General features: G+C 50.9%; 2 protein-coding genes and 1 long non-coding RNA gene across 4 annotated transcripts; 2 read left to right on the top strand and 1 right to left on the bottom strand.

Moving 5' to 3' along the window:
• The first annotated feature begins 12,767 nt into the window (after window positions 1–12,767).
• Window positions 12,768–14,776, top strand: LOC144150966 (uncharacterized). The gene is made up of 3 exons (XR_013318588.1): window positions 12,768–13,003; window positions 13,059–13,199; window positions 13,662–14,776. It is a non-coding gene; the product is annotated as an uncharacterized LOC144150966 (long non-coding RNA).
• Window positions 14,777–19,874: 5,098 nt separating this feature from the next.
• On the top strand, window positions 19,875–21,568 carry LOC144150964 (uncharacterized). The gene has a single exon (XM_077682267.1). The coding sequence runs from the start codon at window positions 20,272–20,274 to the stop codon at window positions 21,538–21,540; it is 1,269 nt and encodes a 422-aa protein (XP_077538393.1). The 5' UTR covers window positions 19,875–20,271; the 3' UTR covers window positions 21,541–21,568.
• Window positions 21,569–33,250: 11,682 nt separating this feature from the next.
• Window positions 33,251–57,487, bottom strand: LOC144150965 (cytochrome P450 2J1-like). Of its 2 annotated transcripts, none has more exons than XM_077682268.1 (7): window positions 57,267–57,487; window positions 55,954–56,327; window positions 53,498–54,056; window positions 51,609–51,808; window positions 49,203–49,469; window positions 38,532–38,717; window positions 33,251–33,490 (listed from the first exon to the last, which is right to left on the bottom strand). In XM_077682268.1, the coding sequence occupies exons 2-7, from the start codon at window positions 56,288–56,290 to the stop codon at window positions 33,288–33,290; spliced, it is 1,752 nt and encodes a 583-aa protein (XP_077538394.1). In that variant the 5' UTR covers window positions 56,291–56,327; window positions 57,267–57,487; the 3' UTR covers window positions 33,251–33,287. The 2 variants fall into 2 exon arrangements, with proteins under 2 accessions (XP_077538394.1, XP_077538395.1); XM_077682269.1 differs by lacking the exon at window positions 57,267–57,487 and adding an exon at window positions 56,824–57,036.
• Window positions 57,488–70,941: the final 13,454 nt, after the last annotated feature.

Raw genomic sequence — 70,941 nt, 5'->3', positions numbered from 1 at the left:
AACTCGTACTATTTTCAAAGCGCCCTTTGCGAGTTTTCTTCCTTTTTGCGCTGTAATCCTCCACAGAGGTGCGGCGTCAGTTGCACAGCCTTCTTTAAAGCGTCGAAACGCTTGAGTGCTTTTTTTACTGCCAGCAGCAGCAGCGTTACTTAGAAGAGCAACATTCGGCAGCACTGCGTCCCCCCCACCCTCGACGTTCCGGCAAAGCTCCGGTGCGAGGTGGCGAAGCCCGCGTCCGCAGGCAGCCGAGCCGTGACGTCAGCGGGGAGACGGAACGGCGGCCGGCTCGAACTCATCCAGCCGTAGCCAAGCGCCTCTTAACTACTCTGCTGCCCGCCGAGGCTTAGCTTCAGCCAGCGGTGTGACGTCACGGGAGAGAGGCATGCGCCCCTGCTGTACAGGGTCATGCCCCCTCGCCGTGACATAAGCATGCGCGGCTTTGCGCAAGCTGACAGCGACGGCGCACTGCGTGCAGGCCTTTTCGAATAACAGCGGAGCGCATTTGGAATGCGAGGTACGGGACTCCGCCCAAAGAAAATGAGTTACTCCCTTCAAAGCGGCTTTTCGGGTAAGCCATAGGGTGCATTTACTACTCCAAAGCACCGTCGTAACCTGGCATGGGAAGTATCGAGACTCCACGTGGCGGACAAATTCGCTTAAATGGCCTAGTTACTTTCGGAGGTGACTGTACGCTGATTGTGCCGCAGGGCACCGCAGCTCTGACACGTCCTATGTGAACGCGCTTCCACAATACCCAAAAGACAATGTTCTTGTAAGAGGTTTACAAGAGGTCACGGTGGCTGTCACCTCAGATCCAGAGTCGCACAGATGCCGCGCACGCTCCGTCCCAAGCAATTGCCAACCGCGAACAATCGAAATAATACTCTACGATGTCGACGTGAATGCACTTTTTTGTCATTGGGAAGGAGGCGCGGCCCGGTGAGTCAACGGAAAGGCAGTACAGCTGAGGACAAATGAAGCGCCGTTTTGTAGCACGCCAACTTTGCTATACTAGGAAGAATAGCGTTTTCTCTTAAGGGTTAATAAACGCCGGCAAGCAGGTTTTCAACCAACAGGAAGCAGAAGAGGCACCGCAGTGCGCATTTCCAGCCAGCGGACTGTTAGACCACACATATTTATTTATTTATATTTATTTGTTTATTTAGTACCCTAGTGGCTTTGCAGCAAACAAGCGCCGCTGAGTGCATTATGTTGGCTTACTCAGTCATTTTCGTTATTTTTTCTCGCATAAAACCAAGCTTATTTTATTCAAAGCGTTGTTCATGCCACACTAAATTACTGCCTGTTTGTTTGGAGCATGGCGACAATCACGTGTTTACAGAAAATTCCTCCCTGTCAAAAAAAGAGTCCTTCGCATTATTTTTGATCTTTCGAAAGACCATTCCGCAGGTCTTCTTTTTTATAAGTAACCGGCATATTCAATACGCACAACGTACGGCTGGCGATGTGCTGCAAAAATGAACTATTGCGCGATACATATACCCTGAAAAAGCGTGGTGGTACGGGCTTGTTGGTACATACTTGACAGACAATAACAGCGCTTAAACGGGACGCAAGAAAGATTGACAAGACAAGGCGCTGTCTTGTCTTGTCTTGTCAATCTTTCTTGCGTCCCGTTTAAGCGCTGTTATTGTCTGTCACATATACCCTATCACGCAAGGCAGAATTCGTCGATTATGGTGGAAGCTTACCCTCTGCGGCGCAAAGAAAAAAAAAAAAGATCTTGCACCCCTCTGTCTAACGACGACGATGGTTGAACGCGACGCTTTCTCGTGACGGATTCTTTGGTTGTCGTCTGAGTTTTCCAAACCGCTTCGACCATGCCGAAATGGAGCAATCGGATAGACGCCGGCTTCATAATGCGAGGGCTCTAAACAACCTGGGATTCTTTACCCCGCGCCAAAGGTTGCCCGCGCGGCAGTTTTTGTCCTCTTCCATCAGAAACCCAGCTGCTACGGCGGGAATTCGAACTCCCCGACGTCACCTTAAAGGGCCGGAATTCGCCCTTGCGGACAGTTAGTGTTGGAACAGCAACAACGCACGGGGAAAAAAGAGGAGACGTCAAGAGAGAAGCGCGCAACAGCTCAATGGATGTAAAAAAAAAAAAAAAAAAAAGACTGGAAAAGCGGAGGTACAAGTATGCCTCCCTGCGGCACACCAGCGGTGCTGTGGTAAGCCTCCATCCAGCACTGCACGTCACCGTAAGCACACCGACAAGTCCTGAAAAGCTCGCGACGGCAAGAACACCGCCGCCGACAGATCGTCGCACCCATACATGAGCGAGCCGCCCACGTAGCGTAGTCGAAGGCTGCATGCTTCGTGGGGGCGAGGAGCAGGAGGCAAGCGTTCGTTCTCTCGTCGGACGGCGGCGGCCGATGACGGATGACGACGCGGGGCGCCGCTTTACTGCGCCGCCAGTGTGTTCAGCGAAGGCCCGCCACCAGACAATGCCTCGCACACAGACGAGAAATAGCGATTCCTTTAATTTTTTTTTTTTTTCGCGCTCATCCTCTTGGAAGGAGAGGAGGAACGTGGACAAGACTGTAGCCCCGACACGTCGAGCAATTAGTTACGCGCCGTCTGCGTACTCGCGGGCTCGGCAATCTCGTTGTCGCTGTGTGCCACACGCGAAGCTGCCAGCGGCGGACAAGAGGAATGATTCAATTGCGCACAGCTGAAAGCCACTCGCGTACACGCGTCCTCCGTGCCGGCGAAAAATAAAAAATGAGAAGAGCGAGAGACCAAAGCAATTTTGCACGAGCCGAAGGAATGAGTCGGCCTTGCCATGACGGATACGCAGCACAGTACTCGCGCTGCGAAGACAGAAAGGATTTCGCGGAGAGAGCTGAGGTATGCACGACGGGCTGGGCTATTTCGAGGTGTGTGACACTACCGGCGACCATGGCCGAAGTAAGGTCTTCATAGAGGTATCTTTTCTTTCTTTTTTTGAATGTTAGACTGCACCGTGACAGGAGAGGAACTGCAAGAACCGAATAGAATAAGCGGATAGAATCATATTTAGCAGGAAGTGAAGGGGGAGGGGGGGTGTTTCTTTTTCAGTCATATGCAAAAAAAAATTAATTACATTGGTGGATCCTTTAAGAATTCGTGAGATTCTGGTTCCTCTCCAGCGCGTACCCAAGGCTCGGCCAGATGATGCCCACGTCTTGATCCGGTCTGGGAAGTCCGCAATGCGGTGTTCCTAGCACGTGCCTTGTACACCGTGCCGACGGTGCCTAAGCTAGCGCTCTAAACGTCGTTGGCTGCCCGTAGCCCCTTTTGTAGCCCACCCGTATAGTCACTCGCAATCCCTCCTCTTCTGTCGGCCGCACTGGCTGCGGACTCGATTGTGCAACGCGTCCAAGCTGTGGGAGCTGGACCCGTCGAGACTAGCGTCGGCAGGGGCAGGTAGTGAGCCGCTTTTCAACGGCGAGCCATGCACGCCTCAACTTCACCCGCCGCGGTGGCTCACTGGCTAAGGCGTTGTGCTACCAAGCACGAGGTCGCCGGTTCGATTCCCAGCAGCGGCGTCCACTTTTCTGGTGGAGGCGAAAAGCGAAAACGCCCGTGTGTACGAGGTTTCGGCGCACGTTAAAGATCCTTAGGTGGTCGAAACTGATCCGGAGCCCTGCAGCACGGCGCGCCTCATCGCCTGCGCTGCGTCGGCGTGTTAAACCCTACAATCAATCAACGCCTCAGCTTCACGTCACCCTAGTGACGTCGGTAGTTCTGCGGGCGAGCGAATGAGCCGGAGGCAGGCTACAGCTGCCAGCAGCCTGCTACTGCACCTACCGGCGGTCCGCTTGCAGCGAATTCGGCGTATGCAAGAGATATCAAGTAGTGACGTAAACCGCAGCCACCCATTTTTTTTTTTTTTTCGGTGACAACGTATAAGGAGCGCACGTGATAGGCGTAAAGCTAGACACCGGATCCCTGCAGATCTCTACTCTACAGTAGAGCCCGGGGAGACGAAGCGCACAGCAACGGTTATTTCTTCCGTCGGCTAGCGGGTGAAAGGAGACCCGAGGTGGAAGCTCGGCTGCGTAAACAGCTAATGGAGAACCGTGCTAACCTCGTCCGCTACGTGTTGCTGCTGTCATCCTCCCACCTGAACAGGTCAAAAGCGGTGTAGAACAGGTGTCTGTGGAGGGGGGGGGGGGGGGGGGAGGGAGGGGCGGGGAGAAACCGGATAGAAAAAAAAAAAAACCTCCCATAAACAAGCAGACCGACCAAATTTTACGCCGGGTGCATACGTGGCTTGGGTGCGTACGCTGACGGCGCACATGCTCCTCCAACACCTACGAGCGAGCCGTAAAGTCTCTGGTCGGTTCCCTGGCGCACTTGTGTACGCGAGTAAACGTTGCCGCATCCGCCTGCAAACGTTCGCCACTCGTAAACCACATCGTGTGCAGCTGTCGGCCGCCTTGTGAGTCATGCAGAGCAAACATATACATCTCTCTCTCTCTCTCTCTCTCTCTCTCTCTCTCTCTCTCTCTCTCTCTCTCTCTCATGAACCTGGTTATGCAGCAGACACTGTCAGGGTCTCCACGCCATTACGCTCTGGTGCAGTGAGTGTGTCGTGAAAACCCTTCTCACCCGCGATAGCGGACGGGCATAGAGACTTCACCCAATGCGTTCTAAGCGATGGTCATGTGTCCACCTGCTTCGGACGCTGTAAGCAGCGCCACCACATTTTTGTGACGTCGCGCCACAGAAGTGCCCACACCCTACTCTTCCCACGATCCGACTGTACGACCGGCCATTGGCTCCGAAAGCCCGTCGCGGCGACCTGCTGCGGCCGGACAGAAATAACAACGGAAGAGCGGGCACGCAGGAACGCGCAGCCACCGCAGTCCGCGGCAGACGACACAAAATGAGTCGAGCGTGGGAGAACGACAGCAGGCGATCGGCTCGACCGACAGACGACCGCCGCCGCTACTACCGCTGTCCGCCATTTTCCTTTTCCCGGTCGTCTGCGTAACTCGATTTGCGCTCGTTGAACTACGAGCCCTCGCGGAACGCACATCCTTTCGACATACGGCAGTCCCGACACGCATGCCGTGGTTAGGGACGCCGTGCGGCTCTGCAACGGATGTACGAGAGACAAAGCACTCTCGTCACTGGAATCGCAGCCCTTTCGACTGTGCCAAAAGGAATAGGCGTGTACGCACGGGGTCATAGTGGAATGGGCCAATAATCTTGCACTCTGCGTTGCTTGGCAAAAAAGTGGGAGCTATACGCAGGTACCCCGGAAGCCCTCAAAAGCACAGCAACACTGCTGGCCAGTTGGGTCAACAGAAAAGAATTGAACGCGATTTTATTTTGTGGACTTTTCTAGGGTGTCTCGTATCCAACACTGCTTATCAGCTGACCGTCGCGGTGTGCCTTTGGGGCATGCCTTTGGATGGGAAATTAAAAAAAAAGGACAACTGAAATCCAACCACCGATTCCAGCCTATGCTTAGCAGGGAAATAGTATTCCGATCACGTTGCGCTTCAGAATATCCTAAATGATGAAGCAACACAGAAACCGGGCAAAGATGGTCGAAAAGAGCCTATCCGGACATTCGTCGCCGCCTGTCGCTTCAAAAACTGCGCACGCTCAAACCCTCAAACCGGGCCTGCAGTAATTCAGGCGACAATTTGGGGAACCAGGACCACTAAATAAGCTTGGCGGGTGTATCGCGGCAGCCATTTTGTTGTTTTGGCAGTGTTTGCGGCTCAAAGGAACCAAACCGCCGCCAGCATTGACGGGCGGCGTTCGTTATCTGTGGGGCCGCGTTTACTTTTAGCTCCGTTAGCGCGAGCGTTTATTTAGTGACACTAGGGGAAACATACTTGGCGGCCCAGCGCGTGCATAAACAAACACGGATGCGCACTTCTGCACGCGGACGAATGTGTAAGCAGTCTACGTGTTCACAACACCTGCCCGCGCGTTGCCGAAGAACTGCCCACCTCCCCCATTCCACCCTTCCTCCTTTCATCTGCTAGAAAGAAGAAAATAGTACACAGCGGTTCTCCAAACATGAACCCCTTTCCTTCGTTAGACTGTCGGCGATTGCGCCTGACGAAAACGCATGTTTTAGGGTCAATAATATTTTCGTATACAGAAAGGGACGAGAAGTGTTCACAGTCGCAAAAACAACGAACAGCCGCCTTAGATGCGTGTCGGAAAGCGACGAGAGGGTTTTTATTCCCTAATCTCTCAACCTCTTGCATCGTTTTCAATATCCGTTATTTTTTCCGCGTTCTTAGCGGCTCTTGCGTTGTCGCGCTCAGAAGCGCGCGCGAAAGGCGACAATACCACACGCACGAAGTCGTTCCAGTGAGCGTCGCCCATAGAATGAGCAGCGACTCGACAACAATCGCCACCCACTCGAGTCCACGCCGTACACAAACAGACGGCCGTGCGTGAATGAAAAGGCGCTGAAAAGAAAGCAGACAACAGAGGGGGTTATACGCGCACGCGCGAGCGCCTCCACACCGCTAATGATGATCACGGCCGCGCTTCGTTCTTGGGCGTTTCCCAGCACGCCGAATGGGCACAAATGAAATGGAGGAGAAACGGACGCTTTCTTGGCGGTGTCGAAAACAACAATAGGTAGTAAGTAAAGCGCGGGGAAAGAAAGGGGGTTACGCGCCCAAGCTGCGCCAAGAGGTTCCGAAGCGCGCCGCGTAAATGTGGAGCGCTACGGTTTAATTTAGACCACCTTTAACTGGCGCTGAAATAAAGACTCACGAGCGTTTTCGTTTTTTCGTTTTTCGCCATAATCAAGAAGGGGGGGCGGAAGGGCTACCAACGACGCTTTCTCGCACGTGTGACATGGCAGGGCTGCGCGGCTTGGTCCTCCATGACTTCATTGATAAACCGTTCCTTCTCTTTCCCCAATCTCTAATACCGGCAGGACTATCCAGGACGAAAGTGCTCGGCAATCAATAACAGCGCAGCAAGTCGAGGCCACGACGCAGAATTTTGTACAAAACATAACAAAGAAAAAAAAATCCCGGGCCATCTCCACTAATGCGAAACCTGGGGAGGGGCGAGACATGCAGTGTATAAGTGTATTCTTGGCGCCTTGGAGTTTTTGTCAATGGAGATGAAACCGTTTGGGAGGCAGAGGTAAACAGCTTCGCTGTAAGTCTTGTCTTAGAAGCATGAAGCTCTCTAGCGCGAGGCGTAAAAGAATTTCCCGGTATTTTAGTACCGTGAATATATGAGACGACGATTACGACAACTACGACGACAGGAGACGCCAACAGCCCCAGCCCCTAAGGGGCTTCGCGCCTAAAACTACCGACAACGACACAAGCGAACGTTCCCGCGTATTAAGGTATCACGTGACACTCTCCCTCAGTGCGCGCCAATCACGCGCAGTCAAAAAAAGACTAGCGGCGCTCCGAACTCTCCTTTGGGAAAATCAAGTTTCTACGTCAGTCCTGACAATTCAGCCCGCCCCAAAACCGCGAAAAATTGGCGATAGGGACGCCAGCTGACCCAATATTACGATCCGGCTGTCGTCGACACGGTGCTGTCCCAGTCAGACTTGCTGTTTTTCTCAACAGGCAAACGTTCGGAATACATGCGCACCAAGCCCAACGCTTGTTGCTGGTAGGGGATTTGATTCCGACACCTTCAGCATTTCAAGTCACCCCGTCGATGCCGGCAACAGAGGCAAAACACTGGACGATCCAAGAAACAACGTCAGCAAGAAACTCTCGTGAGCCATGACCCAGGCAGCACAGAATGTCTAGAAAACGTCGTATTTATGGAGGAAACGTCAAAAAGGGATTTCAGACAGGAAAAGATGGCTTCTAAAAGTCAATCATTGAAAGGATAATATCCCTCCGACAATGACGTCTTCAAAACGTATTTCTGATAACTGCTGTTAGCAGTTCTTCCTCTAGCCTTCTTGTAGCCGGCAGTAAAGTCCCGCGCTTGGGCGTGCGCTGGTTTGAGAGTAATCAGGTTTGGCGCCAACGGTATGGCCTGATGTGACCCCATGGACTGGGAAAACAGTGGCTTTCCTCTCTGCCTCTACCTCCTCCGCAGCGTTCGCGTGAGCTTCGCGGCGCGCTGGGTTGAGAGTAATCATTTTGGCGCCAACGGTCAGTTTGCGGCTGGGCTCCGATCTTCGAGCTTCTTTGCGTAGCCCTCATTTTTGTAAGTATTTGCTATTTGTGCCGTTTTCATAGGTCACATTTTGTTCCGCCAGTTGATACCGCCGCGCTGTGACTCGTAAATGCTTCTGATGTGTTTGTGACAGTGATTCTGAAAAAGGCTTTATTTCCAGCCACAAGCGCCCGTTAAGTTGTCTTGATGTGTGCAGTTTCGCGATGTTGTCAAACACGAGTGTTGTATACGTAATACCGTGGTTAGTTTTAAGCGAGACGCATTTGGTTAAGCATCTGCTCCTGGAATATATTGTTCGCATTGTAACATTTATTAAATGTTTTGGTTTACTTGCGCGACTACTTGTGCTCCATCTTGGCATCCTTGGTCGGAAACGCTAAGCTGCGCTTTCACCGTAATTTTTGGGAAAGCCGGCGTCGAAATTGTGCGTTATCTTTTGTGCACTAACCCAGGAGGGCCGTAGGTGAACATGTGGGTTTGTTTCACTCCTTATGAGAGAATTCTGTCGTTCCATGCCATGACGCAGTGCCTGCCTGACCGGGCGTCGTGGGTGAACGTTTAGCCAGCCGCAGCGCCTGAGATATCCGTGTTTTGATGCCGATAAAGCTCTTCAAAGTGCCTCTAACACGGGTGCCTCTGCTCGAAGCGGCACTGGGATTTTACTGGCGCCTGTTTTTTTTTTTTTTTTGCAGCAATTAGTATCCATGCATTGCCGCTATTAAAATCTACGCAGTTTCAAATCGCGACCTGTTTCGGACCCGACTGTTGCAATCGCGACATGCCGCCACAGCCAGATGATAGACGTGGTAAGCGTCGCAAGATGTTAAATCCTGGTTAGAGATAAGGCTCTTTCGGCAATGTTAAATTAAAGTAGTGCAAAAATATCGCGCGATGTTAGTTTTGCATATTCTAAGCAAATTTTAAAATATATCAGCTTGAAACATCAATTCTTGGGAGTGGATATTCGGCCGGCAGCCGGCCTACCCGCGCGAGCGGAAGTTTGCCGGCAGTCTCCCCTTATTGGCTTGCTGCGGTCGCATGATTAGTGCCGGCATGCTGTATGAGCCGGCATGGGCCTTTTGCCGGCATAAAGCTGGACAGTTTTCTTTCGCAAGCTGCCGTGGAGCGAAGAGTGCCGGTCTTTCGCGCTGTAAGCTGTTATTAGCCGGCAGCTTTCTTTAGCTAGGGCATATTCCAGCTTCACTGTCCGGTTGCGATCTCACCGGCAGTTTTCTGTCGGAGCTGCCTAATTATTTGCCGGCTGCTTGGCTTAGTCGCGGCACATCGATGTTCCATCAGGTGAAGGGTGCAGGCCTTTCGCGCTAGGATAACTATTTGTCGGCAGCTTGGTTTAACTAAAGGTCATATTCTAGGCCCAATTTTAACGCGCTGTGGCGGCGCAAATAACCGAAATATGCCATCCGGCCGTGCTCTCACAGCAAATAATTATTCTGACAAAAAATGCCGGCACATCTTTGCTCGCGAAGGACAACTTCCGTGACAGTATGACCGCGTGGGTTATTTTTGCGTCGTCACAGCGCATTTAAAATGGACCTAGAATAGGACCTTTACTTAAACCAAGCTGCCGGCAAATAATTATCCCAGCGCAAAAGGCTTGCACCCTTCACCTGACGGAAGATCGCTGTGCCGTGGCTAAGCGAAGCAGCTGGCAAATAATTAGGCAGCTCGCGACAGAAAACTGCCAGTGAGATCGCAACCGGACAGCGGCCGAATATCGACTCCCTTAATTTTCCCAGGCATGCCAGCGTTGACCTTTTCCTGATTGTCGTAACTGTCCCTTTGCGGCTAAAGCTTTCATCATTATCACTCACGGGATCACTTTTGTCTTTAATTTCACAACTGGAGGCTAGTTCCCGCACAAGTTTGAGTAAACGCCAGTTTACCTAAATGTGAAAAACTTTAAGGCTGTCTGGTTACAAGCGCACCTAATGCATTGTGCCTGTTTGCAGCCTTTAAGATTGTACAGGTGCCGTCAGAAGTAATTGGAGCATGGGAGCTGTGGTCGAACTGTATCGGAGCGCCGTGTAGCTGCACCGGCGGTAGACGTAAGGACGAGAACACGCATGCGCGCCTGCCGACGGCGATAGCCCATTTATACCTCGCAAACCACTTCTTTTAACCGCGCTTCGAACATTGTTCGCAGTATACTGGTCTCGGCGATGGTGCTGATAGCGCACTCCCCTAAAAATACTTTAAAGAAAAACTGTCACTGCAGATTCCTGTGATATCGCGCCGTTTTTCCGGCAGCTCGCGTGCGCTAGAAGTGCGCCAGAGACACTTTGAGATGCGACTCTGCTATCCGCGCCATCGCCGAAACCAGTATGCTGCGAACAATGTTTGAAGCTCGGTCATAGAGGCTCGGTTAAAAGAAGGGGTTTGCGAGGTATAGATGGGCTATGGCCGTCGGCAGGTGCGCATGCGTGTTCTCGTCCTTTCGTTTACCGCCGGTGCAGCTACACGGCGCTCCGATACAGTTTGGCCACAGCTCCCGTGCTCCAATTACTTCTGACGGCCCCTGTACGATTCGTGGAGAGTAATGAAGTGGAGGCTGTGCCGTCATCGTGGGGACAGAAGGAAGGGGGTGGGAGGGTTAGAGATGTACAGGGCTGACAAGATGAACATCAGGAAGGAAAATTTCTACGATAATTCCCAGGGGAGTGCTTTGCTTTTTGAGGCTAGAGCATGGTTGCCTGCGAACTAAGAGCTTTGTGGGGAAGTATTCACAAAATGATGGGGTATGCGTGGTCTGCGGAAAAGAAACAGAAACTATGCGGCACATAGTGTTAGAATGTGAAGGTATCCATCCAAAGCTACATGACGGGAATATTGGGCTTTCAGAAGCCCTAAGATTTAAGGGTATCAGAGAGGAAGTTAACTTCAAGGCTGTCGAGGGGACGAAAAGAAGATTAGAATGCTGGTGGACGAAAAGCAGAGAGGGGAGTATTGCCTAGGACAGTTACCACCTGTAACAGGGAAAAGAAAGTATTTCGGGCCTAATAAGCTTTAGTGCCTGCCCTAAGCAGCGCTAGTATTAAACCAAGAGTGTAAAATATGGTTATATTAGTCTTTTTTTTTTTTGGTAAGATGACATGTCATCACCCCGCTTCAAAGGGGAAACCAATAGGAATCATCATCATCATCATTATTGTGAGCCCATCTGATGACGATGATGAGGGTAATTGGGTGTCTGGTTGAGAACAAATTTTACATTCTAAGGGGTATTTAGTTGGATAAAGGGGGTGCAGCCAGGTCGGGTGAGGGAAAGTGTTTGTGTGAATTCTACTGAGAGTAGTTTATTCGTGTTTGAGCAGGTTAGAATGAAGAGGGGAGGGATTGCCTAAGGGCGCGGTAATGCTGTCTGATTGATGTCTTGGAAGGTGACCAGGGGTGGAGTGTCCAATCGCCCTCGGTAGCCTTGATAAAACGGCCGTGGACCTGCTGGTGGGCATAGTTGCTGCCCACCAGTGAGGAATGAGCTGGAGTCCAAAGAAAACCAGTGCTCGAGGGGAGTGATGATAGCTCAGTAGCTGAAGGGTTTTTGGGACCACTTTACCCAACAAGAAGCTACAACAGGCAGCCTGGGAATCCGTGCGTATGATCGGTGACGCAGTTTGGGTGATTGCCAGATCAATAGTGAGTTCTCGGCAACCCAAGAGGAGGGGGTGTTAAGGGAGGCGCAAGTAATGAGCTTATGTTGTGTAGTCGCCACTGCCAGATGCCGAGACTGGGTGGGGTACGGACTTGCATCCGTGTACGCGATGTGATGGTGTTTGCCATATGCCCGTTGGTGGGCTTGGCTACGAGCGAGACATTGATCTCAGTGAAGTGTGGGATACATGTTCTTGAGTAAAGGATAAACTTTAATGCGTTGCCGCCAGTGGTGAGGATTACTGCTCGTCAAAGGCCATTAGTAGAGTTTTGTTTCACTGCTGAGGCATATCCTCCATGGCTAAAAGTTGAACTCCCTGCGCCTAAAGTGAGGCATTCGCCAAAGCCACTTGTCCAAATAGGTGAACGAACCCTTTTCCCCAACCCGGACAAGAACCTCTCTGGTGCAGAAGCTCAAACACTGAGGCAAATCCAGACGAACACTTATCCTAAGAAATCCCGGCTATCGAAAATGTTCCCTCAAACACACACAGACGCATGCAATAAATTCGGAAACCCTTCCAACTTATTTCGCGCAACACGAGCCTGCCCTATCATCTGGCCTCCAGGAAACAACCCCACAAATACGGTCGCGCTATGGGAGGCAGCTCTGGCCAGCTCCGACTTCGGGATTCAGAAGGACTTAATTCTTCGAGCCCGGAGAGGAGCAGAAGAGTCTGGGGCCCTGGAAGGAGGGCACCACCCCTAAGAAAATCGCGCCACCTCCTTTTTTTTCCTAATAAACGTTTCATCTCTCTCTCTGCGTCTACAGTGGCACTGAATATGCCCCACTGTGTCTTTGTTTAGGTCGCGCTGGGGTAGCTGTTTAGGGTAGCCGTGAGCGGAGTTGGGCTTTAATTTATACTGATACGTTTTGACTGTTTCGCTGGAGCGAGACCTAGGCCATAAAACAAAATAGCTGACCTTCTCGGTACATCTGCAACTGGTCTGCATTGCATATTCTTTTATTGTTTTAGCAATGCAGGTGACAGGAACCTCGTCATGAAGGAGCTTGCTTACGTACAGCAGCAAAATGAGCAAACTTTAGATCTTCTGAACCGATGGTGCGAGAGGCCTCAACTGAACATGGACGAGTGGAGCTTTCCCCTCAAGTGTGCTGAAGATTTAGGAAGACTGGAGGACAGCCTTCAGGAAAACAAGGACTTTGAATGCAGCCTGCATGGTAGGCCATTCTAAATGTGTTTGAAGTTCCCGCCTCACTTGCTGTTTATTTTCAGATCAAGCGACTTGCAGTCTTAGGTGGCATATCCGACGGCCATGGTGTGGGGACTCAGTTGCGGTTGCTATTTGTAGACGAATTGACGGCGAACTTCAGCTACTCGGGCCAGAAAAACAAAGCTTGTGCCGCCTCGTCAGAGGTTAGTTAATAGTATAGTCAACTATATAGTCAACTATATAGTTGACTATATAAGTATAAGTATAGTCAACTATAAGTATAGTCAACTATATAGTATAGTCAACTCCTTTTTGGGCTGTCAAGCCTGCCGTGTTAAATGAGATAGCACCATGCTTGCTGCTTCAGCTTGCCCTGGTTCAACTTTTTATTATCTTATTGCAACCGCTAAGTTTTGTTAAATTTATGTGGTAATGTACAATAGGCCGTTAAAAATGGATGTTCTCTGAATTATGCGTGCGTGTGCAATTCCTTTTAAGAGGCTGTGAGAGCAAATATGCAAACAAGAGGAGCCACGGACGCAGAAATGAAGACAGTAATCATGATCCAGCTCACGAATGCAAAGACGCGAACGAAAGACCCACATTGACTGGGTATTTTAAATGGATTACACATCTACGGGTTTTTATGGGCTTTTTTTCTGCAGTTCATCCAGACAACCTGAAGAGCTGGAGGTACGACCAGTACAGCACAGCTAAGGAAAGTGCAAGAAATCGGAAAGGCGTCGTCGACAGAAAGGTCACGGAGGATTTGCCCCTCATCAGTGCAGAGAAGAGGACCCCATTATCTGTTGTGGTTGTTGAGGGTATTTTTTTTTCAAGCATGTATGAACCATGCCTATTGATGAAAAGTTTTGGCATTTAAGATAGGTTCACTACTACTGGTGTTATTAGCTAGTCATTCTACACATGGCTTTTTATTTGTTTAGAAAATTTGTGCATTGTTTTCTTTTTTTTTTCAACGATGTATGAACCATGTGTATTGAAGAAAAGCTTTTGCATTCAAGATATGTTCACTCCCGCTGGTGATGCTTTGTTAGTCATGCTGCACGTGGCTTTTTATTTGGAAGAAAGTATTTAACACTGCTGGCTCCAGGTGGCCACTAGTATTGTGCCTAGTCATTTCTACAATGTAATCTTTCAGATAAACGCAGTTCAATTGTTTCACTTTCCTAACTGGCTATCATTTTTTGTAGAACAAGTTGTCCTTGCATCTTATTGTTTAAGTTTAAAAACAAATGTACAAAGTTGTGGACTTGATGGTACAATTTTCTTCTATTTATATTTTTTCGTGAAAGCTTTATTTGTGCTGCATACTTGCTTTCAAATAATCATACACAAATGTACAAGTTGTGGACGTGATGGTGGGTGTTTCTTGCATATGCCTTTTTTGTAGTGTTTTATTTGTGCTGCATAATTCGTACCTTACAATATTCATATGCAAGTTCAGAGTTATGGACCTGATTTTACAAGTTTCTTGCATTGATTTCTTTTGTGTTTGTTTTCAGAGTTCTGTTTGCCCTCCATTCTTTCCTTAAAAATAAGAAAGTGCAGAGTTCTGGACTTGTTGCTACAAGTTTCTTGCACTGCTCTTTTTTTGTTCAATGTTTTCTTTGCACAGAATTCTTTCTTTCGTATGACCACTGGAATGTTTTATATAACAATACTTCTGGCAGGTGGAAAGGATGCTTTCACCGCATTGTGTTTTGAATTGTAACGGTATTTTTCTCCTCAGTACATTACCCCCATTGCTTGGTCGCAATAAAATGTTTGCTCGAGCCAAATGGGTTTTAATTGCGAATGCATGCAGCAAAGCCGCTGCATTCGCCCCCAGCATCACCTCCGGGGGAGGGGGGTATGGGAGGGGGGATCATAAAGCCGTATTTCATACGTCTAAAAAGCGGCTCTAAATATCCCAAGAAAGGGATTCTTAGCGTCTTTCTAAAGCCCTTTTCTAGACCAGAATTATCAGAACGTCTTCTAACCATCTAAAATGCGGATTGAAAAGTCACATTGACACACTTATACAGCTCTTGTAAAATCCCACTTCTAAACCGATTTTCGAGGATGTTTTAAAGAGAGTAAATAAATCGTCTAGAAATAGTAATACCCGCTGGACATTAGACGTGATTTAAGACCTTTCGAAAACGTCGTGAATGCGTGATCGGATTGTCTGGGATGTTTGCAAGACGTTTCTTTCGTCCTGAAAAATCGCGGTAGTAGAAGTCTTTAAGCTCTTTTGTGCTACCTGGGGATACACGCCCAAAAAGCGGTTTACTCATAATCGTTTTATTTTTTGTTCCTTTGAGGGGCACGGCGGGACCATGTACCGGGCAATCAACCAACGTGCACAAGAAGCTATCAAGCCACATAAAACAGAAGACGTCAACCTGTGTGGAACAAGAACCTTCCAATCAAAACGACAAGGTAGCCAGCTGGATGTTCGCTTCACCGGCTGAAGGATGGCCGCTAGGGGGCCATGGAGTGCGGACGCACCTCACGTCGGCTCCGTGTTTAATCAACCGCTAGCGGTAATTATCGGACTGCATCAGGCGAAAGACCGCACTGGATTTTTCCCAACGTCGCCCGATACCTCTAGAGGTATTTTTGTACCTTGTGTTGCGCTTACTTCGCCCGAAGTAAGAGCTGCGGTGCGCCGTCAACTAGGCCTACCTCAGAGACCGACCGCCGCCGACGGAGCCCGGCGCGGCGGCCTGCCCAGCCGCCACGTCCCCCCCCCCCCCCCCCCCCGCCGCGGCACCCCACCGGTCTCTACAGCATCTCTCCGTGATCGAGTATGCACGCCGTGGAAGTGGAAGGTGAGTCAATCTCACCGGAAGAGTTTTCTCAAGATGCTGGGTGGATGGAAAGCCACCGCCGGAAGGGCGCCCGAACCCTCGCCAAGCTAGGCCTCACCACTGAAGAGGGCACACCGCCGCACAGCGACGGAGGTTGCGCCGCCGCCTCAACGGGATACCGCGGCCGCTCTCACGTGTCACGTTACGGATCGCAAAAGAAGCCTCGAGTTCCTGCCCTTCCGAGAGAGGATGTGAAAATAATTCTGCGGCCGCGAGACGGCCTGGACTTAAAGCGCTGCAGCCAGGCGCTCATAAAAGACTGCGTGCTCCGCGCCGCACAGCTCAAGTCGGAAGAAGTCGAAGACGACACGCTTCGAGTCAATACCTTACGTAACCTGTTGGTGGTCAGCACGCCAAGCCTGCAGAGAGCTGCCTGCTACAGCAAGGTGGAAGCACTAACGCTCGGCAACAAATCCCACGGGATAAGCGCATACGCCACGCCACCCGAAGACAGCGCAAAGGGAGTCATCCACAACATCCCGGACACAGACAGCGCGGACGATATCACCAGAAGCCTCGTTAACCGAAGAAACCCCACGATCCTCCAAGCGAGAAGACTGGGCTCATCCAACACTGCCATCATAGTGTTCGAAGGAGTCCGAGTCCCGCATTATGTCTATTACCGCGGCGCGGAATACCGTTGTTTCCTCCACCGGAAGAAACACGAGGTGTGTGATCGCTGCGGACGCTTCGGACATAGAACCGACGTGTGCCCAACATCGCCCACTACACCCCCGAAGATATGCTCCACGTGCGGAACCAGGGATCCGCAGGACAATCACCCATGTGAACCTCAGTGCGCAGTGTGCGGCAAGGGCCACAAAACTGGCGACAAACGCTGCAAGCAACGTTACCGCGTTCCATACCTGCTAAAGAAGCGGCACTGGGACAGAGAGCGCAGGAGGGAGCTCAACGCCACGAACGAAAGCAAAGATGGACAAGAGAAAGGAATCCTCAAGAACATTAGGGACAGATCCGAATCCTTCCCTCGACTGGCGCTCCACGCGGATGACGATCCCAGTGGCCACGCATCTCGGAGCCGGACGCCCAGCCGCTCAGCCTCGAGTCAGGCGAACAGCGCCGGGGGCCGTGCTTCCTCCCGCTCTCCCAGCCACCACCGCGGACAACGTCGGCGCTCGCGGTCAGCATCACGGCAGGCGCGCCATTGCAGCACAGTTACAAATGAGGGGCAAAGGAGAGGCACCAGCAGCAGCCGGGACCACAAGAGCAAGAAACAGCAACAGCACGAGGCCAAAGCGGAGACTTCTACGGGTTCCAAGGGTCGGCACCAATCGCGGTCGGCTTCACGCGGGAGCCAACATCGTTCGAGCTCGCCTCCCCGGCTCACTGAGCATCGAACCTCCGGAGGCAGCAAACAAAACAAGGTGAGCTGGGCTGACGCGGTCTCGCACACTGCTCCACTCGCGGCTGGCAGGAAAGACTCCCCACCCCTTTCGAACCAGGAAGTCCATCAGGCAGAAATTACTAAAATAAAACAGATGCTAGAAATAGTAATTGCGGAAAACAAGGCTCTGAAGGCAGAAATTACTAAGCTCAAAAGTCCACAAGTGGGCACGGCGACCTCACAGCAGCGCAGCTCCGAACAGGGCTCAGTTTATGCGGAGACCGTCCCTCCCAAAAACACCACTAACGACGATATGGAAGTTGAATCCCAGTCTGTTAAACGTAAGGCAGAGGATGCGACCGTGACCCCTATGCGACCACCCAAAAAGGCAGGGGGCCCCTCACTCGTAACGATGGAACAACTAGAAGAGAAGTTAAGCCATTTGAACGAAACTCTCGCCGATACACTCACTGGGAAGTTTGAAGCCCTGCTCACGAAATTCACAGAAAATGTAGGCAAGCAGGTCACTGCCCTTACTGCAAGAACAAGTGAGCTGGAGGCCGCACTGCCACGCTACCCAGGCGGTGGAGGGTGCGCTGGTCCCATAAAATCCACTAAACCCTATGCCAGACCGGCCTCCCAGGACAGAACTAGAACTAGCTTCGACAACGCCCCAGTCAAAAGCCATGGACCGGAATAACGCAAAATACGTAATCTGGCAGTGGAATTGCCGCGGGTATCGCCGCAAACGGGGCCACCTTGAGCAGTTCATAAGTAATAAGATCACGGAGGAGGCACCCGACGTTATATGTTTGCAGGAAACCGGATGTCTGGCGAAACTTGCAGGATACAAACCTTACTATGAGGCCTGCGAGCCGGCTTCGGGCGACAGAAGTGCTTCAGTAGCAACTCTCGTTAAACGTAACATACCTGTCATTCGTCACGACACCGGCGTTACGACTGTAGATCACGTCCTCGTGGAACTCATAGCGAGTAAAAAAAGAACTCGGGGGAGCCTATTCGTTCTAAACCTGTACAGCTCTCCGAGAAAACAACACAGATTCGCGAACCTTTTCCGCAAAGCATTAGACATTGCCAAGCATCAAACACTAGTGATAGCGGGCGACTTCAACGCCCACCACCCTGCCTGGGGGTACAGGCGGGAAACGACCAAGGGGCGGAGTCTCTGGCTGGATGCCCAGCGGGAGGGCCTGTCCCTGGTCAACGACCCGACGTACCCCACTAGGACGGGCAACAGCGTAAGCGTGGATACCTCACCAGACCTAACTTTCACAAAAAACACCCGACATGACAGCAAATGGGTAAACACACAAGAAAATCTGGGAAGTGGTCGCCACAAACCTCGAAGCAAGCCCTCAAAAACCCAAGGGAGGTGCGAAGATCAAGATCACAGACTGGGACCAGTTCAGGAAGCTTAGAGCAGCTGAAAGGGATTCGCACGAAGATAGAGCGGAGACGCACGAAATTGAGGACATTAAATCTTGGGTCGAACAGCTTCACACCTGTGTGGAGAAAGCCACAAAAACTATCCCAGAGGAAGCCGGAATGCAACAGGCAGACTCGAAACTCCTACACATGTGGGAAGCGAAGCGCGGCTTGGAGAAACGGCTCGGCAAACAAAAACTCAACCGTCCACTCCGTAGGCGGCTCGCGGTTCTCAATAAGCAAATCGAAGATTACACCACTCAGCTGTCGCGCCAAAACTGGCACAACACCTGCGATGGCATGGAACGACAGATAGGCCTGGCGAAAACGTGGAATATCCTTCGATATCTCATTGACCCAACCAGCAGTAAGACTGAACAAAGGCAAAACCTAAGCAAAATTTTACACACTTACAAGGGAACGGACGATGCCCTAATCAAAGAAATCCGGGACCGATATATCGGGACAAATCCTAAAGAAAATCTTAGACCGTACGCGGGAGCTGCAAACCCAACTCTAGACCGCCCGTTCACGACGGCGGAGGTGCGGGGGGCCATACACGATCTCCGTACCAGGTCTGCCCCGGGACCGGACGGTGTTACTAATAAAATGTTGAGAAACTTAGACGAGGACTCTATCGAGGCTCTCACCAAATACATAAATCTATGCTGGAGCGTAAGCGCGATCCCCAGACAATGGAAGACTGCTAAGATCGTTATGATCCCGAAACCAGGGAAAAAACTACAGCTAGAGAGCCTAAGACCAATCTCGCTTACCTCTTGTCTGGGGAAGTTAATGGAGCATGTAGTCCTGAACAGACTCAACGGGTACATGGATGAGAAGGGGCTTTTCCCTCACACCATGACAGGATTTCGACCCAAGCTATCAACTCAAGACGTTATGTTGAGGCTTAAACATGAGATTATCGAAGGGGATGGCTGCTCTCCTCTAGACACCAGGGCAATACTGGGGTTGGATTTGACTAAGGCTTTTGACAACGTTAGGCATGACGCGGTGCTAGAAAACTTGGCAAAGCTAGGCGTGGGCCCCCGAACCTACGACTACGTGAAAGACTTTCTAACGGACCGGACAGCCACCCTAACGATCGGGGGCATCGAATCTGGCGAGCTGGAGTTGGGAAGCAGGGGCACACCGCAAGGTTCGGTCCTCTCGCCATTCCTCTTCAACGTCGCAATGATCGACCTCCCAGATACGCTAGAAAAGATAGAGGGACTACAGCACAACATCTATGCAGACGATGTAACCCTTTGGGCGGCGGGAAACAGCGACGGACAGATACAAGACGTCCTGCAGCGGGCCATAGATGCAGTCGAAGCGTACGTTAAGCCGAGAGGCTTGGATTGTTCCCCACAAAAGTCAGAGCTCCTGCTCTACCAACCGGCCCTGAGGGGACGCAAATCGACAACCACGTCACCAATCCAACTCTATGCCAACGGGGGGCAGCTCATCCCAACGGTAAACAGCATCAGGGTGCTTGGCCTCCGAATTCAGGCTAACGGACATAATATCGAAACCATAAGGGCACTCGAATCTAGCCTCTCTCAAACAAGCCGACTCGTCTCGCGAATTGCCAGCCGGCACCACGGGATGAAGGAAAGTAACCTCATCCGATTAGTTCAGGCATTCGTTGTAAGCCGCGTGGTCTACGTCGCCCCGTACCTGAAGCTCAGAATGGACGAAAAGAACAAAATAGATGCCATGATCAGGAAGGCCTTCAAACAGGCACTAGGCATACCCGTCACTACCTCGAATGAACGGTTCGAGGCACTGGGCCTGCACAATACCCTGGACGAGCTGATCGAAGCTCAGAGGATCGCACAACTGGAAAGGCTCTCCAAGAGCCCGACTGGGCGACACATTTTAAGCTCCCTTAGCATCAACTATGAATCTCGAGCTGGAGCTAAATTGGACATCCCAACTGAGATCAGGGCGAGCATATACGTCCCGCCACTGCCCAAAAACATGCATCCCGTACACAACGCAGAACGCAGACGCGCGAGAGCACAGGCACTGCAAAAAAGATTTGAGAGGTCTGAGGACGTGGTTTACGTGGACGCCGCTGACTATGACGATCGTGACGCCATGGCCGTAGCCATGGTAAATCGACAGGGCGATTCAGTCGCTTCCGGCACGATCGTCACGACGTCGCCTGAAGTCGGGGAGGAGGCGGCCATTGCCCTGGCAGTGACTGCATCCAGCAAATACAAATTTATAGTGAGCGACTCGAAGTCGGCCATCCTCAATTTCTCGAGAGGGCGCGTGTCATCGGAAGCGCTTAAAATCCTGTTGGCCGGTTTCTGTGGCGATCGGGTCAGAGAGGTCCAAATAGTCTGGGCGCCGGCCCACTGCGGTCTCCCGGGGAACGAGAACGCGCACGCCGCGGCTCGAGGTCTAACCAACCGAGCCGACGCCGACGATTCCACCGTCGACGCGCACTCGTTTCGCCGGTCGGGGCGGGACAGGCTGGTATCTTATCGGGAAATACTAGATCATTACAGCCTTGAAAGAGCGAGATACCCTGCGCCACACAGAACTTTAACTAAGTGGCAATCGGTGGCTTGGCGTTTGCTCCAGACCAACACGTTCCCCAACCCTGTAGCCTACAGCCGCTGTTACCCGGGGCTGTACACAGCTGAATGCAAAATTTGTAAAGGCAGAGCGGACCTCCAGCACATGGTTTGGTCGTGTCCCATCAAGAGTCAACAGGTACAGCAGAAAGGACGCCCTTTCTTAGAAATTAGAACCGTGGAGCAGTGGGAGACCGCGCTGCTCAGCTCCGATCCCGAAGTTCAAGTCGAACTCGTCCGGATGGCTGAAGACGCCGCCGGGGTCCAAGGACTCCTGGCTGCCGCCTAAAAAGGGGAAGAGGACCGAGGAGGATCTCTAACCTCTTCCTTTTCCCACCGGGCACACAATAAAGTTATTCTCTCTCTCTTCACCGGCTGATCTATCTTCTTATCAACAGACCTTTCTTCTGCCTCCCTCCTATCTTATACCCCAAACTATAAATGCCCACTGTAGACGTTGAAGCGCCACGGACCTTCACATTTCACCATAAGCTCTCGGTAAGCAGGCTGACGAAACTGCAAAATAGTGCCCCCCCCCCTCTCCCCCCCAAAAGAGCAAGAAAATTAAGTTAGGAGAGAGAAATAATCCAACTATGCGGGGAGGGGTCGCTCCCAGGCAAACAAGTATAACAAAACACACGCTAGTGCCATGGCAGCGTCAGCGTTACAATCCTCCGTTATGTCTCACGCAGTGGACCAACGGTGCGACAGGTTGCCCATGCTCCTATACCGGAAGTGTCTTCCAGCGCCCGGCGAGGAAACACGATGACTCGGGATTTAACGAAACAAAAAAAAATACAGAAAAAGAGAAACGGAATGGCTCGCATGCACCGAGGCAGACCGTCCGAGTGCCACGCATTTCTCAACTCCACGTACATCGCGATATATATATATACGCGCAGCAGCCAACTACTAATCTCTCCCAAAACCGGACCGACAGCTCGCGCGTAGATATTAGCGAAGAAGAAGCGGCGGCAGCGCAGAGCAGGAAATGCAGCCTCCTCCTCCTCCTCTGACCAGAATCGAAAGAAAGAATTAAGCGGGGCGAAGAATTTAAAGAAATAAAAAGAGAGAAGAAGAGCTCGGATTGGATACAGCCTCGAGTCCCATTTAGGAAAGAAATATGAAGGCCCGTTTCTAAAGGCAGACACGCGTGGTGGGGAGGGCACGGAGAATCGGGTAACGGGAGAACGAGAGGAAAGAATTAACGAGGAAGGAAGGAGACGAGGCGAGCGGGGAATGAAATGAAATAAAAGACGCACAGTATAGAGGCGCGTGAGGAGGATATATATGTTGGCGCGTCGGCTAGCTGCGACCCCGCCGACACGACCACAGACGACGAGCTCGGTCACGAGGAAATACCGCGGACTGTACAACTCCGCCATTGCGCCGCAAAACGCCTAATCTCGTTTTCGGAGCGCGCCAAATAAAGAAAAAAAGAACACGCGTCTCCCGATGGTGTGTGTGTGCGAGTGCGCCCCGAGAGATCTCAGACTTGGTTTCCTCCTACGTATCTCACCAGCTCGAGATGAAAAGAAAAAAAAAATCAAAAATTTACTGCGCGTACAACTCCGCTAATCTGAGACGGTGTTTTTTTTTTTTTTAAAGGGGTCCTGAAATACCTTCCGCCGATGCATGGATCTACATGTAACCAAATAAAACAATGTATTAGCAATCTCCTCCCATAAGAATTTTGTTAAAGCGATGAGTATTAGCTGAGAAATCGTAAATCAAAAACCGCGCATTATCGTCCCGCCGCGTTTCCTCCTCTTTTCAACTGTTGACGGCGCGCGAGCACTGCCTCCCATGATGCTGCGCTAGTCAGCGGTGACGTACTTCCGCATTACGCTCCTCCGACTGCCGTCTGCTACGGGCAAGTTTTGTTGACACCATGAATTCCGCACCCCGCTCAAGGATGGATAAGCGAACGAAAAATCTGGCCGCATGTGTGCGGTGGCCTGGCCTTGCCCTTTCGCGGTGTGCGCTGCTGCAGTGCAGCACGTGAGTTTTAATCGGCGGCGAACTCGCAGCCGCTGGGGAGGATCTTGCGCTCGGTCCCTTTCATGCACCGCGCACTGTTTATCCAAAAAGCGCCGTATCAGATGTGGCCCCGCTGGTGCCGGGTCTTATTTTGCGGTGGTGGTAATTCCTGCCGGCGCCATGTGAAAAAGACATTTTAAGCCGATACAGAACCCGTGCACAAAACGCTTCAATCATGTGACCAGTTCAGCTTGGGGCGACGCGTGGTGGAGAGCGGCAACGTTGGCTAAACATGCTCCGGCGCGGCTCTGAGCTTTCTAGCGCTGGAGCGAGCGCCTTTTTTTGACGATCTCAAACATCGGTTGCCTTGGCAACAAGGCACAAACCGCCCCAGAGGTCAGTTACGGTTGCGTGATCCCGGTTCAGCTTGGGGCCCCACCTCGCGGCATATGGGCACTGCAGGCATACTACTCACTCTGATTTGGAAGTGCGAGATGCGTTTGGTATTACAGGAGGCGATGGTGTGTGTGTTGTGGACGCCTTTGTTTCGCGATGAAATGCGACGTTGTGCTTCTGCGGGTGGATAGTGCTTCCCATGGCCTGGATTATCTTTCTCGAGCGACGTACGACTCAACCTCGCATGGGGTATGTGCAGTGTGCGTGGCTAAAAGCCATCTCGGCTTGCGCGCCAGAGTTAAGTGACTTGCTGTTCGTCCCCGCAAACCGCGCGCGAGGTGAGTGCCGAATTTACGAGGGGCAGGAGGAGGCAGCCCATCGTCTGTCAATCGCGGTTCAGACTTGCAACGCATGTTGTGACGTTGTGTTCGTTCGAAACGCATCTCTGGATTGTTTTGAAGTGGAAAAAAATGTATCCGTCAAACCTGGGCATTCGGCTCAGGGCGTTCTCTGCGATTGCACGAAAGAAGTGCCACGGGGCTTCAACGCTTTCTTTATGGGACGTACTCCGGTAAGAGAATATCCATGTCGTGTTATGGCCGTGTTGCATTCAATACGAACGGTTAAGCGTTTGTTTACACTTGTTTCGTTTGTCGTAAAATGTCCAAGCACTCCGGCACTACGCTGGCAGATCAGCCGGCGAGTCGACGCTGAGCAGACGACTCATCTCTTTGCCGGAAGTGCGTGAAAAAGCCGCCCAATAGCAGGATGTCTAGCTCATGACGAACATCGGGGAATCGATGATGTAGACATGTGAAGATGGCGGCGTCCAAAAACACGAAGGAAAGGGTGAGAAAAAAGCGACAAACTTTGCAACAAAAGTGTGAGCTTTCCGCTGCGCGTAAAAGAGTAATACTTGGCCCAGATGACCTTGACGACCCAATCTAACGATTGCGCTACTTCATTTAGTGTGCTCAAAATGCCTTTCAGGGCCCCTTTAAGGCTTCCTTAGTTTTCTTTTACCCCAGCTCGTCGGGCGAAGATGCATGCTTACGAGAGGTAGCACCACAGACACACCGCTTCCCCACATTGCCGTCGTATAAAAAGTGCTTTAAATTGTCGCACGGTGTTGAATTGCGTTACTGACAGGCGCTCGGTAAATACCGCAACAAGGGCACAGATATCTTACGGCTGCAGAGGTCGAGAGGAAATGTATACCACGTGCCGCCCAAGAGAAGCGTAAACAACGAAATTCGCATAAAAGAAACACATTATGAAAAAAAAAAAAAGACCCTGCACCTTGGCGGTTCCCGATAAACTAAAAAAAGCAGCGCCCTTCCCCTCTGTGAAGACGGACGACCAGCGAAGCTGGGCGCAGTGCCAGAGTGGACGAAACAAACCACGTTTGTTTTGAACACTCGATTGAGCATACTCCGTAGCTAATTAGCTGGATGAAACTTGGGAGGGCTACGGTTCTATTCTATTGGACAAGCATAGGGTTGACCGTTTCCCGCTCGCGACGTCGTATGCCACCTACCCAACCCGCTGGACTACCGAGGACGGCAGTCATGCCGCATCGGGCAGTGAGGCGTCCGCGCTGAAATCCCCCCACAGCAGAGCGGGTATGTCGGAGACGAGCCCCGCTCGAGCCTCCGGAATGGTTGCCCGTGTTTGAAACATTAACAAACATGAAACAATTTTAGCCATTACTCAGTTAGTTAAGTGCTGGCTAGCGTTTTTAAGAGTGTAGTGTTTTGTTTGTGTGTGTCAAAGTATGGCAATAAAGAAAGAAAAAAAAAGACGAGCCCCCTCAACCCCTTCCGCCTCAAAGAGCCTGCAGAGATCATCGGTCAAGCCTTGGCTGCCACTGAGTCCCAAGGCGGGGGGAGACGGGGGACAAGAACTTCTCAGCCGCGAATGGAGTGTTGGATGAATAAAGTTATTCCTCCTCCTCCTTCTTCACCTCTTATGAAGACGCAGAGGCAACTACTCCACCGTCAAGCTCCAGTCCCCTGCCATTTATTTTAGGTAACCGAGAGTTTAGACGAGACGTTTTACGTTGCACCGACGTCATGCGCTTGGCTTTGTGCAGGTCACAATCGGGTCATGCGGTGCCAGCAGTACACCTCCCCTGCAGAGCTCTACTATGCCCGATTTAGTATTCCTTTTATGTCAAATCGTGATTCATATTTGTATTGCGCAAAACATTTCCGCAAAGCCCTCAACGTAAGCGATTTTTTTCTATTCCGCGGCAGCCATTAAAGTTTACGAATGAGGGCATGCAAAGCACGCCACCGCACACACACACACACACACACACACACACACACACACACACACACACACACGCACGCACGCACGCACACACACACACACGCACACACACGCACACACACACACACACACACACACACACACACACACACACACACACACACACACACACACACACACACAAAAGAATAATATCCCAGAAAATTCTACGACGTGGCGCATACGACTGTGCGATTATGACGGTCCTCCAAAGGTAATACTTCAGCCATAAAGTAACTAATAACTATAGTTCATCTCATAAGCTACATGCAGCACTGTGGAGGCTACATTGTTATCAATAGTGCGCCCACTGAGGGCGCCTAATCCGCCGTGAAGGGGGTCCTGAAAGGACACTCCCTTCTTCCCTCTCGGCAAGTGGCACCGCACGGCTCCGCGCCTTTTGTCGCTTCCTTCGCGGTGAGTTAGGCGGCCTGAGGGGGACAACAATGTAGCCTCCACAGTGCTGCATGTAGCTTGTGAGATGAACTATAGAATAGCCATATACTCCCAGCAAAGGCCAGCTTTTTGGAAGATCACCCAAGCGGACGTGTCACGCGTGCATGCGCGCGGGTCTGCAGCAAACCGCTACACTTATTTTGACGTTGGAATTTCGCGCTGAAGTAAACTCTGCAAGCAACAGCCACGACAGTCCTTATAAACTATAGGCCCTTTAACAAGGCCGTATAACAGGTCACATAACTTGAACACAAAACCAGCAATTATAACTTCTTATCAGACTCGTGAGAGTGTCAGAGCTACGCGGTGCTATTGTTTCGTACAGTGCCCCGTCAATTTCTCGGATTTGTTGCGAACAGTTCTTGGCCCAATTTAACAAAGGAAAATGCCCGAAAGGTTCGTAAGCAAGCGGTCGTGATTGCCGTCTCAGAAGCAGAGGCCTGGGCTCGATCCCCCAAAGCTTTCGAATTACCAAGAGCATTTCTTTTTCCAGTTCTGCGTTCAGCCACACTCGCACCGCGACACGGGCGGCAGACAAACGGTGACGGACGCACGCCACGAAAACGTACGTACCCCCATAAAAAATGGAAGCACCTCCACTCCATGGATGATGGCGAGGGTGCGGAGTACGGGGACTCGAAATGACGTCCAAGTTGCGCCCCAAGTGACATCCGATTTGCGTTACCTTGATTAGTCCCTAAATGAAACTGCAACTCACGGCTCAAATCGAATTTCGCTTGATGGTGGTGTGCGCACGGATGGACGCGGACGGACATTGGGAGGTCCAAAGGTGTTCCGCACCGTTACAGGCGAGGGAGTAAGCCGTTTGACTCCCAGGTACTAACTTACGGTCGTAGCTCAATGGGTAAGACGACTGACACTAACTCTCTCTGGTCTATCAGACACAGGCTAGAATCTTGCCGGTGCCTGTGTGATTTTTTGCGATTGTAAATGCTATGCGCACGGACGCGGACGGATATTGTGCGGTCCTAAGGTACTCCGCACCTAATAATCTACAGACAGCTGTCCCAGAAAAAAAAAGAAAAAAAAAGGGGGAAAAAAAGAAATCTCAGCGCAAACCACCTACGGCGCCGTGATTAGTTCTGTAGGGAGCAGAAGTGCCTACGGGTGCGTACGTCGATCAAACTCCACTTCCCACCTCTATATCGTCTGGACTCCAGGGCACTCGTTTTTCGAGGGAATTTTTGAGGCGACTCACACCACTGCCCGCGCCCTTACACACCGAGCACCTGTCTCCCGAGGGTCAGAGCCCACGGCCCAGTCTCTCCCACCGTCCGCCGCGGTGGCGCAAAGTATACACCGGAGAGACGAAGGGAGCAGAAGGACAAGCAGAATTCACCATCGTCGTCACTGCTCCCATACCACGGGCAGCAGAACGAGCGGCGGCGCAACGCGGAGGAAACAGATCGAAGCCATTCGAAAGCGTCAGAGGGGACCGAAAAGCAGAACGTCTCAAGCGGCAAAACTTCAAAGCCCTTCGACAACGCGAGATATTCGTGCCTTCATATTTACAACTCGTAAAAAAAGTGCTAAGGAGACCCCGGGCTTTTGTTTCGTGTGTGCAATCCAATGAAAACGAAATAGCCTCGGTTTCGCCACCATATCAAAGGTTGGGCCCTTTAATTCATTTGCGCGCGTGTGTGCGTGCGTGCGTGCGTGAGTGAGTGATCGAAACAGCCCGCTTTCGCTAAAAAAACTGCAGTTAGTCCAGTTGCTTACGCAATTACGCAATTACTTATAATAAAGCAGGGCTGTGCAACGCGCTACTGTCAATCGCGGGGTCGTCTATAATTGACAGCGGCATTTTGCCGTAAAAACAAGGGTTCGGGTAGTCGCAGCCCAAACTGCAAGTTGCCGCATCAGAAAGGCTGGCCGCCACGAATGCAACCGTAAACTCCAACGCACGACGAATGGATTCGAAAATACGTACACGTTTCGGCGAGCTTGCAACGCATTCTAAACGTTCTAAACGACAACAACAACAAAAAAAAATGCATTGTGTCGCGCGCCTCTCCTCTTGTCGCCGTCCTTTTGCACAGTGAACACTTAATAAAAAGTTCAACGTCACCCGTGCTAGGCAAGTCGTATATACCGAGGAGTGTCTTGAATGGCTAAGTTCATAACCACGATTGCTTAGTATTTCACTACCTCCGCATACCAAAAGCGCATTGCGCGAAATTGGCCAAACCAAAATGGTCGACCTTGAGCCACTTAAACATTTATTTTTCGTCAAATTCACTACGCTGCTCCGTGGTTAAAATAACTGTTTCCGGTCTACAATGAACAACGCAGGGAAACCGCCCATACGTATACCGTGTCGCGAAGTGGCGCTTTTCCTGACACAAACAAGGTGCGCTGACACAGTGCGAACAGGCGATGAAGCCACCAAGGGCGCGGCGTGCCCTTGACGACAGCAGTGAAGGTTCATTGTACGCGTAGAACGAACACCTGAACACAACGATCCATCTACGGCAGCGGCGACGCACTCAAGCCCGTTCACGTCCTCCGTGCTCCGCGATTGCTAGCAAAATCCGCACGAAAGCAGCTCCTGCAAAGCGACCCCACCCAATTCCCCTAATTAAAACAAATGCAGTCATGGGGTTTGTAACTTTCACTCGATCACTCGAGCGCTGAGTAGTTTCATCTATATTCAGGCACTACCCATGCAGTTGACCTAGCTTTTTTTGTTTTTTTTCCGACAAAATTACACGCGTCGCGAAACGTGTGTTGCGGTTAATAGGCACGCCTGTACTAGGGGAAAGTCGCGGTTGGTGTAATGAGTAGTAGCACCGGCCGGACGAATTATCGCCACGAAAGTGGGTCGAATCGCCGGCTCTTTAAATTCGTTCCATACACTAAACAGGCCACGGGAGATAGACGTTCGAAATGTTTAGCCGCTTTAACGCTATCCGAAAGAGTTCACGGAGTTTTGCCTGGAAAGACGTCCTCAAAAAGTGTTTAGGCCGAGTGTTTTGAACGGTTTATTTCCTCGATCGCAGCGATCTCCTTTCAGATAGCTTAAACTATCCCCCCCTATCCTTTTTTAACCTTCGCTTTTTCCGCTTTCCCTGAATCCAGACGTTTCAATTTTAAGCCTATTTCTGCAAGCAAACCATGCGAAGAACATGTTCTCTGAAACTAAAATAAGAAAGCGATACGTTTGAACCAGGCTTAGGAATAATCAGGCGAGTGGCATGGCGAAAAAAAAAAAAAAAAGCCCAAACGTTCTTTTGGGGTCTAGTAAGAGTCGCTAAATCTTCCCCTACCGCGGCAACCCGCTTCACAAGTCAGGATGAAAGCAGTCCGCCTTGATTTTTACTAAACCGGGCAAACTAGTAGGACCCACTGACTGCCAGAGTCGCTGTTAATTATTAAAGCGAAAGCTATCTTAGCGGGACCAAATAGCGTCCTGTTTGAAACTAATGCATTTCCCCATAGACCGGTTGGTCGACCTAAAAGTTCTCACAAGATCTCTGGACACAAGGCGCGTGCGTGAAACCAGGCCTTCAGTGCCTCAAAACGGGAACTTGAAAATCGGCAAAAAGGAACGATTCTAGATAAGACAATACACGCATCGACAATGAATAAGGAGCGCAATAATATAATAACTTTATCTTATAACTAAAGCCACATGTCGGATCGTTCGTAGATGTGCTTACATAGTGCGCGGAACATCTTCGCACGGGTTCGTTTTTCGTTCGCGATATCAGACTTTGAATCAGTCTTAGATCGACTGGACGCACTTTTAGCTTTCGCGCTACTCTCAAATTTAGGGAGGGATGGTGCGTTTGTAATTACTATTAATCATTACAGATGATCGCACATAACTCGACGAAACCCCAAAGAGAGGAAGGAATAGAGATAGTGCAGACGTACTCGAAACATGAAATGCGCATCGAGCACAACATACACGGCAGCACCGTTCGAAATTGGCGCCCGAACTCGTCAACACTTCGCCGCCTCCGAGAGAGAGAGAGAGAGAAAGGTCAGGCACTTCGCCACCGGTGGCAATTATTGGATCCCGCTGGCATTTAATGTTCCGTGCCGCTCGGAGCGACAAAGCCAACGCCCTCGACGGCGCATAATAACAGGCAGCCAGCGAACGGTAACACAAAAGGAAATGGATTCGGAGAATGCGAACAAAAAGAGAAAAAAAGGAGTCGCGATGCCGCGAAAATAGCGCAGCTGCATTAAGGCCGCAAAAGGGCAACGCCTGATGTTATCTTTTTCCGGTGACAATATTCCAGGCAAACAGAAAAAAAAAACGGAATGAAAAGGAAAAAAAAAAAAAAAAGGTGCGACACCGAGACGGAAACATCAGGTGTGTTTAACCCGCAAGAGTTCCCGCAAATGCAATTCGTTCAAGCTTATATACAGGGCACTGGGTGTCCAGCGGGGAGGTCCGGTTTAATACGAGATAAGAAAAAAGGTTAAGACACCGAGGAGAATGCGCAGACATTGGGTATGAAGTTTGCAAAGGAAAATCAGCCGAGTCATGAAATGAGAAACGGACGACAGAGCAAAGCAGTAGATGATCGTGAAAAACGTTTTTTTCCCTCTCCGGCACATTGTCTACGCACACCCGAAGTCGATATAACGCTAGCGTGCAGACGATCTACCGATTCTGCTTCCGTCAAATGCCATTACAAAAGCTCACCGTTTACTGAAAAAACGCACGCAGACGGGTTTCGACGCGGAATGCGGGAATTAAAAAAAAATAATAGAGATGAACGTTAGGGGTAACTTGCAACTACTGCGGCGAACGCGTTCCTCAAAAATGTGCGCGACAAAAAAGAAAAGAAAAACATTAACGCAGACCGACTGCGATGATGGGGTTTATGAAGCGGTTCTGCGGTGTCAGCATTTCATCACGAAGTCGGCTCCACCGCGTAGCTTGCCGAATGGGCGTGTCGGTGCCGCCGTGTGGGAACTAGCCGAACTTCATCCACTGCAAATCGCAAGCTGTAGCTACTTTTTTTTAGCGAACAGCCCGATGATAACACAATTCACGCACTTATGGCTACCCAAGACGCTGAAACGACCGACAACACAAGAAAAAAAAAAAAAAAAAAGAAAAGTCTGCGTTTACGCAAGTCACCACGATTCGCAACGACTTTTCCAGTACGAGTCATCTCTAACGTCGCCAGGAAAATGTTGCCTTCATTGTTCGAGTAGGTTGTGAAACGCGCAAGGAAAAAAAAAAAAAACCGGTCGCGACAGACGATTAGCGCCTACAACTGCTTTCTATTTGGGTAGTGACTATTCGCTGAAGGAATGATTATTTTGCTTCTCACCCAAAGTACGTTTTATGACTTTTTTTTTTTTTTCGTTTGCAAACGACCACATCGCTGCTCTAACCGGTTCGTCAGAGGCCGCACTCGATACCGGTAGTGTGTGAAGAAATGTGCGCGTCGTATATCGATCGACGCCTGGATAGTGGCATGGTTGGGACGCCGTAGGTCCGTCTTGCCGAAAAGCGCGCCCACCCGCAAACCACAGCGTTTTTTTCCCTTTTTTTTTTATGACGTTAAAAGTACGCACTAACCCCTGATCTTAGTTTCGACCGTCGGTTATGCGGCCAGCATTTCGATGCGACACTTAGTATAGGTGTTTTTTCTGTTTTCATCACCGAATGATGAAGATGAGGAGTCAACTCGAGAGCACATCCGGACGATGCTCTCGACGCGTGCAGAAGACGGATCGATAACACGCATCTTGGAGAAAGCATTCTTCGCGAAGCCGAGAGTGCAACCATTTATGCGTACAAATCCCAAATTCCAAAGACCGAAAACAAACTTTCAAGCTACTTTTTTGTTTGTTTCGCGACGGCTTTCTCGAAAGCGGCAAAATGGTCACTTGTCAAAAAGCGGAGGAGCCACGGTCGAAAGTCGCGCCAGCTATCACCAACGGCAACCGCGTCGCCGCCAGCGTCACATCAAGCGACTGAACGTCGCCACGGCAGGCAGCACCCCGCCACGTCAAATCAGCCGACGGAATACGTCGCGTCCATCTCCAGCACTGGCAAAGCAGCAAAACAACTCACCGGGCGGTCAGGTTGAACGTTTAGGCTTAGCGGCCGCCACCTTCGCCAGGCGACGCGTTGGCCGGAGCTCGCGGCGAGCAACGGCACGGCCAGAGGCACCGATAAGAAGCACTACACCACAGCGCCGAGGAGCGCGTGTCATTCGTATCCAGAGGTGTTTTCACGGCGAACGCCGGTCACGCTGCGAGCTGAGGCACGATGACCGGCTGCTGTATTCTCCCGTCGTCGGCTACACGGCATGAAAAAGTACACTCTACCCGTCGGCTCTCCCGGCCGCTATCGGCCCCGCACTGCCTTCGGCGGCCAAACGATGCGAGAGACGTGCACGAATGCCCCGCACGGAGCCTGTTTTGTTCGCGGAAAAGCCTGCCTTCTCCGCGCTCAAGTCGTGTTCGTGTTCCCGCTACAACGCGCCTCCAGCCTTGCCTACAGGTGTCTTTCAGTTTTTGTTTCACTTTGTCTGTTTCGCAGGACGCCGACCGCGCCGCCGGCTGCCGGGAAATATGCGCACTACCGCGACGTCTGCTTTTTGTACTAGTAGGTGGCGCCACGCTACAAAACTATTTTGAATTCCTCTGCTTGTTTTTGGCACGTTTTATAACCGCGAATTTTAAATTGAGAATGACGTGATTGTTTCAAGGGCCGCATCTTTCGATTAACTTAAACATTATAAAGCGTCGAAATTTCGGCAAGCGCGATAAAAACAAAACGAAATGATGTCTAGGCAGCGTTCCCGCTCAAATAAATGTGTGGCTCTAAACGAGACAGAAATGACAACACCGTTAGAAACGAAAACGCATACGTAGAATATATTTTTCAACGGTATTTCACAAGGTTGTCGTGAGAACCCTGCGCTCGGAGATGAGGTGAAAGGGTTCCGCAAATCTGAGCGTGCCCTGCGCAGGGCGGAAGCCGAGGTCCTGCGCAGCAAATTCCTCCGGCACGCTGAAGCTGAACTTCTTCAGCAATTCCGTCACAAAGACGAACATCTCCGTCTTGGCCAGGGACTCGCCTATACATACGCGCTTCCCTGCGAAAAAAAAACAAAAACAAAAAACAAACGCAGATATAATACCACGTAGTTTTCAAATACTCCGAAATAATAGCAGGCTATTAGCAGCCGTTCACAATCTCACGGCTTGAAGAAAAACTTTCAAACACAAACATAGGCGTGCACACAGGGGTGGTGGGCAATGAGGCCATGGCTGCTCCGACCACTAGGGAAAGGCGCAAAATTAGTGATGACATTAAAAGAATACAACAGCTTTATTCATGATCCCTTGCAGCCCAGCTTGGCTTTAAACTTTCTGCTGACAAGACTTCGGCGGGACTGGCTCTGATCCACTGTTGTATGCCTGAAACACACCAATTCTCTCTTTTTATTGTTTTATTGAGAAGCTCGCAATGAACAGCACTCGTTCTCACCGTTCATAAAATTCTGTCTTAAAATATGAGATTTGTGTATGCAGAGTTAGCGCAGAACTCTACCGTACGACGAAGGTTCGAAGTTTGTAGAAAGTGACCTACAAAGAGTTGTTTCGCCCGGGCGATAAAACTCCTTCACGCGACACAGAGCAGTTACATAAGAACGCGAACGAATTCGTGAAGTGCAACTGAAGTTCTCGCGAAAGTATAGTACGGCCGTTCAGAGGGCGCACAGAGCGACGAAAGTGCACATTAAGGCCTGTCTTTTGAGATAAGTAACTAGGTGTTTTATTTAACAAGCAGCAAGTTCTATTTTCACACAGTCTTGTAACTGACAAATAAGTATTCGCTTGATGCACAGGTAATTTTCTAGGGGGTCGGATTGGGGGGTAGGGGAATTGAAGAGAATGGGACCACTTTCATGCGAGACCCTGCGCACACCTATACGAAGGGCAGCCTCAACACTCATCCCACTATTTTCTTTTGTGTAGGCATTCTCAGGCAATGCCCCCCCCCCCCCCCCCTTCACACACACACACACACACACACACACACACACCTTTATTTTTACTCTATCCTTAGGCGTTAAAGGGCATTTATAAAAGGCATTGTTTCTTTGAATAAAATGTCCTTTAACAGAGACCCAAGGCAAACATATCTAAAGGGGTGCGTGTGGAGTCGAGCCTCTGGGAAGAATTCTCACGCACTGTCTGACAACTTCCACTCAGAAGCTTCTACGTTTCTTTTCTGCTGTCTGGTATTTCTGAATTGCGGTGAGAACGCTCAGACTCTAGCGAACTTTGAGATCGAGTGCTGTCAGCAGAATATTTGGCCCCGCATCATCATCGTATCAATAACAGCAATAACCTATTTATGGCCACTGCAGGATGAAGGCCTCTCCAGTTGACTTCCAATTAATTCCCAAATTCATTTACTGCTTCACTGCTTTACTGTCCAAATTCATTCCTTGGTGCCAAATTTCCTCGTATCGTCCCTTAACCGAGTTATCGGTCTTCTCGTGTACTATTAGTGTCGCCCCTGGGTAGCCACTCCGCTACCCCGGTGGTTCGTTGATTTGAGCTAGGACGTCTTTCCCTGGGCTTCCACCCTGATCCGAGACGTTTCCTCCTATCATTCTTCGACAAGTCTTATCATTCTAACTTCAGTTTTATTTCGAGACACGTAGCAAGACCCCAAGTTTCTGCCCGATTAATCATCACCAGAAGTACGCATTAGCTTTATACTTTCCTTTTTAGTCAACTAAAGTTATAGGTAACTGTTAATTACTTCAGAGTACGAGTGAAGAAAAACAGCGCTAAAAAAACAGGACAAGAAAGGACACAGGACCACGGCGCCGTGGTCCTGTGTCCTTTCTTGTCCTGTCTTTTTAGCGCTGTTTTTCTTCACTCGTAATCATGAACCAACCAGCCCAAATGCGTACCTTATTGCAGTTTACTTCAGAGTGTTTCCGGGATTCTCCCCGGCCCATAGCACGTGTACGTCTGGCTGCCGTTCTCATGGTTTGGATTGTAAATGACAACTTGTCCGAAATACTTATATTCATCCACTGCTTCCAGTATCCATAAGCTTCCCGCATGTCTATTTGAAAGTATACTTGGTTCTTATCTACCTTATCTTATCTACCCTTACGAACCTTACACCCTAAGACAATCCTGCAGTGGTTCAGCTTCTTCCGGTTGGCTAATCTATGCAGCTAACAAAGAGCCATCGGGGAAGGGCGACGTCGAGCGCACGATTTGATTCAGTTTGGCCTGCGCTGAGGTACCACGCAATGCGAGCACGAGGTTCTGCAATGTGCAGTTCCGCAGCGCCGATCACGTAGCATTCGAGTCAGATGTTATGCGCGTTGCGATCGTTCGCAGAATTCCCTTTTTTGGCGGCGCAAATCCGTCACTCTAATGCGCTAAGGAGAAGCTGAACCACCGGATCGCACAAATGAGCATTGTGCATGCAGTTTCTGGAGCCTCCTTTCCAGGTTTTCTCGCGAACCACTGTACAAGACGCCACCAACTAACACCAAGAGGCTCAAGTATTCTTTATAATCAGCCGACTCCCCATAACACGAAGTCCACGGGGACCGAAAAAAAAAAATGAATTAACCGAACTTCAAACTAAACGACAAGCTCGATAACAGCATTGGGCCTCCTCGATCCACCAGTACTAGTCCCGGATGGTCCGCGGGCAGCCCGAGGACTGCGTTCGGACCGGAGGTCCCGCATGAATACATGGAAAAATCGAGCGCCGGATCGCGTCTCGGGCAGTCCGCGGACGATCCGGGACTGATAATCGAAGAGGCCCATTGTCATAGGTCGGCAGTATACGTCTCCCTTCGTAACTTCGTTAATCTCTTGACTTTCTTCGCCAAGTCGTGAGTATACGGCACGGGATTCCATCGCAGTGGAGACTTATCGCTAATTTCGAGGCCTGGAGTGTCCGCCACACGGCGCTGTGCGCACCAACGATGGTTGAGGGCCGCAAAAGAGAGACGCGTGCGCTGGCGCGTGTCTCGACCGGCGTGCAGCTTTATGAACTGTGCGCACGCCTCAGTTGCGACGGCGCCTAAATCAGCACAGAAGCATGACAGCGTGAAATTTTAAAACTTTATCAAACTGTATAAAACTTGAAATTTTTAAACTTTCTCAAGACAAGGTGGCCACCCCTATGCTCTTATTCAAAATTAAACTTCCAGTTAAGCGATATAACGGGCTTCAGCTTCGAATTATCGAGCAGCTTGTTCCATTACATTGCAAGTAAGATTGACGGGACCAGGACATCGCTTCATGTTAACCGAAAATCCCAATTAATCGAGCGTCGATTCGTATATCCCTGACTTCTCCAAATCAAGCTCCCAAAATGGCTTCTTTTCTGTAATTTCGACGTCTTGTAGGAGCTACGTAACATTGAGACATTTTGCAGCGAAAAGCTTCTAATGCCACTGGTCCGAAGGCGTGCAGTCTGCGCCTTGATGGCTGTGATAACTAAAACTTTCTTCTCTCAACAAGTGAATCCACGTATAACCGCATGTAGGTAATTTCAGTGAAATATCTTCGTGCCTGACGCCCTTCCTGGTAGGAAATGTTCCACTGTTATAATTGTGCCCTCACACATTCCTTGTACATGTCCACCAAAAGCCCTACGTCGGTCTTCTCAACCCTCTATTCTAAATGCTGCCATTAACCGAATCTAACGATTTTTCATTATCAAATGCCACGTAAAGAGGTCTATGAGTCTATGACACTTCACGGATTTTTCGATTACCAGGCTGACGGTATGAATGTGATCAATACTGTTGAGTTGCGTTTTCAAAACCCAGCCTGTCCCCCCCCCCCCCCTTCCTGTTGTGTAATATCTAAGAAACTCGATATAGATCAAGATCTACCATGCAACTTATGCGGTCGAATGCCTTGGTAAACACTTTGTATGCAACAGAGAGTACGAGGGTGGGGTTGAATTTCGTTGACATTAACTTTCCTACGATTCGAATTAGGTTGGCACTTTTCCAGGCTAATGGTATCTTTAGCGTCGTAGGGCGTCCTGAGAATAATTTTGCTAGCTTTCTATAGTGTAACATCGCTACCTTCCTTTAGTGAATCCGATGTTATTCCGTAGTCATCTGCGGCTTCGCCCTCTGTTCCCTTGATAGCCCTTCGACCTCATATTTTGCTGCTGCTGAAGCTTCGCCAACCAAAGTGCCTTCACCACTGATTCCTCATCTAAAGTATGCGTTTGTGCTGGATGTATTTCGGGGAAAAGGATGGCGCTGAGTGCGCATTCTTAAAAAAAAAATTGGTTGATTCCTCTGTCATACGAATTGCTAAAACACGAAAGTGAAATGTGCAGCGAAATCTGCAGCTTAGAATGATTTGAGGGTCGGCAGCTGTATTGTGGGTGTGCTTGGTGAGCGACGTCCTGCCGGCGGGTCGTTTCGGCAAAGGTGTACTGGTGTCATTTCCGTGACGGATATGACGTCAGCGAAATCTTGGCGTATACCGGCATGAAACCCTTTCGTGTTAAAATATAAAACCCGAAAGCGAACAACCCTAAGTATAACGCACTGTTTAGTACTGAAGGTTGCTTCCCCGCAAGAAGACCCTGTGTGCAGCGGTGCACCCTTTACAGGCTGCTTGCTTCGTTGTACTGGCGCCATTTCCGCGACGGATATGACGTCAGGGAAATCTTTGTGTATACCGGCATAAGACACTTTCGTGTTAAAATATAAACTCAAAAACGAACAACCCTAATTATAACGCATTCTTTAGTACTGAAGGTCGCTGTCTCACAAGAAGACCCTGTGTGCAGGGTTGTAACCTCTACAGGCTGCTTGCTTCGTTGTACTGGCGTCATTTCCGTGACGGATATGACGTCAGTAAAATCTTGGTGTATACCGGCATAAAGCACTTTCGTGTAAAAATTTAAAACCCGAAAACGAGCAACCCCAATTATAACGCACTCTTTAGTACTGAAGGTTGCTTCCCCGCAAGAAGACCCTGTGTGCAGGGGTGCACCCTTTACAGGCTGCTTGCTTCGTTGTACTGGCGTCATTTCAGCGACGGATATGACGTCAGTGAAATCTTGCTGTATCCGGGAATAAAACACTTTCGTATTTAAAAAACTGCGTATTTTACCTAGGCCAAAGGGCAGGAAGGCGTCCCGCTTGTCCGGCCTGCCATGTAGCTCCTCCGGCTGCAGGAAGCGCGTGGGGTCGAAGCGGTGCGGCTCCTGCCAGAAGCCCGGATCCCTGTGCGCCAGCCACAGGTTGGCCAGAACCCGGCAGCCGGACGGCACCCGAAAGCCGCACACGGTCGCCTCCTCTGCACGTCCACCGCAGATGCACACGCACGTTAGTTACGAGTCACACTCCACGACTTTCGGCGGGGACGATGCATTCAAGGAACTTGTTCGTGTTTAAATAGGGAAAACTTGAGTCGTGCTAAATTGGGTCGAACCAGGTTCGTCGGGGGGTAAGGACTGCTCATCATTCTTACGCGGATAGCCGCCATAGTAGGATTGAAACGAAAAAAAAAGACAAGCATACTCAACGTAGACACCGGACAATACGATTAAAATAAACAAGATATACTTGGGTAGCTCTAGGGGTTAGGTGTGGAGCAAAGGCAATCAAGGTTGACCTCGCATCAAACTTGCCAGGTCATGGGGGAAGAGATCAATATTCTGAAGCATGGTCTGCATGGAAGCGAAATGGCTCCACCGTAGCCCTGGCAGCGCCAATTACTAAAGCCCGTGGGGGCGTAACCACCTCCCGCTTTTAAATCCCTTGCTGTCAGAGGAAATGGTAGGGCGAATGCATGCCGGTGTCGCCTCCTGCAGCCCCAACAAGCACGCCAAAAAGGGCACGGAAGAGCCTCGCCAATGGACGCCATGACGGGTCGCCAGGTTCGGCCCCAGTGTCCCACGCACCCTTGGGAAGGAGGGCAGCTTCTCGTTGCCTGCGCGGTTCTTGCGGCCACGCGGATTCCTTTCGCGGGGCTCCCGGATGCGACGAACGATGCGATCGCTCGAGAAAGCCGCGTAGTGGCTCCCACCCTGGTCCTCCACCAGGCGACCAGTGCTGGCGTCCCGCCGCAGAGCATGGGGTTCAGCAAGTGGCGGCAACGATCGTGGTGCCACCCGGTGACGTTTGCGCTGCGGGGTGTCACAGCCCACTGGAAGCTCTCGCACCTCCTTGCCGGAGCACGCAGAGAGGCCGGCGTCCACTTCGGTAGATGCCTCCAGTAGGCCCCTAGCGTCTTGCAGAGACTTCAGCCTTGCTTTGAGGAGGCAGTTCTCTTTGGCACACTCCTCCTGCTCGAGCTCCAGCCCAGCAGTCGCTGGGGGGTCGCTGTTGTGTGTCTGAGTCTCAGTTTCACGCATACCCTGCAACCCGCGCCCGAGGAATGCAGTCTGGATCCACACATCCTGCCCATCTTCGTATTGCTCCGTCTCATCCGGGGCCGTGGCGTGCGAGCTCCTGCTCCTGTACGGGGTGGCACGGCCGCTCCAGAGACAGGCATTCTCCGCAGGCGCCGATACGGGGTCACCCTCCGCCGGTCCACGTTCACCCCGGAGATCGTTGCTGGAGAGGAACAGCGCCGCACTGGTGAAGGTGCTAGCAGGACGGCTGGGGAAGAGGCAGCCAAACTCGGGGTCCAGGTAGTTGAACTTGTAATCGCCCTTTGCCGCCTTGTAGAAGCCCCGGATGTGGGTCAGGCAGCCGGCCAGGATGCCAGAAAAAGCCCGCACGAGGGGTGCTTGTCGAGTGCTGAGCGGGTCCAGCAGTTGAGAGGGCCCCTTATCTTCCAGGAGCACCACGCGCCTTACGACGCCGTGCAAGTAGGCTTCAGTCGGCGCGTCCGCATGCTTGACCCCGAAGCGGTGTAACCCCGGAGCCACGTGGTAGACAAATGGGTGGTCACCCTCTTCCGCCTGGTAGAAGCCCCGGATGCGGGTGAGGCAGGCGACCAGGTTGCCGGAAGTAGCCCGCACGAGCGGCGCCTGCGGAAGGCTGGCTGGCTGAAGTCTTTCTTTCTTCGAGGGGCTCTTCTCATGCAAGAACATGGGCGCGTGCCTCAAGACGGCATCCATGGCGGCCTCTGTCAGCAGTTCGGCATCCTCGAATACTGAGAGGTCAGACTCCGGGCCCAGATAGTAGACGAACCTGTAGTCGCCCTCTCCCACTCGGTAGAAGCCCGGGTTGCGGGCGAGGCAGGCGGCCAGGCTGGCGGACGAAGCTCGCGCGAGCTGCGCCTGTAGAGGGCTGGGGGAGTGTGGCAGTTCCTCTTATTTGGAAGGGCCCTTCTTGTCCGGGTCCGGGAACATGCGCACGAGCCTCACGAAGCGCTTCGATTCGGCCTTCGTCGGCCCTTCCGCAGCCGCGAGAACTGGGATCTCAAGGCCCATAATCTCGACACCTGCCTGAGAGTCCACCTGTTCCTGAAGCGCGGGGTCTAAGTCGGGGGGGACTTGAATCCACGTTATTAGGCGCAGGGAGGCTTAGAATAGAGGAAGGCCGATTGCACAGCCAACTGGGCGCCAGCCGTGTTCTAGAATGATCTGGAACACGCAGCAGCAGCCTGTGCACGCGCAGTGACGCATCTAAGGTGATAGAACGTGCAGAAGACGATGACGAGCACGCGCATCCAACGTGGCAAAAAGTGCATGAAGAAGAAGAAGAAGAAGAAGCCGAGGAAGACGACGATGATGATTGTGGTGGCTGCAAAGGCGGATACCGACTCGACTACCGGTAGCGTGTTTCCAAACGCTTCGCTTCACAGATCACCCACGTGACATGTGTGATGTCACTGCGCGCGCTATTCTTTTGAGCGCCTGCTAATACGAGCTCGCCGTTGGGGCTCTGTGGCCTCGATGTTGAATACTGAGTGCTGGCGGCTCGGGTTCGAGCCCCAGCACCAGCACTCCTTGCTTAGTTTCTTTTATTGCTTTCCTAAATCTAATTTTTTACATGCGAAGCAGCTTATGGTCGATCCTGTTCCCTCCGACATTGTGTGGCGCCGTTGTGCGGCATCCACACCCCCACTGCGCATGCCTGGCCAGGCACCGCTGATGATGATTGTGGCAGGATGCCTCTAGGGATTGGCCAACAAAAGAATCCATCACGAGATAGCTTCGCGTTCAACCACTGCCGTCATCTTCCCGTAGGGGAACCCTGAGTACCACACCCCCACTGCGCATGCCTGGCCAGGCACCGCTGATGATAATTATGGCAGGATGCCCCTAGGGATTAGCCTACCAAAGAATCCATCACGAGATAGCTTCGCGTTCAACCACCGTCGTCATCTTCCCGTAGGGGAACCCTGAGTAGTATGCGAGGCATTGCTCATCTCCTCTCCGACGCTCCTCTCCGGCATTCCTCCTCTCCTCTCCGAAGCTCCTCTCCTCTCCGGGATTGCGCAATGAATGGCAACACCTGCGGCTCCGCACGCGATAACGCGAAGCAGCTTAGGGTTAGAGACGCGGCGGTAGCCGCTGCATACTCCGCTGGGGGCGCCACTGTAGCTCCGCGGTATAAATAGAGTTTTAGCAGTCCGCCCGTTCCGTCCCGTACGTAGCTAGCGTGTTTGCCGGGACCCGTCTGGGCACTTGCACATTCGTCACGGTAGGGGTATTAGTTCCGCGTGCCTGCCTTCGCCATGTCCGCGCCTCCTCGCCCTTCCTCCTCGCCCTTCCGCGCGCGCAAGCGCAGACCGGTCCCGGTCAAGCCGGAAACAACGTAGCGAACGGAACGGAATGAAGCGCGCGCGCGCTCCCCTCATTCTCCTCCCGCAACACTGAGATCGAACTGAAAACTAATGGGAACTTGAGTAGACCCCGTAGCTGCTTCGCATACTACTCAGGGTTCCCCTACGGGAAGATGGTGAATTTTTTTGCCTAAAATCAAATATACGCGTTGTTTTTGTTAATAATCATGATTTGGTATGTTTTAGGTCGCTTTAGATTTGGGGCGCAGCCAATGACAACGTTAAATTACCGTTCTCCATCGCGCGAACGGACATGTCACGTGGGTGCTCTGTGCAGAGAAGCGTTTGGAAATACGCCTACCGGTATTGGGGAATAGGAAGTTTGCGTGGTTATTAGGTGAATCCCATTTATCCCAGTGGCCTGAGCCACATAGTACCTTAACCACAATCTTCCCCTCCTCATCCCGAAGCCCCAATTATGGTCTGCGCCTGGTTTGTTTGAAATGTTCGAAATAAACATTTCAGACAAATAAATAAAATTACGCCCACCTCCCCTCGCGGGAACCCTGGTGTGATGCGACGCTGAAGGGGGTTCCATTGGCGTCGCATCAAGCAATCGTCGGGTACGGCAAGAGAGCAAGCGCAAGCGCAAACGCGGACGACCGCCGACTGAGAGACCGGCCGGAGCGCGGCACTCCGCTTCTATGCGCAGCGCGCCCGAAGGAGAGGAGATCGCGGGAGAGAGAGTACTGCACATGCGCACAGTGCGCAACCGCGCGCAGCGCGACCGCAGATGTTGGGAGAGAGTGTTCGCTATCGGAGAGAGGAAGGAGGCGAGCGGAGGAGAGACGCAGCTGTGCGGACGCGGACGACGGACGCACGCAGGACAGGGCCGCCGGCAAGAGATGCTCCTCTCAGCGTCGCATCTAAAAAAAGGTTCGACCACCATTCCAATTGAGATGCGAAGACTGACGAAAGAGCTGAGCTGGCGGGCTTCACTAGCATGATGACAGCCCCAAAACCATGACGCGTACACACGCCCGAGCAGCGCGCGCCAACCACAGCCAGCGCGTCGGCTTCGTCACGGGAGCCCCGACGTCGGCTGTTTGGGGCAAGTAGCAGATGATGTCATGTCGGTCCGCTCTGGGCTTTCTCGTGCGGGCGAAGATTAAAATGGGTTTTAAATATGTTTCGCTGAACGGTTGCGGTTGAAACTTTGCTGGGAGATATCTCCTGATAAAAATGAAGCGTTTTACATAGTTATCTCAGACTTGAAATTTCGTGTCAGTACTCCTTTAAGAGAAAGATGGTTAAATAGTGAAGCTTCCCCCGCGCAAGCTGGGTCATATCAAAGTCCACAATCCACCTTGCTATGGCGCAAAATCCAAACTGCGAAAGCGCGAAGCCAAAATCCACTCCGACTCAGCCAAAATACAAAGCCAACGACCACGCTACGAAGCCAAAAAATTGGCCGCGTATCTGCTCCTTTCGTTGCAAATGTCGTCAAAAGACGATAGTCTTTATCGGCTATTGCGAAGTGAATGCCTCCTTTCGCTTTGCCGCTCACCTCTCATGTTGTTCCTCTTGCATCGCGCTCCTCCCAAGGTAAAGACGCCAAAGGTTTGCTTAAATCATTTTAAATTTCCCGCTTTATACTGCTCCAAACCGGGTGTCTCGATGCGAACGCTGCTGTACGGCGGAGACGCGCGTTAATCGAGGCGCCCTACTTCAACGTTTATAGAACCGCGTTTCCCTACTCCACGTGCGTTGCAAGCAGAACGTGGAACCTATCTAGTGGAACCTTGCGTAACTGTTGCCGGTTGATTTCTTAAAATGGCGCCAGAAGCTATATTGGCGCGGGTGACAGCAGGCGACTGCAGAATGAATTCTTTTTCTGCAGTTGATGAAGTATTTAATTTCGCAAAAGCAAGCATGTTTGATTTTTTTATAAAGGAACACTGCAAATATCACTTCTGTATTGATTTGCTGTCTCATATTTGCGTAATGTCTTGTTCTTCTTCAACAATGTTGACAAGTATGAACCTTACACCGGACATAGACGGGTAGATTTAGCTGTGACTATATAAGACTAATGGGCAGGCATTGTTTTGCTTTGGCCGGGTGGCTGAATCGAGTCACAGACAGACAGACGGACAGACATACAGACATACAGACAGACCAAAATTTCTGGGTTTAAGGAGCCCAAGAAAGACTATCGTCTTTAAAAAAAAAAAAATGCTCTGCGCCCCGAACGGGGCGATAGCAAAATTGAATAGAAGCCGGTTTCATAACGTAAGGGATCCAGTTTCTGTTTCGACCACAAGAAGCGTTTTCTAAAGACGATATTTTTTCTTGGGCTACTTGAACGAGAAAATTTTGGTCTGTCTGTCTGTCACTCGATTCAGCAACCTGGCCAAAGCGAAAGAAAAGCTGCGCAACAGTCTCATATACCCACAGCCAAATCTAAACGCCCAAGTCCGGTGGCAATGTTCATACCTGTCATTATCGTTGAACAAACAAAACATTACGCAAATGTGAGGCAGCAAATCAATACACGAGAGATATTTTCCGTGTTCCTGTATGGATGCTTGATTTTTGCGATAGAAAATGACATACTATGTCCACTGCAGAAAAGAAAAAAATTACTCCGTCGCCTGCTGTCGACCGCGCCACTATAGCATCTGGCGGCATTTTAAGAAATTAAACGGCAACAGTTACGAAAGGTTGTACTAGATATAGTTCCGCGTTACGCTTGGAACGTACGTGAAGCAAGGAAATGTGGTTCTATAAACGTTGAAGTGTAGGGCGCCTCGATTCACGTGCGACTCCGCCGTATGGCAGCGCTGGCATAGAGGCACCCGACCTGGAGCAGTAAAACGCGGTAAATGTAAATTGACTTGAGCAAACCTCTAGCGTCTTTACCTTAGGAGGATGCGACGGGAGAAGAACATCATATGAGGTGAGCGGGAAAGCGAAGGGAGGCATTTACTTGGCAAATGTCGACGAAATGCTATTGTCTTTGCGTTGACATGTCGACATTTGCAACGAAAAGAGCAGATACACGGCCAATTTTTTTCTTTCAGCCGAAATGCTTTTGAACAAATATTTTGCCAATGCTAGCTTAACCCCAGAGACATTCCGTAAATAGTACGCCCCATCCCTGCCGCCTCGATGTCCCTTCTGCGCCTGCCTCACACCCGCCAATCTCCAGCACCTAATTTGGCACTGTCCAAAATTTACGCGTTACAGAAGCTTCAACCCTCCTCCAAATGCCTCCTCCTCATACATCGACCCTCGAACACTGGAACTCTCCACGCGCACTACTCTCTAGAAAGCGGTCTAGCGCGAGCAGTTTAGAGCCGTGGGCCTGCTCTCCTCACCCCACGTGGCCTCTTCCGCCTTCGTAAGGAGCCAACCAGCTTCAACTTGAACGGCTTATTTTCGAGAGGTCCCAAGTTACGAACATCCCACCCTCTACTCCCGCTTCCCCCACTTGACCTAGCGTCTTGCTGATGTAATAAAGGCTTTCTCCTCCTCTTCCTCCAATTGGTTGCGCATGTTATTGTTCCCCGCGCTGCTAACTCCGCACCCGTCGGGCCTTTGGGATGGCCCAGTGGTTAAGTTGACGGTTTCACGCTGTAAAGGTGCCGGTTTGATTGCCGGGACGTCCCTAACCACATTTTTCTCTTGAGACGCGCACTCCCAACACATGCTCGTGGGCCCCTTGCCTCATCGCCACTTTCCCAGCATGTTCCCCCTCTCCACTTTCTGTTAGCTATCCGCACGGACAGAGATTGAGCTCAAACAGCTCCTCTGTTAAAAGGAGAACGCAAGATCAGATGGCGTGAAGCACGCACACGCACATAACGAGCAACACGAAGCGCAACCGGGTCATGCATGCGTCAAGCGGATGAACAAGTCTGGTGTGCCCAGTGCGCTTACACGTGTGCGTACAAACAGCAACACCAGCCTACTTAAAGGTACTGACCAAGGCACGTCAGCCAGTGGATGAGGATTAACCAATTCATTAATTGCGATAACCGAATGTAATTTAGTCCTTCATAAGTTCAGCGTGCTTCACAGCAAAGTGTGGTATTGGGCTAGTTGGTGATTCATCTTAACAATACAGCGCAACAGAAACAAAGACTTAAATCATATATGCATCTGTTTTGAAAGTAATGTTTCCGGCACATTTGATATAGATTACATATCGTGTCGAATTGCTTCATCGTAGGTGTGTGCATGCGTGTTTGTGTTAATATGCCTTGTTTCTGTAATAAAAATTCGGTTGGAAGTCAGCGCTCGTCCTGTGTGCCTCGCTTAAGTCTTTGTTTCTGTTGCGCTGTATTGTCAAGGTGCTTCACAGACTGACTGCAGCCTCGGATTGTGAAACTTTCAAATTTAATTTCTTTCTGCAGCGACAAGTTTCGCGAACTGAGCACGTACGTGTCACGTGTTCAGGCCAGGAAAAAATGCAAACACACAACAAAAAAGAATACAAGCCGTGCGAAATCTAAATACGGAAGCCGACTTCGTATGCAAAACAGCCCGCCGTTGCCATTGTCTGTCTCCCCCTCACATGTCTCCGGCCTCGAGTCCCTCTAGACACGCGAGGGTAGTGGAAACTGGCACGGAATAGGTAATTAGGCGCCCAGCAGCGCGGCCTCTTCTGCGTAATTCTCCTTTCCGCGAAATATGAGACGGGAGCCAAGCCGACCTCGAATCGTCCGAGTCCATGCAACAAGCACGATGGTGGCTCGCGGTGAACCGACGCAGCGGTGCGTCTCGAATGGGGGGGCTATGTGCTAATGAACGCGGAGATATTTGCAAAATAAAGAATAAACAACAAAGGGAAAGCCACCACGGCGTTGCAAACATCTCATGCAGCGTTTAAAAAAGTGGTGGTATAAGGAGGGAGGGGGGAGGGGAAGGGGTTGTCTAAAGAAGCTTTACCGCCGTATAGGCCCGGTCTGTCGACGAAAGATAATTGTTGCCGCGAAGAATGGTTCCATACTTAGCGTGTTCGGACATTCACAGCTGCTTTCAGAAGAACCACCGGATTAAGCGGAAAGTTTTGCACTCATAAACAACTTGGATTGGCCACTAACTTAGCAAGGTAACGAGCAGATATATGTAGTTTCCTCTTATTATGGCCTTCATCTATCGGGACTCTAGAACTATACTACCCATCTCATTGGAGTGTGGCTAGCAACAACAAAGCCGACAGAGCTGCTGCCTCCGCGCATTTCAGCACAGTTATCATTGCAGTGCCTTTCACAAGGCGAGACGGAGCGACTCTGGAGTCATCAGTTGCCAAGAGCTCTCAGCGATTGTTGTGGACTGACCCCAATAACACCTACCTGCCGTTGCACACAACAGACCCATAGTGCCGATTGCGGATGCCAAGCGGTCTGTGGAAGCGAGATGAAGCTGCTCTGCATCGCACCAGGCTTAATGTGGCCTACACTAAGCGTTTTCTTTTTAAACTTCGCCAGCCTTCCTCACCTCTGTACCAGGCCTGTACAGTTTGCGAGGGCCTTAAACATTCTTTGCGCATGTCCTCGCTACGAACTTGAGCGTACCACAGCTAAGCTTTCTCTAAGGATCACGCACTTCCCCCCGTCATTTTGCGTGTCGCTTTGCACCCTTGTTACAGTGCTCTCCCCATGGATTATTGTTCGTGTGGGCCCCCCGAAGCGACGGCCCCAACCCGAGAACACATGCATTTGCATGGCGCTACCGCGTCGTTTCAAAACGACGGCCTCTCGTTTTAGAGAAATGGGCCCCAAGTCCTGCTGAGTAATATGATACCTTTTCATGCAAGATTGCACCAGAACACGGGCAGCAGTTGAAAAGTAAGCACCCTTTGCACAAGAAGAAGAAGAAGAAGAAGGAAGAAGAAGAAGAAGAAGAAGAAGAAGAAGAAGAAGAAGAAGAAGGTTGGCGTTTAATGGCGGAAGGTCAGCTAGGGCAAAAAGCACCACGAGAGCCCTTTGCGCAAGAGAAGCGGTGTTTATATATAGCAGCATAACGTCTTGGAATGTAATTGCACTGGCGTTTTCCCTTCGTGTTCCCTTTAGCTTACCAGCGTTACTCATAACTGCCTTTTTTTTTTCGGTGCGATTTTGAAACGAAAGAAAAATGGGCCGGTACGGAGAACAGTTTCCAATTCTATATATTTGGGTTACCGACGAACAATATACGCCCAATTTATCTCTGAAGAGCTCATTTATTACCTTATGTCGTAAATATTTTTCTGATTCATCAGGGATATCTTGAATTCCAAAAACGATTATGTTTGCATCCCTAACTCTGTCATCCAAGGTAACAAGCTTCTCAAATTGCCGATTTACAATCTGTTGAACGTTGGTTACAGCTGAACCAAGAACTTTAATATCTTCCAATCTAGCTTTTATTTCCTTCGTGTTGGCTTCAAAGTTAGTCAGACGGGCACCTAGTGCTAATACCTCCCTTTCTGTCCGCTCACGATGGGTCCTAATTTATTCAATATCGAATCTAATTTCTTTGGGAACATCCAAAACAGACTGAAACATTTCATTTGACGAAGGCCCGGGGTTGAGTTAAATGACACCACAAAGGTAAAGTTTACACACGCACAAACAATCATAAAAGCATTTCACGAAAGCGTTGGGAAGAAAAGCTAGCCTGAAACTGTTGCTGCTGCTGCTTATGATGATGGCGAGGATGATGAAGATGATGATGATATTGTGAGGCTGTGTGGCAGTGGTGGCGGCCAAACTGAAGCCAACAGAAGGCACTATGTGGTGAGCCCTATCCAAATCTAAGCGGGTGGATTACGAGATTATACGGTTTCAACAAGGATTTTAAGTACCACCAGGAGGTGTGGTCGGACCAGGTTGGGAGGTGAGGCGCTGTTTGGTGAATATCGCGCGTGGCTAAGCGTTTGAACCTGACCGTCTGCAATGGGCAACCGACGGATGAACCCGCATCCGGAACAGAGGGTTGACAAATCGAAGATTCAGATCAGCAATGGCTTCACCACGTGTTTGTAGCGTGGCTCTGTTTCCGAGTGATGCAGTTAAGCCGCCGTGGGAGAGGAGAGAAACTCCTTCTGCTCACCGAGGTTGGTCCTGAACGGGGCGACCATGTGGACGCTGGCTAAGCGCGCGGCCTCAAGCAGGCAGGCCTCGGTGAAGGGCAGGTTGTCCCTGCTGAACACCGAGCCCAGCTGGTCGGGAGAGCCCAGCACGGAGTCCATCTCCTGCTGGCAGCGCTCCTGGGCCTCCGGATGCCGCGCCAACAGCTTCAGCGTCCAGCACAGCTGGGCCACGCTGCTCGCGGTGCCCGACACCAGCAGGTCCACGCAGATGGTCTTCAGCCTGGGGACTGAATAGACGTGAGAGCGGGTGTACTTCAGATTTGGAGGAACCTGCAACACTTTACTTTCCCTTCATCTCAATGAAATTCTAGTTCCACTACACGGCGCCGCGGGCTTCGGAAAGAAGAGCTCGACAAAGCTTCCGAGCGCTATGTGGCAGCATGCATTTAGAACAATGTGATCACAGAATCTTGATTGCAAGACGAAAGAGAAACAAATTCACATAAGAGAGGCGTAAGCAGGGTTTCATTATGGGGGAGGGCAAAAATGAAAAGGAGGGGGGAGGCTTGAAATAAGGAAAAAGTTGTGGGAATCGTGGAAACCCGCGATCCCGACTCGGTATGCGGTCTGTGCTCCGAGACCCGCGTGGCCCTTCGACGACGACGCGGCTTGTGCAATAGAGTGGCAACTATGGCGGGGTTCGCTTGCGCCCCGGGAGGTGGCGCCACCACCGCTTCGGCGCGCTTAGGAGCAGCTTAGGAGCGGGGAGCTGGAGAGTCATTACCCTCCCTGTTCTGTGTCATTACGGAGGCGAGAGGGAAACGTCTGCTGCGGCGCTGAGCGGCGGCGGCGGCCGGCCGCTCGGAGCGGGGACATCACGGCGTGACGGCGTGCGGCGGTGGAGCGACCCGGCTCTTCCCTTCAAGCCTGGACCGACCATCATCCACCGGTAGCGCCGAGGTCGAACGACTCCGGCCGCTCTAGCAATGCGGGACCCTTCGACGACCTAGAACAGGGGAGCGCTAGGGTGGTTTTGGGAAGAAACCCCCTCGGGGGCTGGCGTCGGTTGCCTTTGTCTCTTGGCTGCCTCTCACGCCGTTGCCACGGCGGCCGCGTACGGAGGACAATCCGAGTCAGACCTACACCCCAAAGTACAAAAAGAATAATAAAATCAAGAAAAAACAAACAAGCCTAAACAAGAAAATATTTCAGTAAAATTCCCCGCATTTCCCCGAGGGGAAGAATGTGAAAGTGCGAATGCAGGAGTTGAATTTGCGCGGTTCGGTAATGTTCGCGAAAGAGAGATCACACACACACACACAACTACAAAGAAAGAAAGATGCATTTATTCACAGACACCTATTTGTGTTGTCGTTGTACTTGATTGCTAGAGCGGATCTCAGCTTTGAAATTTCGTGTCAGTACTCCTTTAAGCGGGTGCATTAGCCCTTCTCACGCCCGATTCCTGGCCAATCCCCCACGTGGGTATGTGCCATGCACAGACACCTATTTGTGTTGTCGTTGTACTTGATTGCTAGAGCGGATCTCAGCTTTGAAATTTCGTGTCAGTACTCCTTTAAGCGGGTGCATTAGCCCTTCTCACGCCCGATTCCTGGCCAATCCCCCACGTGGGTATGTGCCATGTCAGCGGCCAGGCAGCGCGCGCCCATCTCCCCCCGTTTCCAAGGAAGACGAGGAGCGCGCGCACCCGCAGCTGTTGCTATGTGGACGGAGGGCGGTCACCGGAATTCAGGGTCGCTTATAAAGTGCATTCGCACTTAAAAAGTTTCCGAATGACGCTGTGCTCTACGTAACCGTTTGAATGATTTATTTTTCTCCCAGTGATTTCCTTGGCAATCAAGAGCATACACTGAAGCCGCATTTACTTGGGCGTACCTTATACGACACAAAAGAAATTACAGGTTGGCCTTATTTTATGACAGGCAAAGTTAGTGGCCTCGTGCACGCAATCCCTTCCCCCCCCCCCCCCCCCCCGTGTGTGAGCTTGTGGTAAGGTGGTAAAGAATCACATTCACAGCAAACCAGTACGTTTGCTTTGGAATCTAGAGGGATGTACAGAACATTCCCGTTGTCACCGCGGCAGGGGGAATAAGTGTGCAAGTCTCCGCCGATCAAACGGTATACCAGAAACGGAATGCAAATGCCCTAAATGCTTCAAAGACGCCGGAAACGAAATGGCGCGAACGAGACCACGAGACCGGCTTTCACAAGACATTAGCGAACAAGCACCGTTAAGGGCGAGCAATTTCAGACTAAGGAAGTGATGACGGTAATTCGCGCTTAACGATCGTTTGTCAGGGTTGACCAACCAGCTCGAACCCGCACGTTCTCCAAGTTCCGTGACATTAGCGAGTCGTGTAATTAGCCAAGCCACATGCTGGATGGATACGGTCGGACAGGCGTACTGGTGAAGGTGCTGGTGTGCAGCGTCCCTTCCTCCATGGCGCGTCGTCGCTCGTCCAGGTAGACGTCCATGTAGTCCCTGAGCTGCGAGTCGTCCAGGCTGGGCTCGTGCTCGGCCACCAGCCGTTCCAGCAGCTCGTCCAGCTCGCGCTTCAGGCGCTGCAGCTCCTGGAAGCCCGGCTGCAGCTCCACGGGGGAGGCGCTGCACGATGCACGCGGTGTCATCCATCACGATTGAGTTACGCATTCGTATACTTATATACAATGCACTAAAACCTTGTTAGAGCGAAATCGCTTCATTACAAGTCTCGCCTTATTCGAAGTGTTTTATGGTCCCAACCATAGTGCGCGGAAAGCAGATCACCCTATCTTTTAAGGAGTTACCGCTTAAAACGAAGTCGCGTTTGTCCCCAGGGCTTCAATATAGCGAGGGTTTACTGCATGCGTGCATACATACGTATGTATGTATGTATGTATGTATGTATGTATGTATGTATGTATGTATGTATGTATGTATGTATGTATGTATGTATGTATGTATGTATGTATGTATGTATGTATGTATGTATGCATGCATGTACGGATGTATGTATGTACATATGTATATGCGTACGGATATATATATGTACGTATGTATGTACATAATGTATTTATGTACATGTATGTAATACATACATACATACATACATACATACATACATACATACATACATACATACATACATACATACATACACGCATACATCCGTACGTACATACATACATACATACATACATACATACATGGTCGGCTTAATCTATGGTGCGGGAAAGGGAGTCTGCATTTTGGCTGAGGGGCCGAAGTTTTGAACAGCGTCTTCCAAAAAGCATGTCCTTATTTTGGAAGACGTGTCCTTCCGAAGTATAGGTATTAGAAATATCTTGCCTGGGTGCGCCCTCGTTGTTTACACGCTGAGAAATTTCGCCCTATTTAGTTCTTGGCTATCCACCGGTTGGTGGGTGCGAACACGATGTGGGGGTCTGTATATAGTTAAGTCTTGGAGTGGTCGGCGTACAAAACGCACTTACTGGACGAGGGCATTCAAGGTGCGTGAAACGCCAAGTCGTACATCCCCTCACGGGTATTCCCCAACTTTCAGCGAAGTACCCACCTGACGTCTTGAAATAGACCTTAGCTGGCATGAACAGGCGAGAACATCTCTCCTACGGCAGTGCCATGATGGCAAATCAGAAATAGAAATCTTCAGACGAAATAAAAGGGAAGCTCACAACGAGGCGAAATGCCACAAATTAACCCGCACGAATCACGCCTTCCAGACTGAAAAATACCTTTGGTTGTATCAGCACGGAATGACAGAATTTGAAGGATGGAGGTGCGCCGACAAGAAAAAAATTCCCCCGCATTTCCCCGAGGGGGAGAATGTGAAAGTGCGAATGCACGGTTGTCGGCCCGCTTGCGGCGCTTGCGCTCGGCCCCGCAGCCCACCGCCTCGCCGCCTTCTCTTCCATCTCTTCCATCGGGTTTGTAGTATCACGTGTACACCACACAGTTATCAAGCCGCTATAACGCCGCTGAGTCGCCAACGCACGCCGCTGACGACGTAGTTTGAATGCGTTAAAGATATAAGGCGCGTCACTAACACTGATATCAGCGTCGCGTCCGTGGCTTGGTCGGTAGAGCGTCGCGCTGCGGCCGCAAAGTCCTCGGATCGAAACCTGGCGCCGGATGCTGTTTCTTTTTTAAATATAGAGGAGCACTGCGGACGCCGCCGCCGCCGCCGCCGGCGGTGGATGGTTTGGGGTCGCTTATAAAGTGCATTCGCACTTAAAATCACAAAAATGACAGCGAATACCGCAAATGAGGTCGCCGCCAACGTTCAGAGGAACTTACCGCGTCCACAGCTGCGGCAAGACGTCATTATTGAGCAAGGGCGTCAGCCTCGTGACGATGCGGATCAAGCGAGCCAGGTCGCTTTCCTCCTCAGGTTCCACCGAACTCGATGCTTGGTCCTCTTCTGCCGCAGGGTCGTCTGAAGACGAAATATCGTCTGCTTGCGAAGTATCGCCCGCCTGTAATGTATCGCCTGCTGGCGAAGTGTCGTCTGCTTGCGTAGTATCGTCTGCTGTCGAAGTGTCGTCTGCCAGGGGTGCACAGTCGTTGCTTCCAGGACGCTCGTCTTCAGCTTTGTTCTCACAGCTACAGACGTACTTTTTAGAGTCGAAGTCGACATCGAACAAGAGGCCGGCCATGGTCGAGACGACGGCCTCGAAGAGGAGCGGCTCCGGGTCGAAGGGCTGGCCCCCTTGGGCCACGACGCGTCCCACCAGCCTGTGGGCCGCCTCCTGGACCCGGTCGAGGACGCTCAGCTTGCCGAAGCAGAAGTCGCGCAGCGTGTGCAGCACGAAACGCCGGTGCTCCGTCCACTCGTGGCCCTCGCTCTCCGAGATACCTGCGCCGAGGGGAAAAGCGGCCACGCGCCGCGGTATTGGTCAATAAATAGTCTGAAGCAGTTGTCACGCAAGCGTGTACAGAGACGTGATCGGCAACGTAGCTTGTACTGAAACAGAAACTCAGCCAAGATTGCCACCTCAAGGCTGAAACTGACCCAGATAAATACGCTTGAATCTGTCTAACCAAAGTTGCACCGTCATATGAAATGTGGAGTCTTTTCAAAATTTTCTAGGCCATGCCAAAACGGCAATCTCCACAAGAAACTCTGAGAGCAAGCTTACCTCTCGAGCAAGGCTGGATCATCTTATGTTAGGAAGCTGGAGGAAACGCTTGTCTAAAATATTCTGGTCGCTGTTGAACATTAAGCTTTTGCTTTGAATTATTTGTGGCCCATAGACCGAAGGTACGGCCTAAAAAATTTCGACAAAGACTGTACGTAGTTCACTGATGGCGCTCTTTGAACTTGGCTGTGAGCGGGCACTGTGAACAGGAAACGAAGTTTACAGGCGCCCTGTGAAAGAACTTGCAACTCTTACATAGAAGCAGAATGTGAGGGGACAACAGTAGGACCGACACGCATCCTATGCTACAGGTTTTCTAAAAGTGCGTGTGTTCCCGCACTGTTCGGCAGAGCAACTCTGTTGCAAGAGTGCAGTGCACCCGGCCTATCCTGAGTGTCTTCTGATATTAGGCGAGTGCGTAAGAGCCTAGCAGGATACTCTCAAGATACCTATTTGCTTTTGCTGTACGCAAGGCCCTGTACCACAATATGTCAGCGAGGGCTTGTAAAATGTATTCCTCCAGGCTGTCATCCTCCTCCGCGTCTTTCTCCTGGTTATCATCCATCCTCGAACGTCTCCTGTCGCTGTCCCAAAATGTGTCGACTGCCCGTTCCTGGTGGGTGCTGTCTATAGCACATCTGATGTGCCCATACAAAAACACCCTTGTCGACCATACTACGCATGCGCACCCCACCGGAACGCACGTGCACCGTCAGGGGTCGCGGCGACGCGGACGCAATCACGTACAAATCAGGTACTCGAAGGAACCCACTGGATGTTCAAAAGCCACGATAAAATATGAGAGTGTCGTTCAATGTCCACTGTTATGATTTCATCCGGTAAAAATGCAAATACATCCTCGAACACTACCACCTCGGACACCGCACCTTACCCCCGCCCCACGACAAGTTGACTAAGGAAGAAGCCACCATCTACCGCCGCCTTCAAACCAACACATACCCGTACGGTATCCTCCTCCACGCCTTCCACCCAACCTCCTACTCCGCCACCTGCAAGTTCTGTCTCCAGCCGCACACACTCTACCACATGATACGGGCGTGCTCCTCACCCGATCCCCTCCCCCAAACATGGGCAGTGGGAAGGCATGCTAGCCAGCCAGAACCCCGGCGATCAGCGTCGGCTGGTCGAAAGGGCCCGCCAGGCAGCGACCGCCTAGGAACTTCTGGTCTGAGAAGACACCCCCTTGCTGAGACTCCAGAATTCAGATACAAATAGAGTTTATTCCTCCTCCTCCTTGAGACGTAGTCCACGGTTTCTGACCCCGAATTATGAACTGAAATATAAGAACGCCTGGCGTTACAAGGTACAGCACTTTCAAGCTCTCATTCAGCCAACAGGTTCTTGCCACCGCAGCAATTATTACTGCGCCAGCAGCCCTATCATCTCGCAAAAATCCGGTGGCATTGTGTTTATGAAGCGCGGGCGAAAGGCAGAGTTACACGATGTTAAAGGTAGTGGAATGGGGGCGGAATGGAGTGGAGGTGGATCAAGATATAGACCGTGAACCGAATTCAGTTCACCAACAGAACTCTGTAACACAACCGGAATCGCACTGCTTGCGCAGGTTTAGAAATTCTTAAGGTTGTACATTACCTTGGTGGTCCAAGAGAAAGCCCATCGCCGTGGAATCTCGAGGTCTTCCTACGAAGCAGTCCCCCAGCTTGACGTAAGCTTCGCGGATGGCCGAGTAAGAGCCTAAGTGCACGTAGTCCTTGCCCAGCAGACGGAACATAAACACGGGGCCGTACTCCTCCGCGAGAGCGTCCAGCTGTTCCAGGGGCTTAAGGCCCAAAGAGTAGCCAATGAGGGGTAGCCCCTGCGGTCCGGGAGGCAGGTCGGAGTCTCCATGCCTCGGCTGCCGGGATCTGTCCAGCAGCCAACGGAACACGAGCAAGGCAGCGCCAGAGGCGGCTACCAGCAGTAGCCACATGAAAGCCACGTTTCCTTGAGTGCGCTACACGGGTAACCTGCAAGCGAGTGCGCCAATAAAGTGTGACATCGTGAGGTTGATGAGGTTTTGCATTGTTATTGAACGAAATATTTAAAAAAAAAAAAACGTTGCGTACAATTGTAGACAAAGGCGGGATTTAGGTCTACCGGAAGGTGAATAGCCTTTCGCGTGCTGAGGATTGAACACAACGCGGTTCTGCTCACAAAGTGATGCCAAAACGACTCTCTAGAGCAGGATGTCAGCTCGGAAATAGAATCGTGCCAGTTAAAATCCACCAAACTGACAGCTGTCTTTCTACATGCTGTAAGTAGCCTGCCCCAAATGAAAGCGTCACTTATACTTGCGACACTAACTGTTTTTTCTTCATTCTTTGAAGACAAAAATTTAGGGAAGTTTGAGTCTCTGCGCTGTTCGGCCACCAGTAGTCTCAACCTTAAAAGCAAAAAACAATGTTCAAATTAAGCGGGCTGATCACTCCCGCGGTACGGGATTACCTCAACACGTGCACATACCTTACGCGCTGATGCAACGGAAGTCGTTGTCGACGCCTGTGCCCCTATGACGTCACTCTCAAACTCTCGAGAAATAAACGTTTGTTTCTATGCTGCTTTCTGGCAAGCTTTTCGAGGCAACGTGACGCCATAGGCGCCTTCTATAAACCGGTGAGCCATTTTCCAAGAGACACGTCATCGACTGCCCAGCTACAAACCCTCATGTCTTGGCCCGCGTTCAAGCACAGCGAACTGCGGGCTCCCTCAATGCGCCAGCCGGTTGGACAGATAACTTATCTGATAGCAACTGAATTTGAGGAATCTAGCCTATGTGAGTGGTTCCGTTCGCTAAATGCGACGAAAATTTGAGCGTCCGCAGGCAAGAATCCACAATTCGAAGCGAGGCACTCAACGCGCATACTATGTAACAGGACGTGCGCACCGCCCTCGATCATATCACTGACCTGAGACGACGTGTCGACGGCGCGAGCTCGTGCATCAAGGAGGGATAATCCGTCTGGCCACAACAAACCACGCGACAGCCCTGCCCCAGCCGCGTTGCAAGCTCACAAACACGGCACGCGAACCCTCTCTGCGCCCTCGGCGCTCAAAAAAAGAACCCTCGCCGGGCCCATGGTGCGGCAAAAACTGCCAGCAGGCTTCAGAGGCGCGTTGACGACGTCGCGTTCGTGACGTCTTGTGCTTCCTCACGGGAGGTCCCTCTCGCCCACAGGGGTTTGAACCTCTCTCTCTCTCTCTCTCGCCCGCACTCCAGGCATAGCTTTGCTATTTTTTTCTCGCGGTGAATGCGCACACAAGAGCAGCCGCTGTCAAGACTCCTAAGCAGTGGCTCGAAGCAGGGCCTCGTGTTTCTGTTTGGCGTCCGCGACGAGTGTAGCAGACGCCGGCAACCGGTCGTCTGCTGGCTCTGTTCCAAAATGGCCCAGAAGGCGCGACTTTCCGGCCTTCCGGACTTGGCGGTGCGGGGCACGGCGCTCGTGAAGCCAAGCGAAATGCAAAAGGTCGCCGCGTCTTCGGTATTTTTCTCGCGCTAAAGCGTGGACGAGCTGTTTAGAAATAGAAGAGTGGCGGAAGGCGCTCTGCTAGGCGGAGCCGTAAATCAAGCCCCGTTGTTCAAGAGCCGTGCTACGTGGCTTGTCGTTGGAAGCAAATGATTCCTGGACCTCGCTCCTCTCTCCAGCGTGATTAGTTAGACGGTTAGTGTTCCCGTCAGCTGAATCTCCGTGTCACGATGGATGATTTCGTCCCGCAAAACTGACCGCTGCGAGCTTCGCGCATTTATCACTCCCCGAATGAGTTTAGTTTTCCTTTAACGCCTGTATAGCGCGCGGCGTTCACCATATACCTTGGATTTCATCTATACCGGGAATACAAATGGACCTAGACAGCTTTACTTGTTACGCGCCTTACGCGGCTGGCCCAGCATGACGAGTGACAGGGGTATATATTACAACACTTACGTCACTGAAAGAAAGTGTTCTTGCCAGTATGCCCTTTTCACGAAGGAGAGGATAGTACAGTCGAAGTAAAATTTATAGAAGGCTGATGCTATACGTACGACGTCGTGCAATCGTATACCTGAATGGCTATACGCAAGACTTCGTTATTTTCACCCGCCGCCATGGCTCAGTGGCTAATGCGTTGTGCTGCTGAGCACAAGGTCGCGGGTTCGATTCCCGGCCACGGAGGCCCATTTTCTGATGGAGGCGAAAAGAAACACGCCGGTGTGTGCGAGATTTCGGCGCGCGTTAAAGATCCCCAGGTGGTCAAATTAATCCGGAGCCCTCCACTACGGCGCGCCTCATCGCGTGCGTTGCGTCGGCGAGTTAAACCCTACAATCAATCAACTTCGTTATTTTCAAACATATAAACAGTGTTTTTATGCAGGCTGTGTCGACAGTGGCCTAAAAGATACCTCCCCATTGAAGCCTCTCAGAATACCGTATATAAGTTTATTAAACTGGGTGATTGCTTGAAGAAGGGAGTTCCCGGAGCGCACAGCAGTACTTCAGCTATACGCCTCGAGCTTCGCGATCGCTGCGCCGCCTGCCGCCGCTTCTCCGCGGCGTTGACGGGATTTGCGCTGCGTGACTGATAGGGGCTCGTGCAGTGTTTTGGTTCTATTTCGCTTCTTTTCGCCTTTCCGCGCACTAAAAAAAACTTGTTATGGTGACGACTATAGGCAAAGAGTACGTTTAGGTCACTTAAAAAGCAGCTGCGTCTTCGTAGAGTACGCGATCGCCTGCGAGAGCTACCCGGGGACGCGGTTCTGCGCGCTTCGTCGCCGCTGTCTGGGCGTCGGCGACGGCAGCAACATATCACCCATGTCACCTCCAAAACATCAGGCACAAATGAATTCTACTGATGCCTCGTTTAGCCCTGATACTGGCACAATGAGAGGTTGGCTTCATTTTGCAGCGTGGACAACGAATGCGGCTTCGTTTCGCATATATACGCCGCAGAAAAATATGTTTCGGGGATGTGATTACCCAATCCCGGACAATAACTTGTGCCTTTTATAAGAATATAAACCATGCGAAAACGTAAAGTATGTTTCAAGCCTGTGCGTCGTTAAATATATGCCCACACACGCCATATAGCAAGAACCAAGGAAATGAAACCACAGAAAAATAAATGCTGTGCCAATGCGGAATTTAGAAACATAATAGCTGTAACGGAAATAAAAAAAAAAAAAACAGTGCAGCTTCTGGCATGCTAAAGACGTTCGTCTAGGTTTCACTAGACCAACTATACGCGATATGCACCGCTATATCGCTAGAAATCGGGGGGGGGGGGGGGGGTGGGGGAGGGGGACGCCGTGTACAAATGCGGAGCGGAATCAAGCAATGAACGTTTTAGTAATTACACACACACAGATCTCGCGTTCACTTTCCTTTTGTTTTTCTACTTCAACGAAGAGCTGATCGTACGGCGGACGCATTTTTGGAAGTATACAGGGTAGGCTGTTCAACAAGCGATGAAATGTGTCGTTGGAAGAGTGTGGTATGTGATAAGGCCCTGCGATTTCAGTTTCTGGTTTATTCTGCAGGCTTCCTGTGCCATTTGACGATATTTCGAAGAAGCATTTAGTCGCGGACGCGGATTATATTGTAAGCCCGTCTCCGCGCTGCTCGCAGAGGATATATGTACCAGATGAAGGTCTGCGGGCGCGCACCTCACGACAAGACGACTCTGTCGTGTGCTGATCCCCGAGTATAATTATGCATTGTCCATCGTACTTTTGTTGAATATTTGCGAAATTAACACAGACTGGCTTGTAAATGGTGGTGATCAATATCTGAGGTATAATATTGGCAACGTAACTGGTGTGCTGTCAGGTATGAGTGCTCCGCTGATTATGTAAGCGCACAAAACCGATTTAAATCGTAGTGTATAGCCGTAGCATGAACATCTGAGGAACCGGTGGTTACGGAGACACAGATAGTAAATTCAGGTCAGTGTAACTACAATCGGCTCCATCATACGCCGATTCCGCGACGCTGGCCTGTGACATACACCTGGCGCTTATACAGACCGAAAATACCACACTAAGATCGCGTCGGAAACATTTACACTCTCGTAAACACACCCCATTTGCGAGCAGAGTGACTGCTCCACACAAACATGAATTTCAAACGCCCACAAACGGTAAATCTCAGTCGTGAACGTGCCGCGAAAGCAGCGGCGGCACTGGGGAGCGGGGCGCGGACTCCCGCGCCTGCTTTCGAAACGGGCCGCTAGGGGGATTTCAGTGGCGCCCCTACAGGCCGCGCTCGAGGCGTATAGTGTCCTGTTCTGTAGGCAATCTCAAACGTGCACTCTACTCTAGGGGGAAAAAGGATGATGATGATGAATAAACTTTATTGGAGTCGAGGTGCTGAAAAAAAAACGGTCAGAAATTTAATAATTGAGTGATTGTTTTATAATAAAATTGGTAATTGTAAAAAAAAAGCACGAAGACTGGGCGTTATCGTGACACCATGAAGGCAGGCGGGCACGCCGGCTTCGCAACCGAATAATATGCGCGGTCGTACGTATTCTCAACGACGACGACGACGATGACGACGACGACGATGATGATTAGGGGCTCTCCCTTTGAATCGGGGCTTCGGTTGTCAGCAACCAACTTGCCTGTTTTATTCCACGTACTTGCCCTACTCCTAGCTAACCTAATAGATTTGCCTCCACCCATCTCCCCCACACTCCTGTTTAAGCTCCCATCGCTCCTCCCGCTTTTTTTTACTCCGCCACCTGTTCTAAATTCTCATCCGTATGATTACTTCGCATGCGTACCCATCCCTTCCCTGCTTTTCTTCCACCACCATTCCAGCCTCCTCGTCGTCACCTCTATGGCGCTGAAGTTGACGCTCCCCCTCACCCCAAATCCCAAAGCCTCTGCCAACGTCGTTTCCCCATCGCCCCGCGGTGGTCGTATCTCTGTGCAGCCCTGGCAATATGGTCTGTAGTTTCCCGATCACTGCCGCAGCATGCACATGTTCCATCCTGCTGGTGTGCCACTGGTGTGCCACTGGTGTGCCACTGGTGTGCCCTCGCTTTCACTGAGTGGGAATGCTCGTCGCGGAGCATCTCCCGCCCGTTCTGCAGGCGGTTGCGGCGCAACTTCCATCTCGTCCCGCTCGGGGCTCACTTTGTGGCGGGAAACTTAAACGGGCCTTGCACCTACGCCTTCGAGCGAGTCACCTCTCATCCGGCCCTGGAAAGGATAACGAGTCACCTTCTCTCGGTTGACGAAAGTGAAGCCGCGCAGAAGTTACGGGACAGCCTGAACAGCCTGAGGGAGGAGGAGGAGGCATAAACGTCCCTTCGCCTTGGGGAAGAGTCCTTATTCCAGGACCCCTTGAGACCGTCCGGCTTCTTGAGCCCTCTTCACCAGCCAAAGCTGGTCATCAGGGTCCGAGCTGGTCAGTGCTCCCTCCCAGTGCTCAGGGGAGGGGAAGGGCAGGGGGTGTAGGTTGGGGTTCTTCTCGCAGCCCCACACAATGTGGTAAAGCATGCCCGGAGCCTCACAGAAGCGGCATTCCGAGGAGTAGAGGGTGGGGGCCAGAATGTGGGCTCTAGTTGAGTGGGGAAAGGTGTTGGTTTGGATGCATCGGAGGTGGTGTTCTTGCTCTTTTGTGAGGTTTTTGTGTGGAGGAGGGTACATTGTTCACTGCAGGCGGTAGTGCTGCGTGATTTCTGTGTATGACAAAAGGGGACAGACACGCCACTGCTCGCCGAACTCCTGACTAGCCCGGTGTGTCAAATCTCGGGCATGCTGGTGGGCAGCTTCGTTGCCGGGGACGTCGGCATGGGCGGGAGCCCAAATAATCCTTACACGGTGTTGTGGCGGATGCTGCAGTAGAATTTGTGTGGCGCAGGGTGAGAGGAAGCCGCTCGAGAATGTTCTGCATGCTTGTTGGCAGTCTGTAATGATGATCTCTGCAGGGGTTTGAGCAATTGCTAGGGCTATGGCCACTTGTTCTGCCTGTAGTGCATGGGTGGTTGGAATTGATGCACTTGTGAGGAGGGCTTGAGCTGTAGTCACAACAGCGGTCATAGCTCTCCTCCCGGGATAGGATGCTGCGTCCGTGTATACTGTGGTGGAGTTTTGGCCGTACCGTTTGAAGATTGCTTTCGCTCTCGCATCTCTGCGATCCTGGTGGTGTGTTGGATGCATGTTCCGGGGCAGTGGGGCCACATCAATAAATTGGCGAATCTCATGCGGAAGCTGAGTCGCATCGGCCTGTGGGTGTTGAATCGGTGGGCGCAGGCATAGCTGGTTAAGAATTGTCCTGCCGGTGGAGGTGGAACTCAGACGTAATAATTGGTTCATGCGATGAGCTTCGAGGAGTTCATCCAAGGTATTACAAACTCCCAAGTGTAGTAGTTTCTGTGTCGAGGTGCTGACAGGTAGTCCCAACGCCAGCTTGTATGCCTTGCGTATGATAGTCTCTACCTTGTCCTTTTCAGCCTTCGAGAGCACAGCGTAGGGGATGGCGTAAGTAATCCTAGAGATGACAAAGGCTTCGACTAGCCTTAGCACATCCGGCTCTCGCATACCTCTCGTTTTTGTGCTGACCCTGCGGATCATGTGGGAGACTTGCTCCGTGGTGTGCTTAAGTCGGTCCAGCAGTTTGGTATTGGAGCGATCCGCTTGTAGAAGCATGCCTAAGATTCTCACCTGCTGAGTTGGAACAATAGGGTGGCCATCCACTTCTAGGGAGATGGTTGGCGACCCGGGAGGGAGTTTTTTACGTGGTGACACGATAAGCAGCTCCGATTTTTCCGGCGCACACGCTAGGCCACACTGTCGTGCGTATTCACAGACAATGTCGGCTGCCTGTTGTAGGTTGGTCTCCATTTCCCCCAGTGACCCATGAGTGGCCCATATGGTGATGTCATCCGCATATAATCCGTGGTGTATGCCTGGAATGGCATCCAGGAGCGGAGGGAGGCCTACGAGGGCTACATTAAACAGCAAGGGGGAAAGGACCGCACCCTGGGGTGTGCCCTTGTTGCCGAGAGAAATTGTATTGGACTTTAAACGTCCCACCTTCAGAATGGCTTTTCGGCCGTCGAGGAAGTCTCGAATGTATTTGTAGATACGTTCCCCGCAGTTAAGGCCATTCAGTTGTTTAAGTATGGCCGTATGACTGACATTGTCAAACGCACCTTTTAAATCTAAGGCTAAGATGGCTTTGGGGCTATCCCTCGAGCATTTCAGCATAACCTCTTCCTTCAGTTGAAGAAGGATGTCCTGCGTGGAGAGGTGATTGCGAAATCCACACATGGTATGTGGGAACATGTTATTTTGTTCGAGGTACTGCTGTAGCCTTTTGTGGATGACGTGCTCTAGAAGCTTTCCCAAACACGAGGTTATGGATATCGGGCGCAGGTTCTCGGTGCTCTGTGGTCTTCCGGGCTTCGGAATAAGGCGCACCTCTGCCGCCTTCCAGTCTTCCGGAAGTTGGCCCGACCTCCATACCGTGTTCAGGTGGGCGGTGAGTTCAATGATGGAATCATCATCCAAGTTCGCTAGAAGCTTGTTGGTGATGCCGTCCACCCCTGGGGCTGTGTTGCGTCTGATGGTCTGTAGTGCCGCTTTTACTTCATAGATGTAGATGTCTTCATCCAGTTTGAGATTTGGCCGTCCCGTGTACGGCGGTAGTGGCGTTTTCGGATGGGCGGGGAGGTACCTGTCCAGGAGGGACTTCATGAGAGCACTGGAATCTCCTGGGTGCGACTGAATTATTTTTTGCATGGTTTGGTTTGAATCGGTCTTGCTTTTTGAAGGGTCCATAAGATATCTGAGCAGTCTCCAGGTCTTTGAGGTACTGAGTTGGCCCCGGAGACTGTCGAAAAGGGATAGCCAGCTTTCTTTGCACAGGTGAGCCGCATAGCGGGCTGCTTCTTCTGTTAGAAGAGCTATTCTCCTTTTCAAACGACGATTAAGGCGCTGTCGTTTCCAGCGTTTGATGAGGCTTCTTCTCGCTTCCCATAAGTGGAGGAGGTGAGGGTCTACACAGGGGGTTGTAGTAGTTGTCCGAATTTTTTTTGTGAAAGAATTCTTATCATTCCGGAGTTGGGTAGCCCATTCCTGTAGAGTGAGCGGTGGGTTGGTTGCACTGTCGAGTCGGGCTTGTTCCATTCGCTCACGAAATTTAGGCCAGTCCGTGAGGCTCGCCCTGCCCAGAGGAATAACGTATTCTTCTCCTAGTATTGTCGTGGCTAGGATCGAATGGTCACTTCCCAGGTTTTCCCCGGTGTGAGACCACATAGCCGTGACGTTCCCCGAAGTGATGGAGAGATCAGGGGAAGTGTCTTTGGAGACGCTGTTACCCATGCGCGTGGGAGTATGCGGGTCCGACAGCAGGATGAAGTTTTCCTCTTCAAGGATGGAATGCAAAGCGGTTCCTCTCTTGTTGGTGTAGCTGTATCCCCACAATGGGTGTGCCGCGTTAAAATCTCCCATGATGAGCGGATTAGACAGTACAATGCGTTTTGCTTGCTTGATGACGAAAGAGAGGTTTACATCTTGGCCTTTTGGACGGCAATATATGTTTAGTAAATAAAGGCTCTGCCCCACTTTAACTTTCCTCGGGACAATTTCCGTTAGGATTCCATTTTTTTCCGACTGCTGGAGCGGATGCTGTATAGCTGTGACTCGTTTGCTTACTAGCGTGGCGAGAGAACTTGAGGGTCCGTATTCATATGAGATAAAGCCGGGAATTTTTGCCGGGGAGTTTGTTTCCTGAAGAGTAATGACATCTGGTGACTCCTGAGCTGAGGCAATGTACTGAGCCAATGAGCTGGCCTTGTTCTTGTAGCCCCTACAGTTCCACTGCCATATGGTGAGTTTTGACCCCTGCGTAGGAATGCGTCTATTCTTGGGTGTTGCCATCTTGGGAAGTGCCATCCCCTGCCAGGTGTGATGGCCTGCTGTAGGGCTTGAGATCTCGGCGAGAGTGACGAGCAGCAGTTGTCTGTCCCTGTACTTCTAATTTATCTAATCGTTGCGTGATTTGTTTTAACATGACCATCATTTGCTTTACGGTTTCGGCGATTTGGGTATTCTCTTGAGCCAGCGGGACTTCTATCGTGGATATGCACCCGTTTATGCCCATGGCAGGTGTCGTGAACGACGAGGTTGTCTGTCATGCCCGTAACTTTCAGTTGAGCAACATCGATGAATATTCCTGGTTGGACATCGGGCACTACGTCAGGCTTGTAGACATCCTGGCTGGTAGCTGACTTGTAACACACTCGAAGTGTAATCTGGCAACTGAACTGAAATTGTACTGTGTATTCGTATGATTGGGTTAACGAAGTCAACGAAAAAAAAATGCAGTGAGTGGATAACGGCGGTACAGCCCATTATGACGAATCATGCACTGCTCTGCACTTCCGACAGCTTTCACATTGAGTGGAACGGCTTTTTATTTTTTAAGACGCATGAGAAGCAAAAGCTATCACAACAAACGAAGCAAGAGGTTGGTAAAGTGAGACTGATTAACCGGGCCTCTGCGTTGTTTCCGCAATGCATTCGGTCAGCCAGCTTGCCGGCGTAAGCGCGTGTGTGCGTAAGCGTGTGTCCGGGCTGCTCTTTCCGTGTAGCGCGCCCGCACTATGGTTCTGCCTAGTTTTCAGCTCCGGAAAAGTTTAGAAATCAGTGCATGCCCTCAAAACTGCGGCGCTGACAAAATTCACGTCTGCAGAGTACTGAGTTGAACGATATTGCCCACGGTCGGACTGGAAATATGGCTAGCCTGCGAGCCTTAAGCGAGAACCTTTGCGGGATGAAACCCTCGGGCAGACAGCACACCTGTCGAGGGGAGTGCCCTTTCAGTAAACCGGTCCTTTTAAGTGCGAATGCACTTCTTAAGCGAGCCTGAATCGTCCGCCGCCGTCGTCCGCATAGCAACAGCTGCGGGTGCGCGCGCTCCTCGTCTTCCTCCTCGTCTTCCCTAGCAACGGGGGGAGATGGGCGCGCGCTACTCTCCTCCTCCTCTCTCCGCTCAGTGACTGCGGGTGTTGGACGCCTCCTCTCCACTTCGGGCGGGAGAGCTCTCGCTCGCGTAGCGGGCGCTCCGCATTCCGACGCATGAGGGCGCTCGTGTAGCCCTCGCCGTAACGGCGGGCGCTACTCTCCTCCTCCTCTCTCCGCTCAGTGACTGCGGGTGTTGGGCGCCTCCTCTCCACTCCAAGATCACGATATCCACCGTAATCGCGCAATCAACAACCGTGCATTCGCACTTACACACTCTCCCCCTCGGGGAAGTGCGAGGGATTTTTTTTTTGCTAGTGAGACACTTTTCTAAAAAAACTAGACGGCTGTTTTGATACCTCCTCCTGGCAATACTATTTTTCTGCATCCTTTTTTGGTTTTGAATAAATTTTAAGAATTTTTAAACTGTGAACCGTACAGTTGACGTCTCTGATCATCTGCCCACCGCGCGCTGCAGACGACCACCGCTAAAAGCGGCGTGCAAGCAGACGACAGTAATTTTTCGCTTTTAATTACTAAAAAAAAAAACAATTCGGGCGAGAAAAAGTAAGCAAGGAAACAATTTTTCGATAAATTTTTTTATTACAGATCAATGGCGAACGCAGTGAATGCGCTTCAAGGCGCACTTAAGAGGGCGCCACGGTGGACCAGTGTCCATTTTTTCGCCCGCTTTCATCACTGCGCCGACACATCGTTTAATTAGAGTGAACTAGAATAGGGGAGTGGCCCGAGCGGGCGGAGACGGCGTTGCTTTCGGCGTGCCGCGCGCCGTCGACCACCGCTAGGATGGCTAGGGGCGCTGGTGCACGATCTCGCAGCCGGTCAGCCGCGCCCGCGCTGTCGCCGCAGCCCTCGATCAGACCGCACGAAACGTAGAACTTGGAAGGCGGTGGGTGCACGTGAGTTCGGTGGAATCGGTGCCGAGGTTCTGACGTGTTTTTCAATACAGTGAGAGAGTGCATTTCGTCAAAGACCAGCATGTGAGGGAGATGGCGAAAAGAAGGACTGATGCGCACTGTTTTGCCCAGGCTGTCACACCTGCTATCAGGGCGCTCCAAAGGCGTCTTTGTTCGCCGCCCCAAGAGACGAAGAGGTTCGAAAAAAGTGGAAGCGCAATTTGCGCCGGCAGGAGAGAGAGACAAAAGTTTTTTTATCGAGCTTTTAGGTGGGGTGGTTCCTCATTTCAGGTAACCATGTGCCGTCCCGGCTCGACTGGCCCTCTCGACCAGCAGAAGTTGATCTTGAGGGAGGGAGCTGGACAGCAGTATCTCCTACTGCTCAGGAGTAGGGGAAGGAAAAGGAGGTGGGAGGTCTGGGTTCTTGATGCACTCCCATACAGAATTTGCATTGCTCATCGAATTGTGTGGGAAATAACAGATGCATCCTGACTGGATGGGGAAACGTATTTGTCACTATTAGGACGAGCCCCTCACAGAATCGTCGGCTGCAGTGTGCCAGCTCCACTTTGTGTACAAGCCGTTCTGCACAGGTTTGTTCTAAACATGAAGAACGCGTTCACTGAATGCTTCAGCCTTCTTGAGCTTCATTGGGATAGCATTCTTGACATTTTGAGTGTGATGAAGGCTAAGCAGGAGTGTGAACTTGGGTGCAGTGATCATTGTAAGGCTGTTGCGGCAGAGGTGCGTTTTACCTCACGACCCACATTCAGCTTCTACATCAAAAACATCAACAGAAGCAATGCAAAAAGACGGCAATCTGCAAAGTATGTTAAACGCTAAACGCCCGTAGTACTGGACCAAATTGCGAAATAAACTGTGACAGCACACTGAAAGGTAATCTGTTTTATCTCGTTCATTGTATGCATATTATAAAAATTGCAATCGGGTTTGAAAAAGTTGAAGCTGGGCCATTAGCTGCACACAACTTTTGTTAACATGTAACATCGCATGTAAGTATTAACATTAGTTAGGTACTGTTCTTTTTTTATAGTAATTATAACAAGAAACAACTACAAAATAATTTGCCTTTCGCCATGATAGCATCTCTGATCTCTGGAATATCGTAGACTCCATACCATATTGGCAAGCAAGCAGCAGTTAGTTTCGTTTTTGTGCTATGCGGCGGGTCTAAACTTCCTTTTAGGAGATTGGGGGCGGGGGGGGGGGGGGTCAACGTGCCTATTTGCGCACATCCGACGAATAATACATCAGAGTTGACCGCAACACCTCGGCTAAAAAATTTGTCGCTCTTAAATGCTGCCATACGAGCAATGACGTGTTTTTAGAACCGCGATGATCTGACCTGTGCAGGGCCTAACGGTCCATGCTGAACACCTGCCAATTCGCGAAAAGTAATTATCGTTCGTCAAGCAGTGTTGGGCGTGTTGCGGAGAACACAGGTGACAGTTCATTCACATTCAGAAGCGCCCGCGCCAGATATAAATCTCGAGGTGATTCAAAATTGCGGATAGCAGAACTAAGGTGCCTGCAACCAGAACAGCCCACCACATCGAGGCCACAGTTCTTGTGCTCGACCTGGAGCAGGAGTAAGTAAAGCAAAAATCACGTTTGGTCGTTTAGAATCTTGCTTAGCTTCTGAATGCCTTTGAAAACCGAAAGAGAACGCGAGAACATGGCAGAGCAAGGCCAGACGCGTAGTCTCACCGGCCTCACTGCGCCAGACCAGCTGCGAAAGGGCGCAGTCGCGCCACCTCGCGGTGTCGACGCCAACCGGAGTGGCTCGGCGCCGCCGCTCGGGACACTCCCTTATTCTAGTTCACTCTAGTTTAATGCCAAACTGGCCCGGATGGCATACTATCCAGATTACTAGGGACTATACCAGGGGCTCTGGAAAAAGGACTCCCCTAGTTGCCCTCTCTTTCTCAATAACATTTATGATGACGATGGTGACGTCTCCCGGTTCTGTCTCTCTCGAGAGCGAGAGAGTCGTGCATGCTACCGCCACGTGCTCTTTCCTTTTTCTTCACCCCAGTATCATCATCATCACCAAAGACAGAGGGTTGCGTAACGTTCCCAGAAGCAACGTGTGAGAGGCAGAGGTAGAAGAAGGGCCACCGTCGAAGATGGAGCCGCAGCCTTCAGTGCCACGAACCAAAGTCGTCCCTGCGGGGGGAGTCTTCGATCCATTCATGACTGTGCTTGTGAGTATGGCGTCTTCTATTGAGGCTCTTCTCCCGCTCATTTTTTTGTTGAAGATGTGAAGCGTATGTTTGTGTTGGAGATGTAACTTCACACAGAGGCCGAACGTGGCGTACTTCTACGAGGCTTAGACTACACGCACCACGTCGTGCAATCCTACCTGAATGGCTATACTCACGACATCGTAATTTTCCAAAATATAAGCAGTGTTTGTATGCACGCTGTGTCGAAAACAACCTTAAGGGTACCACTCTACCCCACCCTCCCAGGAATACTTCATATAAGGGTCATAAATTGAGTGATTGCTTGGAAAAGGAGTTCCCAGGATGCAGACCAGTGCTTTAGGGGCTCTGCCCTGAAAGCGGCCTATAACATAGCACTGCACTCGAGCTAAGCGAAATAATGCCAAGAAATATGACAAATTCATTGATTGCTTTAGAAAAAGCTGACCACTGTAAAAAGGAAAAGAAAGAATGTGAGGAGGGACCTGGATTCGAACCCAGAACCTCCACATGTAAGCCTTAGGGGTTGCCTCGACATCATTGAGGGAAGCGGGCAATTTTCGGCTTCATAACCGATTCCGAAGAATGTGTGAGGTCGTGCGTATAGCCATTGCCCGCAGACTGCACGATTTTATGCGAGTAATTTTGATCTTTCCAAGATGAAACTACTTGACCTGAGCAAAAGCTTTTATTCAATGAATAAAGTTTCATTGGAACCCAGTGCTCATACAATACAACTTTTATAAAAGGGATGGTCAGAAAAACCATTCGCCCCAAGTGTAAGTTGAACCAGTGCAAGCGTAACGTAACTTAAATAACCTTTCCCGCCATTTTTCGCTACAAGCTATTTGTAAACCAATGGGCTCTGCCAACTTTCGTGCCGTCGCACAAACAATTAACGAATGATAGCTGCTGTGCGCTGTTGCACCCACTTCCGATTTGAGGCAACCGGGCTTGAACTCCACGCTCGCAGTACACTTCGACTTTTCTCTCACCTTCGGTCAGGCTTGTAAGAGCAGCTTCGGCTCACACGCCAGCATAAACCACGGTTCCCGAAATGCGTACACTAGTGAAAATTTCGCTCATACACTCTTCTGGACTCGGTAAAATTCCATCCATCGCGTATAAAAGGAGCATAAACGGCGACTTTGCTCTTTCCGTCTGACGTCTTATGCTTATGCTTTAATTTCACATGAGCTGGAGTTCTCTGACGCGCCTGCAGGAGGGTCGTTCAAAGTAGGCGTTTTGGTTGTAGTATTGTGACTCAACAGCCGTGCGTGTGGTCCTCACTGTTCTTACACATAGACCTTATTGCGACACAACACAATGAACCTGACGACGTCTTCCCTTATAAGGTTGGCAAAACCAAGCTTATGGCATTGATGTAGACTGTAATCCCCCCATTTGACTGCATTTAACGTACAGGTAGCTAGCTTAAGCACAAAAGGTTTTTTTTTACTATTCCTCCTTACAGGCAAAGTGGGAACCCACC

This window comes from Haemaphysalis longicornis, unplaced genomic scaffold (genome assembly GCF_048455015.1).
Source record: "Haemaphysalis longicornis isolate Haplotype H1 unplaced genomic scaffold, Haemaphysalis longicornis Haplotype H1 scaffold_838, whole genome shotgun sequence".
Classification (NCBI taxonomy): Eukaryota; Metazoa; Arthropoda; class Arachnida; order Ixodida; family Ixodidae; genus Haemaphysalis; species Haemaphysalis longicornis.
This window is presented reverse-complemented; position numbering and strand designations above follow the sequence as displayed.

What these genes read in the sequence shown, in the direction of transcription:
- LOC144150964 (XM_077682267.1), top strand. Translation starts at nt 20,272, where the DNA reads ATGAAGGAAAGTAACCTCATCCGATTAGTTCAGGCATTCGTTGTAAGC.
- LOC144150965 (XM_077682268.1), bottom strand. Translation starts at nt 56,290, where the DNA reads ATGTGGCTACTGCTGGTAGCCGCCTCTGGCGCTGCCTTGCTCGTGTTC. An exon ending in TTGCCGCAGCTGTGGACGCG is followed by an intron (nt 51,809 to 53,497) that starts GTAAGTTCCTCT and finishes TGCATCGTGCAG; the next exon opens with CGCCTCCCCCGTGGAGCTGC. An exon ending in GCACACCAGCACCTTCACCA is followed by an intron (nt 49,470 to 51,608) that starts GTACGCCTGTCC and finishes ACGTCTATTCAG; the next exon opens with TCCCCAGGCTGAAGACCATC.